This window comes from Emys orbicularis, chromosome 11 (assembly GCF_028017835.1).
Source record: "Emys orbicularis isolate rEmyOrb1 chromosome 11, rEmyOrb1.hap1, whole genome shotgun sequence".
In the NCBI taxonomy this organism is placed as follows: domain Eukaryota; kingdom Metazoa; phylum Chordata; order Testudines; family Emydidae; genus Emys; species Emys orbicularis.
The window spans coordinates 54,689,528-54,761,616 of record NC_088693.1 but is presented as its reverse complement, the minus strand read 5'-3'; positions in this window follow the sequence as shown (position 1 = coordinate 54,761,616).

The window sequence follows — 72,089 nt, the reverse complement described above, 5'->3', positions numbered from 1 at the left end:
CCAAATCTGCATCAGAAGAAAGACTTACAAAAAGCAACGAAAAGGCAGTGAGAGACACACCCTGGGATAAGGATGACAGGATTAAGGAAACTCTCCTAGCCTCATTTGCATCAAGGATGGGACAAGGAGGCATCTCCATTAGCATACAGAATGGAGAACAGAGATTCCAAGGCAAGAACCGTATGGAACTCTGGGACCAGAAAAGCAGGGGAGCACTGCATGATGGGGGATCTCTGCTCCAGATGTTAATAAACCCACGCCTGCACACACCCAGCTCAGTAGTTATCAGACCAATTCTAGTAATAAATCCTTTATTGGTATCCAAAATAGTGAAGCTCCCTAATTGCATTGTGAGCTCCCTCCAAGGAACACTGCCCATAGCCAGGAATGATCAGCTCCCATGTCTAGCCTGAACAAAACAACTTTGGTATTCTCCCTTGTTTACACATAAACAAATCTAGTGTTCTCCCTTGAACCATTGTTGTTTCTCTACAGAACCCCCTATCCATGCTCAAGTAAGTGTTCTGATGCCTGGATCTAAAATCTGCATCAGTTCCATTGGGACTTTATCGTCTCCTGACTGATCATGCTGGGAGCTCTGCCTGTCCCCAGCACTCTGGACCCTCAGGTACCCTCACCACCTGGGACCCCTGATCAATTCAAGCTTCGTGGAGTGGTGAGAACCCAGCTCTCTCTCTTTCTCAGTATAGCCTTCTGACCCTGACTTGTGGGATCAGTTATAGTTTTCTAAACCTGACTTTTATAATCAAGTTTAAATTAGATTTAATATTATAACTGTTTTGTTTGTTTGGCTCCCCTGTGGTTATTACCTGGCAATAAATAACTTTCATGATAAAGGTGGTTGCTTCTCTCTCCCCCCCGCCCCCTCCCGTGGGTGTTTTTTTGGTTTCTTCATTCGCTCTGCAGCAACGCTCCTCGTACCTAAGCTAAAAGATCCCTGCAGCACCCCAAAATCCTGTGGGGTTTGCTCATCAAGTAGATTACTACCAGAACAACTGTAATGTGAAAGTGGGGATAAAGACGTGCTGAATCTGGGACATATGACGGTGGCAGCTTGGAAGTGCTGCTCGACCCAGTATGTTCAGGTATGCTCTATTCTGGTGCAGTGCCCAAGGCATATGAGGGTGACAGCTTGGAGGTGCTGTTCGACCCAGTTTACGGAGTCCAAGGGCCTATGAGGGTGACAGCTTGGAAGTGCTGATTATCCCGGTCCTCTCAGATGCGCGCTGTTAATGTGTATGTGTGTTCATCTGATTCTGGGGCTGGAAGAACCCAGCCCTGGGGAACTGAGGTCCTGCAGGATAGCTCCATTGGGAGGGAACTTGCAGCAGGGAGAAGTAGAACTCCGTATGAGAACACAAGTGACACAAACAGTACATTGACAGAAATACAGAATCCTCCCCCCCAGAAGAGTAACCCTAAGAAATGAGCATACCCCAAAGTAACAGGCAAAGCTGATTACACAACAGAAGATGTTGCTTTATTTTAGCCAGGCTGAGACATAGAATCATACAATCATAGAATATCAGGGTTGGAAGGGACCTCAGGAGGTCATCTAGTCCAACCCCCTGCTCAAAGCAGGACCAATTCCCAACTAAATCATCCCAGCCAGGGCTTTGTCAAGCCTGAACTTAAAAACCTCTAAGGAAGGAGATTCCACCACCTCCCTAGGTAACCCATTCCAGTGCTTCACCATCCTCCTAATGAAAAAGTTTTTCCTAATATCCAACCTAAACCTCCCCAACTGCAACTTGAGACCATTACTCCTTGTTCTGTCATCTTCTGAACAGCTTGCCTCTGCACAAAAGCAGGTGGGCAGTATGCCAGCTTTCCCACATCTGAGTTACTGTAGCATTTCTGTAATGCTCCATGGCCTTCCTGTTGCTTTTTGCCCCACCTTGCCTGTGTAATAGTGAGAATATTTCTATATATTGTCCTCAAAATATTATCCCTATTGATCTTGAGAAGGTGCACACTGATTGGAACAGACACTCCTGGATAAGCCTGCCTCACTACAAGAGTGGGACTGTTAGCTACAGGGGTACTCACCATATGATCCATCCCATACTCCACCCACTGAGGTGGGCCCATCTCAACCTCCTTGGCCCCTGCCCCCACATTTCTTCTGTCTGAGTAGAATTCAAAAGTGCTTGAACTGCAACTTTCTGCTAGCTGTAATGAGTGATGCCCAGTTAGCTACTGCCATTACCCCAATCCTGCACCCACCTGTAGCCTACAGGGGTACACCCAGATTCCACCACAAGGGGTTTAGAAACCAGGGAATCTGCAGCCCTATCTTCGTCTGACCAGCCTCATTGCAGGAGTGGTGGCACCTGAAGCCTGCATTCTGAGCTACTGCTAGCTCCTGGAGAATCCAGGGGAAAGGGAAGCCTCTTCTAGACCTGGTTCCTGTGTGGAGACCGCCTGCTACAGGGGAAACCTATTTTTTTAGATTTTAAAAATATAAAAACAGATGTCTGTCTAGGCCTCAAGTGCTCTAGCTTCATTAATAACACAATTAAATAACTAACATGAATGTAGTCATTTCACAACTCAGCCAGCCAGACACCTAAAGACTGACACCAACTCAGCCAGCCAGACACCTACTGAAAGTCCTTTCCACCTGTTCATTGGTACTGGAAACATGGGCACCTCCAGTCAGTGACTGCAGTCCATGTGAAAGTCCCTGACTCTCCCACACTGTTCCTTTCACATCTCTAGGGTAAGATGGGTTGTGGAGTGTGGCCAGGGTATTCACCAGCCTTGGTTCATAGTGATTCCCAGCAATAACTGCTGCCACCAGCTTTTTCTGCCTTCCCAGCCACCGAAGAGCTCATTTTCCTCTAGTGCTGCTTGGTCTCCATAGTAACACAAGAAGCATGGGTAGAGGGAGCTGCATTCAGCAGTGACTCCAGCTGTTTCCCTCCCCCCAGTTCTCTGCAGCTGCAGGTGCACACAAGCCTCTGTTCCTGTAGGCCAGGGGACATTGGCACACTGACTAGATAAATGAGCCTGCTAGCTTCTGCCTCCCTGCTAGCTAACCCATCACTGCTAGCTAAGCAAATAAGTGGTCTGCCTTTGCTAGCAAGCAGTCTGCATGCAGATTGGTGAATCAGTTATTAGTAGGGCTGTCAAGCAATTAAAATTAATTGTCATTAATTGCACGATTAAAAAAATTAATCGCGATTAATCGCACTGTTAAACAATAATAGAATACCATTTATTTAAATATTTGTGGATGTTTTCTACATTTTCAAATATATTGATTTCAATTACAACACAGGATACAAAGCATACGGTGCTCACTTTATATTTATTTTTTATTACAAATATTTTCACTGTAAAAAACAAAAGAAATCGTATATTTCAATTCACCTAATACAAGTACAGTAGTGAAATCTCTTTATAATGAAAGTTGAACTTAAAAATGTATAATTATGTACAAAAAATAACTGCATTCAAAAATAAAACAATGTAAAACTTTAGAATCTACAAGTCCTCTCAGTCCTACTTCAGCCAATCGCTCAGACAAACAATTTTGGTTGCAATTTGCAGGCGATAATGCTGCCCAGGACTTATTTACAATGTCACCTGAAAGTGAGAACAGGCTACTGTTGTAGCCGGTATCGCAAGATATTTACGTGCCAGATATGCCAAAGATTCATATGTCCCTTCATGCTTCAACCACCATTCCAAAATACATGCGTCCATGCTGATGACGGGTTCTGCTCGATAATGATCCAAAGCAGAGCGGACCGATGCATGTTCATTTTCATCATCTGAATCAGATGCCGCCAATAGAAGGTTGATTTTCCTTTTTGGTGGTTTGGGTTCTGTAGTTTCTGCATCGGGGTGTTGCTCTTTTAAGACATCTGAAAACATGGTCCACACCTCGTACCTCTCAGATTTTGGAAGGCATTTAGATTCTTAACCCTTAGGTTGAATGCTGTCTCTATCCTTAGAAATCTCACATTGGTACCTTCTTTGCATTTTATCAAATCTGTTGTGAAAGTATTCTTAAAATGAACATGTGTTAGATCATCATCTGAGACTGCTGTAACATGAAACATATGGCAGAATGTGGGTAAAACAGAACAGGAGACATACAATTCTCTCCCAAAGAGTTCAGTCACAAATTTAATTAACGCATTATTTTTTTAACAAGCATCATCAGCATGGAAGTATGTCCTCTGGAATAGTGGCTGAAGCATGAAGGGGCATATGAATGTTTAGCATATCTGGCACGTAAATACCTTGCGATGCCGGCTACAAAAGTGCCATGCAAACACCTGTTCTCACTTTCAGGTGATATTGTAAATAAGAAGCAGGCAGCAGTATCTCCTGTAAATGTAAACAAACTTGTTTGTTTTAGCAATTGGCTGAACAAGAAGCAGGACTGAGTAGACTTGTAGGCTCTAAAGTTTTACATTGTTTTGTTTTTGAGTGCAATTATGTAACAAAAAAAATCTACATTTGTAAGTTACACTTTCACAATAAAGAGATTGCACTACAGTACTTGTATGAGTTGAATTGAAAAATACTATTTCTTTTATCATTTTTACAGTGCAAATATTTGTAATAAAAATAATAATATAAAGTGAGCACTGTACACTTTGTATTCTGTGTTGTAATGGAAATCAATATATTTGAAAATGTAGAAAAACATCCAAAAATGTTTAATACATTTCAATTGGTATTCTATTGTTTAACAGTGCGATTAATCACAATTAATTTTGTTGAGTTAATCGCATGAGTTAACTGTGATTAATCGACAGCCCTAATTATTAGGAAACCTGCCAATACCCCAGTGCTACTTGATATGACAAGACAGGAAAGTTCTTAGCTGTGCTTCTTCTGAGACCCTCCCCATAATCTTTACAAAATTATTAAAGAAAATTCACTTCTCACAGTCTATCTTGCAAACTTGGGAGTATGAGTCATATTAAAAGGGGTTTGATTCTCTAAAGTAAATGAAGAAAGGACAATATGCTGCCCAAACTGTTTTCTCTCATTTGGACTCCTGATCAATTAGGGCCTGAAATGGCTCCCACTGAGGTCACTGGAAAAACTCTCATTGTTGTCAGTGGGCTTTGTCTCAGGCTCTGGCAATCTTGGGAAAAAGCACATTTGTACTGCACACATCTAGGCACTTTTTAATTGTAGCAGTGACACTAAACAGCATCAGTACCTGACGGATGAAACAGAAGAAAAGTTAAAAGTCTGTGAGGTGTCATGAGACAAGCTGAACTTTTTTCCAGTTAAAGTAGTGAGGATTGTAGGAGGGCTACAAATGATTTTTTTAAAAAAAATCTGTAATGATTTAGTCTCAGTTGCAGCATTAACATTTAACAGTTAACACACCTGGGAGGTGTATATTTGTCAGTAAATCAAACCAAGACATAGAAGACTATAAGCAGCTTCAGCTCCCCGTTTCTGCCTCTCCCCAGGCAGTCACTGATCACACCATTGCACCCTATAAGGAGATTTAGCCACCTTCCACTTGCCAGTGTCATCCCACCTCCTCTGAAAGCATTCCCACTTGACCTCCCCTGTGTTGTTGTGGGTTCCTTCTTCTCTGGCTATGCACTATCTCATATTCACCTCCCCAGTGCCACTTAAGCCACCCTACAAGCTATCTTCTACACTCCCACCTCTGTAAGCAGGGCATATTCAAAAGGAGGTAGACAATATGGGATTAGTGAGGGTTTCTGGCCGTAGGGAGGAATATCTGGTTGGAATTTCCCTGAAGGCACGAGTTCCAATCTGTTCTGCTTCCTAGCTGCTTGATTTTTAGAATAGCTCCTCTGCTTGTCCATCTGCAAACCTGTCCATCTGCATCATTTTCTAAGGCTATAACTCCCTTTAAGCTAATGATGGAGGCAACACTTTCAAAAAGAGCTTATTCGCAAGTAGGTTTTTTTCAAGCTCCCCCAGCAAGACAAACCCGAGTTTTAAGGGATACCGCCTGTTACTACTGGAAATAGTCAAGGAAATTCAAAATGTTCTTATTCCTATTGGTATTACACGTCACTGGGCTCCTTAGAATTTACCAAAGCTGCGACAGTCAATAGCTTGTTGTTTCTGTTTAGAAATGTGTATTCACTTGCATCTCCTAACAACCTTTGTATAGCAAAGAAAGATTAAATATTCATGTAATTTAGCTTTGTTCCAGTTTGTTTTCAATTAACAGAAGAAAATCCTCTCACACATAATAGGCTATTTTATGTTAGGTTTTGGTGTATTTATCTAACAAAATTAAGCTTTTAGGCTTATGAGTCACAACCATTAAATGTATTAAATGAATGGATGCTAATAAGATTAGGGAAATCATAAAAAGTTAAAATATTAATTTTAATTAGAAGTTTCCTTTTCTTGGTGTTTTACAGTGAATTTTATGCTGGTGAGTGTTCCAAAATAAGCAATAAAATATTTTAGTGCAGGAATCTTAGTATCGCATAAGATTAATTTTTCCTCATCATAAACCTTTCTAAATCCTCAGTCCGTGTTACTATATTTCTGATGTGAATAATTAAAAAAGTTATTGTAACAGATTACATATCTTGCCAGCCAAATGGGAAGAGAGAAGCACTGATGATAAGTTGCCGTGGATCAAATCCTTTTCTGATTGGCTATAGTTAAGCAAACAAAGATTTCCATCATGAGCCTGGCAAATGAAGCTCAAAATTATCTCTGGTTAGAAGATCTGTAGAGACAGTGGGATGAGAAAAGAGAAGCACCCTAGAATTGTTGAGGCAAATACACACACACACCCAGGGCCGGCTCCAGGCACCAGGCAACCAAGCACATGCTTGGGGCGGCACCTGGTAAGGGGCGGCGGGAGGAGCGCGGCGCGGCATTCCGCGGGGGGGGGCGCGCTCCGGCGGCGCGGCGCTCGCGGGGGAGCGGCGCTGGGGGGGGGGGGTTCCAGCGGCGCTCGGCGGGGGGGGCGGCACGGGGCTCGGGGCTGGGGGGGGGTGTTCCGGCGACGCTTGGTGGGGGGGCGGCGCGGGGCGCGGCGCTCGGCGGGGGGGGGCAGGCTCCGGCGGCGCGGCGCTCGGCGGGGCGGCGGCGCGGGGCGCGGCGCTCGTGGGGGGGTTCCGGCGGCGCTCGGCGGGGGGGCAGGCTCCGGCGGCGCGGCGCTGGGGGGGGGGGGGGTGCGGCCCCAAGCAGCAAAAAAGTTAGAGCCGGCCCTGCACACACCACTGTATGAGTATGTACGCATCTCTGTTTTGCTGGCTACTATTCAAAATCTGTCAGATCCTTTTGGGAAATCTTTCCTCCTCAAGGGCTTGATCCAAAGTCCACTAGAGTCAATGGGCTTCATTCCACTCAATTCAGTGGGCTTTGGATCAGGCACCAAATCCCAGAGGAGGTGGAAAGAAATACAGCTGCAGTTTTCTGAAAAGGTCTAAAACCACAAGAAATCAAGTTCCAGAGCAGAAGTTGCTAGTCAGTGTGGTGGGAGAGAGAAAGGAGAGTGACATAGTAGTAATGATGGAATGGCTTTTTAAAGGTGGGTCTGATCTGCACTGAATGTAAAAGCCTGGGACAAATTACAGAACACTTCCCAGAACGAGAAGGTGGGAGAGCTGCAAGTGCTGCTGGGACTAGTCTGTAGAGCTGTAAAAGGGGAGTCCAGGAGGAAATAAGATGATACCACCCTCTAATTTCAGAAGAAACCAGTGTTCAGACTTCAGTGGAACTAATACTTGGAAAATGGATTAAAGTGAAAAAGGAGGCAAAGCTACTTAAACATATAAAGAGCACTGAGAAGCTGATGCATCTTTAATAGTCCAGAAGGTGCCACAAGTAAAGTAATCAATTCAGAGGCTAGAAAGTACCCGTTAGCACAATAAGTACAGTCGAGGGAAGGCTTTTGGAGGGAGAGAAGCTTCCTGACAAACTAAGGAGCTGACAAGAACTCAGGATAAGGAGGAGAGAATTAAGGCAGGTTAATCCCTATCTCAGGACTGAACTGAGCCCATTGCCAAGGTGCATTTACCTGATCATTTTATTTTCTATAAATTAGCATTTCTTTTCTCTCTCATTTTTTTGGGCTGTACTTAACATGGCCAAGAACAATGCATCAGAGCATCACAGTTCCTTCTTTTCCAATTCCTCCGCCTTTACTTCAGCCTCATTCATCTTTGCAGAGTGCCACCCTCAGTAAGGACTGGTTTGAGGTACGCTAGGATACTAAGTACATCCTGACATGGGTGTTCCACCTAGGCAGGAGCCCTTGCTCCAAGATAGGGTAGTGTAAAGCAGGGTGCCCCTCCCCACTGAGCAGTCACAGGGGCCCTCCCTAGAGAAGCAGGGTCTGTTGTCTGCTGTTGGGTGTGGAATCAGGATGCTTCCTGCCTGACTCTAGTGGCTGCCACGTCTAAGGCTGTCTGCAGACTCAGACAGGCATCACTGCATCAGTTATGCTCAGGTCACATTCTTCAAGGTTTTCTTTGCAACCATGAGGGCTAGAAATGCTTAGAGTCTGCTGTAATCACGCGACTGGGGACTGAAACTCTAGACTCATGCCTATTGTGTCTATGCCTTATAACCCAGCCCTGCCATCAGTAAAGCCAGCTACCTCATGCTGCCCACTGACCTCACCTCTCTTGCCAGCCCTATCTCTGAACCAGCTGCTATGCAAGGGTCTGGAAGAGGGATAATTCTTGGCTGTATTAGGGCTGGGATCTGCTCTGTCCAAGTAGCCAGATGGCCCTAAATAAGAAATGACTGGGGATTAGCCAATGTCCTCAGGGTTAAGGCAGTTTTCTGCTTCCTTCTGCCACCTACTGCTTTGGCATTTTCTCAGCTTCCCATAATATCCTGCTTTGTGAATAGCTTGCCAGTTCTTCTTGCTCCTGCATTCCATTTGTCCTGATTTCATAATTAGCCCAGATGTGTTTCACTTTACGCACTCTGAAAAGATTTTCTAATTCCTGAAGTTTTTTCATCTTCTTCTGTTTGCTCAGTGCTTTCTGTCTCAGGGCTCAACTTTTCTAGCTCTATCAAAAATCAACTATCTGGCTTTGGGAAGTCTTCACTGTTGCAAAAAGACCCGGGATTATCCCGGAGGACATCGCTGCCACTATGGATCATGACTCTAGGACATAACATCTCATTTAACTGCTTCTCCTGCCCTCCATTGGCTTCCACAGCGCATAGGTAAATCTCAGTCCATATGGCTGTGTCTCACCTTTGATCATTGTGGTAAGCTTGGGCATCTAGAGTCATATATTATTCAGGTCAGTTAGCTTTGGGATCAAATTAAGTAGCCACCCTTCATGCATCTTCATCTTGACCAGGGGCGGCTCTATGTTTTTTGCCGCCCCAAGCACGGCAGTCAGGTGGCCTTCGGCAGCACGCCTGCGGGAGGTCCGCGGTTACGTGGATTCGGTGGCATTTCTGCGGGTGATCTGCTGGTCCCGCAGCTTCACCGTACCCGCCGCCAAATTGCCGCCGAAACCGCGGGACCGGTGGACCTCCCGCAGGCATGCCGCCAAAGGCCCCCTGACTGCCGCCCTCACAGCGACCAGCAGGCCGCCCTCCTCGGCTTGCCGCCCCAGGTACACGCTTGCTGTGCTGGTGCCTGGAGCCGCCCCTGCTCTTGACACCACCTGTATGGCATCCAGAATAACAGTGCTTTCTGCTTTAGTAACAAAGAGCAAAGTTCACCATTTGTACAGCAAAGAATCTCTTATCTCTCTCATTCACAGAACTCAGAGTGCTGTAATCAGCCTCCGCTCTGCCCCCTAGCAAATGAGCCTGCCTCTTATTTAGTTTTTTGCATAACTGCCAGAAGCTTCTCAGAGGTTTGACATGTTTGCTCCTCCCCTTTCTTGCTTCGTTAGAGAATGCAGTCACAGTTCTAAGTCATCATGCACTTTTTATTAGTGACCTTTATTGACCTTGAAGAACCTCATATGTTCCTATGTGCTAAGGTAGCTTGCACTTCACATAGTTAATTCAGTTCAAGCAACCTTTTGCCGCAGAGATTCTGTTCTAATATATTTAGCTAGGACTTCAAATTTCTTAATTTCCTTTGTAGTGCATATATACCACAGTGCCACAGTTTATGTATTTTCCGTGCTAGTCTTCTGAAGCCACATAATTAGACAGGTATTTTACTTACCTAACTACTCTCTCACACATGTATTTGTTTGTGTCACCCTTGCTGGTTGACTAAAGAGCATTTTGTATAATTTAATTCCCTGCAAAACAAGCAATTGAAATTAAAGACATTTACAGAACTTAAAACCTATTGGTTGACCGAAACTCTGATCAAGCTATTGTCTTTAGATTTTTTCTGAAACCATTAAGAGCAATTGCATTTTATATTCCAGATTATCTGAAGCAGACATACAGATTGAGCTGAAATCCAAAATGATATCACGTCTCTTTAATTCAGAAAAACTCAAATATTCTATGAATCAAGCCTACTGCAAAGATCAAATATTCTATTTAAAAAAAAACATTTCAATAATCTCAAATAAAAAGAATGTCCTGTTTAATAATAGTCTTACACAATGATTAAATTGGCTCATTCAAGCATGAACATCTCAGTAAATATTTCTAAATAACATTAAATTAAGAAATTCCAAATTAAATTATTAAAGATATTATCTAGGGATGGACCCAAACCAAAATCTTAAATCCGAATGAACTCTGAGGAAATGTTGATCCAGATTTGAATCCAGATCCAAACTAAGCGGGAGTTCAGGTACATTTTCTGTTTTATGGTATATACACTTATGGGTTCTTAAAAACTGGATCAGACAAGGTGTTAGAACAAACTGTGAAGGAAAGAATAATTAAATTTATGGAGGTAAATGGTAAAGGGGACTTACTGCAATAAGGGTTTACTACATTAACCTGATTTCTTTGTTTGAGAAAATAACTGATATTTTTAGATATGGGAAATGCAGTGAAAGTAATATACTTGGACTTCAGTAAAGCATTTGTACTGATCCCCATCTTTTCTAATTTTACTAATAATTTCCCATATGGTACCATGTCAAACATTGTAAGGTGGATAAGGAACCGACTAAAGAAGAGAAGGCCAGGGTTGTGCTGCAAGGTGAACTGTTAAACTAGAGGTTACTAGTGCAATTCCTCAAGGAACAGTCTTGGGAACAAGCTTATTCAATATTTTTACTAATGATTTTGGCACAAAATTAGGAATGTGCTTATGACATTTGCTGATGATTCAGAATTGGGAGGCATCGTCAATACAGGGGTTGGGATATTATTCAAAAAGATCTGGATGACCTTGAAGACTGGAGTTATAGAAATGGAATGAAATTCCCACTGTACACGGTGCAAAGTTATACACTTAGGGTCCAATAATAAGAATCTGTGCTAAAAGAAGGGGACTTACCAGTTGGAAGCAACAGAGGAAGAGAGAGACCCGAGTGTGTGGGTCAGTCACAGGATGAATATGAGCCACCAATGTCATGTGTCTGTGAAAAAGGCAAATGTGAACCTAGGATGTATCAGGTGAGATTTTCCTTTAGAGATAGCGAAATATTAATGTCATGGTACAGGGCACTGATAGGAACTCATTTCGAATACTGTGTGCAATTCTGGTCACCCATGTTCAAGAAAGATGAATTCCACCTGGAACAGGTGCAGAGAAGAACTAATAGGATGATCAAGGGAATGGAGGGCCTCTTTTTATGAGAGAAGACTGGAAGAGCTTGGCTTGTTTAGCCAAGCAAAAAGAAGGCTGAGAGGGGAATATTACTCTCTATAAATATATGGTGTGTGGGGGGGGTGTGTGTGTGTGAATGGGGAAGGGCGTAATAACCAGGGAGAATTAAGAACTATTTAATCTAAAGGACAATATTGTCACAAAAACAAAGGGATATAAACTGGCCATGAACAAATTAAGGCTGGAAATTAGAAGGTTTCTAACCATGAGAGGAGTGAGGTTCTGGAACAGCCTCCCAATAGGATCTGTGGGAACAAACAACTTAATTAGATTAAGAGAGAGATGAATGAATGTATCAGTATGATTGAATGATGGGATTGCTTGTGATGGGTGGGGGGGCAGGACTCTGTAGCCCTGGCACTCACTCCTGGTTTATGTCTTTGTCACAGTTCAGTTTGTCACCTGCATTGTCTCAATGGTCCAGCAAGGACACTCACTCTAGGCTGCCAGCTCCCCAGCCATTGCCTCTGTTGGTTAAAGACACGCGTCTCTCTCCCTTCTGACTAGGGTATTTCCAGGCTGCACAGTCTCTTGACTAAACTGTGATATCCACATCAAACAGAAAGGCTGCTTTAGAAGGCTATTTTGCCTTCTCTTCAGTTATGACTGTGACACTGTATGGAATATGTGGAACACTTTATAATACTGTTAATATCAATATTATAAAATTGCAATGAATCTGACCAGATATACCATGTAAGGTATCTGTGAAAATGCTATGATTGGCCAAGAATGATAATCTTGTTTATATGTTTGTATCACCTTTGTATTGTGAATTATATTGTGAGTTGTATGTATGTTATATCTGCATTTCAAAACTTGTCCTGTGTTTCTGGGTGGCATTAAGCCCAGAAAGTTTGTCATTAGCACGGCCTAGCCTGTTCGATGGCCCATCAAGGGTCATAAACTGTACAATGAACCCATTGAAAGAGCCAGGGGATACACCTTATGAGTCAGCAGGACTTGTAGGGGTATGCCTATGGACAGAGAACTCTAAGGCTTTTCCATGCCCATGTGCCGTGAAACTTGTGTTTGGGACACAGGAAGTACAAGCCACATGGCAAAAGGAATATAAGGGGCAGCTGCATCATCTCCATTTTGTCTTCATTCCTGCTTCTTATCTCTGGTGTAACTTTTCTACAAATGAAGATCTGAATAAAGGACTGCATGACCCATCCAAGCTTTGGATGTATTCCAGAAGGACTTTCAAGCCAGCAAACTCACCAACACTACTAAGAACCTGATATATGGACTTTGTCGTCTTATGTATGTATCTTATTGTTTGACCATTTAAGAACTCTCTTCTTGTTCTTTCTTTCTTTTATAATAAACCTTTAGTTTTAGGTGCTAAAGGATTGTCTAGCAGTGTGGTATTTTGGTTAAGATCCAAACTGATATTGACCCGGTAATGTGGCTGGCCCTTTGGGGTCAGAAGAACATTTTGTATAGGTGAACAGAGTTTTTAAATAACTTCTCACTGTACTGGACCTAGGTGCTGATTGGGAGCCAGAGAACTGGAATGCAATGAAGGGGGCTGTGTGATGTCTTTTTAAGCTTCTTGATAACCAGTGTGGGGGATCAGGAGCACAGTTTGTGACTAGTTGGTGAGTCTAACTTCAGTGTTAACCACCAATTTTGGGAGTATCTGCTCTCCCTTTCGCAGTCTGCCCTGACCTTGGCATTTTCAGTGAGGGCTACCCCAGGCACCCTAGGTCACAATGATACAATGTAATTGCCACAGTTAAGCTACCACACAGCTATTTCTAAGCAAGTGCAGTTTAGCCTTAAGATAAAAGCAATACAGAGAAAATATTAAAAAACAATAAAAGAACATTCACCCCTGTTGATAAGCTTATCAGACATTACACCCTCATGCCAACAGGCTTCTGGTTGGTGATTAATCTGTTTAACCAAATACACAAGGCTTTTTCCAGTGGTCACTAGTTCATCACAGATTCAGCTCAGAACAAGCACACTCTCGTCTCTGTGAGTCATTCATTTATCCAGTTTGGGCCTTTTAAAAGACCATAACTAGGTAATAGCCAGACATGGTTTTCTGCTCAAGGTGAAACTTCAAAAGGGTGGGGGTGGATCATTTGCATTCTTCTCACACCAAGTATTTCCTAGGAAATCCACTTCATGCATTGTCCCAAAAAGTTCTTTGAAGTTCCTAATATTTCCCAGGGGTTGTGTTAATCATATCTCCTAGAGAAGTTACATACAGTTCCACAATAATACAGAAACAATTTCATTTTTAATACACTGGACTCCTAAAATACTTAAGACTGTGAGAGATATGGCAATATTCTGGACAAACCTTATATAAATTAAGTTATACCTTACTGACTTATGTTTCTAAAAGCTCATGGTTCAGGGCTTCAGTGACCATTTGCAGGGTCAGGAAGGGATGTTTTTCTCCTCCTCAATGTATTGGTTTTTTTGGTCTCCTTCTTTTGAAGCCTCCAAGATGGCGATGGCTGAAGATGAGTCAGTGGACATGGCAGGCCAATTCTCTGAGGCAGCACTGAACATTCTTTTTCTCAGGTGCTTGGCTGGCTGGTTCTCGCTCATATGCGCAGGGTCTAACTGATTGTCATATGTGAGGTTGGGAAGGAATTTTCCTCCAGGTCAGATTGATAATGACCTTGTGTTTTTGTTCAGTTTTGTTTTTTACTTTACAGCATGTGGGGGTGGGTCACTTGTCAAATATCCGACTTAATTATTTCTCTGACACTGCAGGGGCTTCCGCCACTGGTGCACCTTGGTCCCTTCCTATTCTCTGCCTATGACACATAAGAGTCTAGTTTCCTGTGGGCTGTAATACTTGTGTCTAATTTTGGTTATTAAGTTCAGTGTGCAGGTGCTGGGTGATGTTGGTCGCCTGTGATATACAGGTGCTCAGACTAGATGATCTGATGATCCCTTCTTGGCTTAAACTCTGACTCTATGACAAGTTTACCTTCATTTTGTGACAGTCTCAAATTATCTTCAGTGGGTTCGCTATCATTATTTGACCTGTTTTCCATTCTTTATGGAGCTACAATGTTTAATAGCCTTCTGGAGACTCCATTTAGCTGTAGATGTTCTGTTCTTGGATTATTTTATCTCTAAGATTTAACAATATCTAAATAAAAATATTATAACATATGATCTATGCCTATATTAAAATTGGCATGAGAGGTAATTCCCTTTGGAGAGTAATTCAATTCAAGATAAAGAATGTTAGTGTGAATAAATTACTTTCTCTTGGGACTGATTCTGCTTTCACTTTCACTGCTGGAAATCTGACGTCTTTGAAGTCACACCATCAAAGTTAGTAGAGTTACAAACGTATAAATAGAGAATCGAGCTCTTTATGTGCTCTTGTTTGTTTGACTTAATCTGAACTAAAAGTCATCTGACTGAAATATGATTGCTCTTTGTGTATAAAAGCCACAATAAACACATTTCAAAATGTAGACCAAACATGATAATGATTAAAAATTCAGTATCCTTTCCCTTTTATTTTCACTATCTGAAGTTCAGCCATTACATGTTGATGATTTTTTCATATACATTTTTCAATCTGGGTTATTTATTTGGTTTATTAATATTTCTCTTGTCATGAATAACAATGAAAAAGTGTGTGCGGCACTACTGATTTTAAGAATTTAATTGCAAAAGTACAAGGCACACTAAAATGACTGAATCTTATCGATTCCCCTCCATTATTTTTATGGTATAACAAATAATGTGCAAGTTATGATTTGGATGCAGTGGATGCATGACACACGTGTAAGTCATTGTGCATAAAGAATATTACACTACTCAAAAAAGAACCGTTAGCCAAAAATTTGATCTCCTTCTCATGAGATGAGATCAAATTTGTATCTTCACATAAAGAAACTACAAATGGTTTCAAATACAAGATGGAAAGGGCACATTTAAATTTACAGTCTTTGTTATTTATTCAAATGGGAGAATCAAGTGTACCATATACAGTCTCACATGTAGGTATATGGGGATTTATATCTTTGAAGAGTGCATATTAACTAAAGCTACTTTATTCTGCTAAATGGCTTATTAAGCATGAGATTACTGTTCAATTCATTTCCAGCTACCAACAGAAAACTGTATTTCAGGCTCTGAAATTTCCATTTTTAATATGCAAAAATAAATTATTATGTTGATGATCACATTTTAGACTGAAAAGAATAAAGGAATGAATAAGGAATACATTTTTGGCAGGGGATGAACACAGCTGTGCAAAAGTTTGCACATAAGATGAAATCAGCAAATTTTGCACTTTGGCATTTACAAAATATGTCAGTTCAGGCTTCCTGAGCTGTGCAGAGTAAACATTGCCTACCCTGTTTTGAATCAAATATGGTCTGATCTTTACTTACTGCTGTAAATTGCCTCAGAGCACACTTTTACTTACCTTTTTTGAGATGTCACCAGTCTCCACTAAAACTGCATTCCCATTCCTACTTATTTTTCATGTAGTTATACTTGTTTAACTCACCAGAGGAAATCAGATCCCTTCAGTGAGACTGCTTGCTGCCTCATCAAAACCACAACTTGTTTCTTTTTCACAGCAGAGGGTGAAGAGCTGAAAGTTAAAAGGTAAACGTGAATCTTGAGGAGACAAGTTTACACGGACTGAGTCCTACTACCCAGGTAGACATTCAGTCACACAACAGAAGAATCCTGGCAAAGGAAGGAAGGAATCCTACTGAGAGATACTCTACAACATTGTGAAAATAGACATCTATGCTGTAAGTTTGCTGTTCTTTTTCCTTCTGATACTTGGAAGGAAAATTGGTACCTGTTTTTTGTACTCTTTGCACTGCAACTCCTTATCCTAGGAGAGATCCCTATTCAGCAAAGCTCTTGAGCATGTCCCCTGGGCTATTTATGTTTTTCAGTTAAGAATAGATTGATGTACTTTGTTAAATTGGGATCAAAGTACCTACACAAACCCTTTGTTTGTTATTAGTATCTCTCTAGGAGATCACCCCATATTTTGACTAGTTAAACCGTAGATCTTGTGGTGCTGCCAGGCATAGTTCAAAACATTAACTCCATTGTATGTGTGGAGTGCATGATTTGTTTTCAGCTAGCTGTGGATAAATTAATGCTGACTGAATCCATCTGTTGACCCTCTACTAACTACTGGTCTATTAAAGAGCTCTCCATCCATATCTCCAAGACTGGGACACATGAAGAGGTATATTTTTATTAATAATCCTTATTATTGCACCTATATAATCTCTTTCATCCAAGGATCTCAAAGTGCTTTACAAACATTCAAGAATTTAAATAATGCCCCTGGGAGGCTTTATCCTAATTTTACAGCTGGGAACTGAGGCAAAAAGTGACTTGCCCAAGGTCACCCAGATCACCTCATTTCCTGTCCTGTTCTTGAGCCACAAATTCATCCTCTCCCTCATATCTGAGGTACTAATCTGACTCACTAATCTGATCCACTTTTATATATCATCGCTGTTTGGGCTCAGCAACTCCAACCTCCTTCCAGTGGGGCAAACAACCTTGCTCAAAAATGAAAAATGCTAGACCAGCACTTGAAACACCGATACATGAGTCACTGGAAGGACAAATCAAAGCCAGCGGTAAGCTAGATTGCTACAGAACTGTCATACTACTTCACCTCAGTGAAATGTCTACAACTAAAGTAGACTTTCACCAAGTACAGAATCAGTGACCAGAAACTAGAGGTGGAAACTGGAGCACAGTTTAAACCTGAGAGGAATGTAACAGGAGAGAATGCAACAGAGAGATGCTTTCTACACCAATGTCACAAATGCAATGAAGTGCAAGGAAGACATTTCTTCAAACTATCAGGAATCATAAACGATTGAGGAAAAGCAATGAGGAAAAATTGTGCATGTGCCTGGTAGGAAGGAGAGATGTGGCTGAAATGGCATCACTTTACATAGCAACCTGCCAGCAGACAAGGAATGGACAATAAAACTAAGTGGACATGGGATCAAACTCAAAAAAAAAAAAAAAAAAAAATGCGTAGCCCTATTATGGTGGATCTTCCTTACATCTGATAGACACCTGAGGGGTCTGTCTCTTTTAATTGCTTTAACAATGAATGCCAATAAAATCTCATTGACCTGGACTGAATGTGTGCTGTAGCCTGAGTGGGGAAACAGGACATAAGCATGTTTCACATAACATAATTTGGAAATCCAAATAAATACTCTTTCCTCTCATTTGTGAGAGAGATGTGTACATTGCCTGATTCCTGTGCATGGTTAATACCTCCTCAGGGAAAAACCAGTGTTTTATTTGTTGTCTAGTTTTGTTTTAGGATTCCCTGGAGGCTACCCTCCTTTGTGTACTTTCAGGAGGGTAGCGAGAGTGGGGGCACTGACACATCAATCAAGAGCTTGTTCAGAAGGAAGTGAACATTGTAAATTGATGCTGTTATCATTACACAGTGGACACAGACTTTTGTGTGCAGGGGAGTGGTGAGTATTTTGATATTTGGGATATGATTTGGGAGACACTAGCAAAGAAATGGAGATGGTGATTGCAAATATGACAATAATTCTAAAATGGAAGATAATGGCACATCGGAATGAGAGGAAAACTTACAAGGTACAGTGTCCTTTTAAAAAGCAATAAGACAATCACTGAGAAAGTTTCTTTTAATTGGCCAAGCAAAACAAGGCCTAACACACAGCTTGATGATCTTTCTTTTTGTCTGTAACTGTGAGGGATTATGGGGCTCAAACTGGGGTCCACAGCTACCCAGACAGTCCTTGGACCACAGTCATCACCCATCAGCTCGCTGGTGCTGGAGGGAGTGTGGACAGGTGGACCTACCTCACCATAGGCATCACCCATGAAGCTCCCAATTGAAGGAGTAGTCCAGCCTACCCAATTGGCCCAGCTCACTATTTAAGCCAGAGGGAAGCACAGGAAGTTGTCTGACCAATGGGGTGTATCTCTGGCTACTGCTACATTGGACTAAACCTTCTTGCTTGACTCCTGGGCCCTGCCTTATTCCCGATTCCTTCCTTCCTGCTTTGTTCTATAACCCTGCTTCTATACCCCACCCCTGGCTACTGTCTCCTGCACTGTCTCTGTCATTGATCTCCAGTTCCTGACTCCTGCTCTGACCACTAGGCCTGACTACAGTTCTAACCACCAGGTCTAACTGCTTCAGATCAGGATATTTGCATTGTGGCTCCCTCCACATTCTGTTGTTGAGGAAGTTGTTGTTGATATGAAAATCATAAAACAATGAAGAGACAAAGAGGAATGGCTTAGATGACTTGACAATATAATTTATGTTTAGTGGCAGTATCCTGTTGCTACAGATTCAGGGATAGAGACTGCTTTCCTGCCCCTCCCACAACCTACCAGCTTGGCCTACCTAAACAAAGAAATGTTATAAAAAGGTATGATGTAGGGATAAATATTATAACAATATCAGGGGTAGAAATTGCACAATTATAGCAGGTTGTGCATCTTCACAACCTTCACTCTTTCTCTCTAACTGGAGTCAAACAGGTCAGTTGCTCTAATCTCCCTTTCTTCTGAAGGACAGCATTCAGATTGTCTAGCATCCAACATATTACCAGTCAGCCTGTTCTCAGACAAAAGGTGCATTTGAATGCTAATATGATTTTCCTGCACAACTGGGCACCCATTTAACCCTTTTCTATGAGAACTGAAGCCTGAATAGATTTGATATGACAGCTCTCTTCTGTGTTGAAATTGTATTATTTTGTTATGGGGATTCTGAAAAACGGAAGCAACTTGATATTCATTTAAGGAGTCCTGGTTCAAAATCTCCAAGACCTGCTTAGACAAACCCTTGCGGCTGAAAGTAAAGTAGGGCTGCTAATGCCACCCTAACTACCTCACCGCCTGCATCTATAGAGTCACCCCAAGAGTGGGGGTAGAGGTCAGAAGAATTTTGGAGCTTGCTCCCCCTTGATGGAACTGCTCCAGCCACTTGGATGGTCAAGGTCCTAGACATTATCTCTGGGAAGAAGAGAAGGAGCACAGAAGAGAAGATCCTCTTCCTCTAGTATATAGCCAGCCATACATTTTGCTCGTCCCTAATCTGAGCTGGCTTTTGGGCTGCCCTGATTTGGCCATCTCAGCTTTCACTCTGGAAAAGTAAAGTACATTTTTTGTACTTTTCCTTATGGAGATAACCTTGCCAATGTAAGGTGATAGAAATCAGTTACTGATGTGGAAAGGAATTAGCAGCTGAGTTTGGCTTCTGGAGCAGCAGGCTAGGAATGCCCAAAGATCCCCTCAACAAAATGAGTCAGTTAAAGTTGGGATGCATCACAAAGAATTATCTTGCTAACTTTCTCCCAAATCCTTAGGCCAACCCTGTCAATCATGGTGAGATCATGATGGACAGGAATTGGATAGGCTGAGGTGAGGGCAGCACAACACTGACTCATAGCCAGGCCCCAAAATGGTCCTTTCTGAAATAACACCTGTGGGATGCATGTAGGCTACTCCCATCGCTGACGGGGCACTTCTCCATGTATCTATCTCTGGGATCTCCATTTCATTTCTGGTGATTTCACGAGCCTGTTTATGAAACTTCAAGGCTTTTGCACCAACCTCCTACATGGCCTGTGGAACCAGAAATGGAGCCAAAGTGCTGACTTCTTAGCTATATACCTGTCTATTTTCATATTCCATTAGTTCATTATCTATATAATTAAACAATAATATTTTTTCTGCCATTAGACAATGCTCCCTTCACTCTATCATAGAGGATAATTGTTATGGTTTCCTCTGTTGAAAGCTGAGAGTTAATTTTCTTTGTAGGAGGACCCACAAATCCTTGTTTATTGTCAATATGGAAGGACAAAGCCATGCTATTTACCTAATTTACCCAACACTAAAATCTCCCAAGTTTACAGAACAAGAAGATCTCAAGTGCACCTCTGCTTAATCTTCATCATGTTCTTTGTTAAAAATCAAATAATCAATTAAGGATCAACTTTCTTCAAGCTCATATTTTCACACAAGATTGGTATTCCTGACGTTCATTGCTGTTGCAATTTCAGACACTGTTTCTTCTACTGTCTTCAAAACAAAATACTCACCTATGAAATAGGTTTCTTTGGTAGTGACCTCTGAAGGTCATATCTTCTCGGGCACACTAGAATTATATAAAATATAGTCAGAAGTGCTAAAACCATAAACTTATGCTCAGACTTTCAAAGCTTCATAAAGGCATTATCAAACTTTGCAAAGCTGTTGGCAACTGCCAAATAATTTTCATTTATATTGAAGTCTGAGAAAACCATAATTAGCACCTCACAGTTGAAAAAGAAAGCAGCATTGTCTGTTGACAGTAAGCCAGGAAGCTGATAAACACAACTTCCTCAAATTTAATTTTCCTGAAAACCTATATGAGGGTATAAATTCTGAACAGACTGGTGTTAGCACTAATCTGTCAGTGCAGCTGTGTCGCATAGTCACAATTAAACTCCAAACCCTGATATTAGCACTTACTCTCTGAAAACATCTTTTCACAAGATTTTCAAATTACATCAAAGTTTGGGTGAGGGGTTTCTGATCGGGGATGCTTTGCTATAATACATTAAACCTATTCAAAACAGAGGTGTACAAAATATTCAGGAATACCTGGAATTCAAGGGGCTAGGGTTTATTTACATTTTATTATGAACTAAAAACTGGATCAATTTTCACAGAAAAGATATGAGGCTAGTTTTTGTGTGTGTGGACCTTGTGGAACATGTGGGGTTTAAGGGAAGGATTTGAATGACCAGAAATTGGGATGATGAGAGCAGTTATAGACACAGGCATCTTTTAGACTTTGTTTCACCAGGATGAAATTGAGACAGTAGATTAGGATAACTGTATGGGAGACATGGTGGGAATGGGTGTCCACTTGGACCTACCTTTACCCGAATGGTTTTTGTGCGTTTGTTCACACCATGCTACCAGTGCTCCCAACCGTATAATTTCCCTTGGGCCCAAATAAAATGCTTATTGTGGGCTAGATTATGACTCACACTACAGGCCCACACATGCCAGTAAGTTGGAGTAAACACGTAATGCCCTTATGTGGGCTACCTGGACCTGGGTTTGGACAAGCAGAAATAAGCTGGTCTATTTGCCCTGTTACTCCATCCCTGGAGCAGGTAGACATAGGTAATGGGTGGAATCTTAGCATCACCAATCCCCTGCCAGTTGCAAGTAGTTTAGCCAACATGTGGGGATCGAGGGTAATTTACAGCTGGTATGGACCAGCAATAGAGACTATAACCCAGGAGCAAAGACGAAGTAAGAGAAACATTGTGCCTCAGAGACACACTTCGGAGTCATCCTGCCTCTCGGGACTACTCCTAAATGCTGCAGCTACACACCATCTCTTACTCAGGTCTTGTTTCTAAAGTCACAATCTAGCCCAATATATTTTGTCTATTTCATTCTTGTTATTTGTATAATGGCAAAGGCTTTGTATCTTTGCATAATACATTCTGAAGAATGTTTCTCTCTTCCACATATAATTTATTAACTCTCTCTTTAAAAATAAAAATTGTGTTTTATTCTTTAGTGGGGATTTTTTTATTGTGTTTTATTACTGCTTTACTTGTTGCATATAGGTACACGTTACTTTGTTGTGGCTACAGGGTAATTCTTATGTATTCTATTCCAAGTTTGACCTTAATAAATATTAAAAGGCACACTCAGGGTCATAAATCTGAATGAAGCTGAGAAAAACCTGATTTCTGCAAGCCCATTTGTAGGTGCTCTGTTTTCTTTGTCTTAGGGCCAAATTCTACACCAGATTACACCTGGAGTGAGTTCATTGTCTTCAGGGATGGAATTTACTCCTTAATTGGATAGTTTTCCTGAAAGGGAGGGTTAAATGAATTAAAGAAATGCCCAAAATAGCAACCCTAGCACTCCCTTAAACCTCACATTTTTTTTGGCTGTATCTAGTTACGCTTAATATCACAGAAACCAGAGCAGCACAGCCGTGACTGCTAAGCATTGTCTGTAGCTTCTCTGTGTAATAGGCGGAGAAGGATTTTTCATTTCATGCATCATTTGCAACTACCCTCTGTAATTCAACAAAGTCAATACATACCCTTGATGCAAAGTTAAGAAGAAATAAACTGAAACAAACAGACAACAGTAGGTATTTCTTTTTAAATCTGTGCTTAGGGTCCAGGTACAATGAAGAGTGATTTTTTTTCTTTTCACTAGAAATTGCATCTGACAATATGTTTGATGATATACTTTTTTGTACAGAATTTATCACATTGATGGAAGCTCCACGGAATCAAAATTAGGCAAATTTCAAGTGTTTTAAATTTTGTTGTGCATCTTCTCACACACCTCTAATTATAACCGCTTTCACTCAGGGATCAATACTATTCCCACTGAACTCAGTGGGAACGTTGCAGCATCACCAAAGATGAGTTCCCCAAAAATCATGAGATTGGTTTAAAAATCATAAGACTTTGAAATAATACATTTGCACCCTTTTTATTTGCGTTCTGGTTTCTGAGCATGTAGGGTACACTTGGTTCACATTTTCAAACTGTTTTGTGCAACGAGTGCTAGAGACTTGCTTTTTTTAAAAAAGTAAAAGCTGAGAATCTCTTGTATTCACAAGACGCCAGCAGCAAATATCACAAGACTCACAATGAACTTGTGAGAGTTGGCAACACTAGTGTTGATGTTAACTATAAAGGCAACAAGATTCGGCCTCCCTTGTGGAAGCTACAGTTAAGATTTTGTTGAGAGATACTTATAACCTCCTGTGTTCTCATGTCATTTGCTTGAAAATTCTTCTTTTAACTGAACATTTTCATACTTCTTTCAACCCAAAATTGAATGTTTGTATTCCCCCGCTGGAATCTGGAACAATTCCTTTAACTCCTTTTTCAGTGAGGCAAGTGTGAAAAAATAAAATCTTTTTTACAGCACAAAAAGTGTAAGACTTTCTTTAAAGCATACATAACTCTAAAAGGGTTTAGCAGTAAACACTGGAATTTTCCAGGTATCTCATCCTTGTTTAAAATTAATATGCAGGCCAGTCTGAATAAAACACAAACATCTTATGCATGTTAATAAAAGCACAGGCTTGTATATTTATATATACACATACTGTATATATACATATACATAAAATATTCCCAGACAAAAAAATTGTGGTAAAATGGAGTTAAGATTGGAAGTACAAATTAGTAAACTGGGTAAAATGCATTACAGAGATATTGTAAATCCCCAAACTAAGCATTACAAACTCAAGAGTTAAAGTTAAACTCAAAAGAAAGCCAAACACATTTAGATGTGGAAATATGCAGTTAGGGCACACAAACATACTTAACTCTGTCCTGCAGTGATAACATCCAATAACCAAAAGATTAAAGCATTTTATTGTTTGTGGTCCAAATTAGATTAAACTGATTTTTAAAGTCACAGTAGATTTTCTCTCTTCCATTTCCTCTCCCCTCCCCCCACTTCCTGGTGTCACTGCAGGGAGGAGTTTGAGTGCTTTAGCTGTGTATTTCCATTCCTTACTACATATGTTATGGAGGTTATGCCAGTGGCAGAAATTGGAGTAGGTTCTCTGCACTTGTAGACGATGGGTGGCTGGAGATCAGAGAGTGGCAACCGGCTCTCTGTGGCTATCACTCTCCAATACATATGAGCATTGTTTGGAGATAGTGGAGAATTGGGGGCATAATGAATGACTAGGAAAGCAGCTCCTGTGTACTTTTGTGGAGAAACAATGAGCATCCAAGTAATCTAGCCAAGTGCCCGATTTTGCTAAGGCTTTAGGCCTCAGCTGAGCACTGACAAATTCATTGCTGGAAACCAGTCTCTGTATTAGTGTGGTTAAGATGGGTATTGGATTGATAACAATTTATCTAGTGTTTAGACTTTATGAAATGCTTGTAAATTTCTGCATATATTAATCTCAGTTATAATTTCTTTATCACATGCTAGAAGGTAATATTTAAGTTTTTGCTTTGTACCTGTAAAAAATGTATATGTTTGCCTGCTTTAACCTTGCAATAACTCTCTCGTTTCTTTTTTTTAGTTAATAAATCCTCAGATAGTTTGCTATAGGATTGGCAGAAAGCATTGTCTTTGGGGCGAGATCTAAGGTATAAATTGACGTGGGGTAAGTGACGGTTCCTGGGGACTGGAAGCAACCGGAATCTTTTGTGATCTTTGGTGTATAGCAACCATCACTAGGTCCAGCTTGTCTGGGTGATAAGATAGACTGGAATGCCCAAGAGGACGGTTTGTGACTTCATGGTAAGACTCTTATAGTGCTTTAGGAGTTCACACTTGTTACTGGGTTGGTGAAAGCTAACTGTAGAACAGTTTGGGGTCTCTGCCCTGCTTTTTGACAGTCTGCCCTGAAGCTGGCACTCATGGTTGTGAGCCACCCCAGACAGTGCAAGAATCCTCACCAAAAATAATATTTCTCAGTGATAATAGTTTTCATTTTCAATGAGCTTTCCAAACACTAATTGTAACATATGCTCACAACACCCCTGTGAAATAGGTAGCAAGTCCATTTTATACCTGGGAAAATTGAAGCAAAGAGCCTTAAATGGGTCTCCCAAGCAGGTGGGAGTGTTGGTGCCGTGCTCAGATGATTAGATCTCTCTTTCTCAAGAAACTGGTCCCTGAAAGTAAACTTTATATAATGGTCAAGGAGTTAATGTTTTTAAAAAGTTTTGTTTTAAGAGAAGTTCTGCTAAGGACTTAAAAATCACTCTGTTCATGCTCCAGCCTATTGTTTCATGAGAACATAACCACACATTTCATTTCCCATTCTGCCCACTGGGATTCTGAGAAGATATGATCTCTGGATTGGTACACTTTTCAGCTGCTCCACATTCTCAGTAAAATTTATGACACATGCCAATGCTCCTGCTTGCTGATTGGATGAGAGCAGGGAAATGTAGAAAGCCTCAACTCACTGAGCTTCAAAAAATGAACTAATGTATTGTTTTGCAGCAAAAAGGAACACCTGGCATGTGCAGAAAAAAAGAAGAAAACATAACGTAAAGAATGATTGAAAAGGGATTGGAGAAAATGCGTACTTTTGCCCTTATATGAGGGAAAAGCCCACCACAAAGTACAGTTAGCAATTACAAGCTGGCATATCTGCCACTTTGTTCAGAGGGATTACATTGCTATATCCACTAACTCAGCCTCCATCTTAATTAGCAATTTTGTGCTTTTCGGAATGGATTCAGCTTGCCTGATGCTTCCCATGTTACTTTGGAAACATTAGAAAATAATCATTATTACTTTGCTCATGACACTAGATAATTACTTCTTAAGCCATGAGATGGTAATTTGTATTATATGGGTGAGATCCTGCTTTTGCTTATACCATAATGTGTCTTCAGTGGAGTTACCTTGGATTTATTCTGGTATACAACTGAGAACAAAATTTGACTCCACAGCTAGATTTTTAGATGCAGCTCATTACATAAACAGTTTACAAATATCTTAAGGCAGCTTAGACTCTGGAATACGGTGGATTGAACCAATTCAGATAAAATAAGAATTGACTCAAATACTAACCTTTATTTAGGCCTCAATTAATTCTCATCCACAGTGGTGGGTGGCTGAGCATCGTATTAAGTCTTTTGCCATTTACAGAAGCCAGGTGGTATTTGGAACAGAGTTTAATTTTATGATATCAGTGGGAAAGTGGCTATTTGTAACTAGACCCCTTCTGTATATTGAAGCCAGAGGAGACCACACTTAGCTGCATTGCTCTTGACAGTAGTATCAAAAAATATTTCAAAAAAGTTACAGGCTTCTTGGGAAACCTTTGCTGAACTACAGTGATGCATGTGAGTATCTGTATATTTGGTGGCATGATGTGGTATAGGGAAGACCAGAGAGGTACTTATAGCTACAGCACAAGTGAGTGCCTGATTAGTGATTACCCAGAAACAACAACAATATTTTATATATATGTACAATACAGGATATACATACACGCACACAGGCTAATTTCAGTTCTGTAATTTATACCTAAAAATAACAATAACAATATAGATAATCCATTTATATCAATTTCTCTAAATATTACAGAAAAATAAATCTTGCAGTCACTATCCACTTTGGCACCATACTTCACTTACTAATACAAATCCACAGAAAGAGATACATTCAATGTAATTTGTTAAACCCGTATCAATCAAAACTCCAAATGACTTCAGTTTGGCCAGAATTTCACCATCATGGTTTCTCTCACCTATTGGATACAAGCAAGAGAGCTTATAAGTGATTCTCCCTCAATGTAAAATCCCCTTTGTGAGCAAATAAAATACTGCACTTAGAATGCACTTGTAGAATAAGATATTGCACATATAGCTCAGTGGTTTGGTCACTGGCCTGCTAAACCCAGGGTTGTAAATTCAATCCTTGAGGGGGCCATTTAGGGACCTGGGGCAATAATCTGTTTGGGGATTGGTCCTGCTTTGAGCAGGGGGTTGGACTAGATGACCTCCTGAGGTCCCTTCCAACCCTGATAGTCTATGATTCCTTGATAAACATGTAGGATTGCGTGTGGATAGTTAGTAAGGCTAGTCTGAGGAGGAAAATATCTCAGATGAAACCATCCTTGGGTTCTTATTTATACAAAGAGTGTATCAATCAGGCATCTATGGAAGCCATTTTCTTTGTTACTTTTAAGTAAACTGTGAGTTTCTCTTAGGTCATTTATTGATGAATTAGATATATATTTGCATTGGGAAACAGTAGAGGAGGTCTGCTACCATCATTAAAACATACTGAGCTGTAGTTTAGCTTCCAAAGAAAGCTTCAGCTTTCAACAGCCTTTACTTTGATGCTGCTGAGGTATAACCCTCTCCCATGCATGCTGGGCCAATTTCCTCGGCCAGCTCATTACTGAGTTGTACAAAATGTTCTCTGTGTTCTGAAGAGAAACATTATTTGTGAAAAATATTAGTGAAGTAAGTGTAGAACAGTAATTTAAAAACTCAACCAGAAAAGGGTCAAATGACTAGAAAAGGGTCTCCACACTTTTAAAAATAATCTATGCTCTTTCTCCCCACATCCCCATTGCAAACCAATCAAGTGAACTGTTACTTTTAGTTTGCTTGAAAACACACACAAATCAGAAAGCCAAATAAAATATTGTTTGATGATGCATTAACAAGTGACAGATCCAAACCATATCAGTTGGTGCTTGTCCTCTCTATTTGGATCCAGTAAGTAGCATGACATTACTGGAGTTACAAGCATCAGCCTCCCAAGGAACAAGTTCAAGTCCCACCATGAACTTTGGACCTAGTTTACCAATTAAAAGCAGGATGTGATGTCAAATATTAATACTATCAGACTTAGGGCCAAATTGTTGTTCACCATGTGTGCATGTGCACAGGAGTCCAGGGGTGTAAGATATCCCCTTACTCACAATGTGCTGGCTGCCCACATTGTAGGAAGTGCATGGAGGAGATGAAGTCTCTTCAGAGCCACTCGTCCTTCTCTAATACAGGCGGAAAGGGAGTGGGCAAGTGGGGAAAGAAATGGTCAGAGACTTAGCTCCATGCCCCACAATGTGCTGGACAACTCATCTGTGGTAGTCCACCAGGGATGTATATTGCACTATGTATAAAGCTGGCCCAGAAAATATGTCCCTAGAGAAGGGGGGATACCAGGAGACTGATTGTATCTGAGTCACAATCTGCTTTCCAGGCTGTCACAATTTAGCCCTTAAAAAAGTAGTATAGGGGATTGACTGTTGAGGTGGTTGTATTTTGGCCAGAAAAGATTCTTGACTTTCTCTTAGCAATGTCAAAGAAGTGACAGGTGAACTGTGGAATGAGGGAGCACTAAGCATCAAAGAATTCTGACCAGAAACAGTATATTGGTCAGCCTGCAGGTGACTCATGTCTGTATGCCACTCAATACAAAATTAATGACATAAGCAAACAGCAAGTGTCGCATTAGAACAGTTATTCTCGCTAGGCTTTTCCTAAGACTTTGCTAACGATTTGGTCTCAGCAAGAACAACACACTTTCAACTGGTTGTTTAGATTCTCAGCAAAGTGATTCCAAAGGAAAGACTGTCCAAATTACTGCTGGAGGTTCTAACAAGGGATGTGTGTCATGTAATTATAATTGGTTTTCTTAAAGTATGGTGGTGTTAATAGTAATAAATGGGGGAAAACTTCACAAGAGAGAAAATACTCTTATCCATTGGGGACTGGGCTGAGACTAGGAAACTTATTGCACATGGGCCATCAAACAACCTTTAGAGGGTAGCAATGTCCTATCCCCAGACCAGACCTAGTGGTGAAAAATTCTGTATCTTTCACCTTATGCTCCTTACATGTAGTTCTGATCTTTGGGGGAGGGAGGGATAAGAGAAGGTAGGGGCTGTTGGCACTAGACATGACTTGGGGAGGGCAGGGACCTTGCCCGGTACTGCCTCTTCCCATAGGTGAGTGAAAGAGAGCAGCTAGGAGCCTCCTGCAACCAGGAAAAAAATGGGGAGAAAGGAGGAATGAAATGTGGGTATTGTTTATGTAAGCCCCCTGCCCCCTCCTGTGGCATTACTGTAATATAGATATTAAATAACAACAACTATGCACAACATATCTAGTCTTCAACTCAGGAATATCTGCTCTAGAGAGGTACAGTGTGTGCAGTTACAGTGAAACGGCCTGATTCTCAGTTACATTAACACCCCTTTTATGCTTCTCTGGCAGTGAAAGAGGAGCATAAAGGTGGGAGAAATGGTTCACTTAGCATACTCCCTGTGTAGGGCCCTTCCTCAGCCCATAAGGATGGCATAAGGATTCTTTGCCAGACCTGGTCCTAATCTCTGACCTGGGGGAATGGCTGGAGTGCTTTACAGGGCCCACGGGTGGAAAGCAGAGAGTCAATTAAATCTGCTTTGGGTTGACAAATTATTCACATACAGAAACAGTAGTTTTTTCCAATCTTTATTCATAATCACCTACCCTAAAAAGAGGATTGCTAGATACAGCTCCCTTTAGAGCCCGTCCTTTAGCTTGCCATAGTGGGTCACATCACCACCTCCTTCCACTAGGAGCTAACTTTACAACCTTCACAGTGTTTGTTCCCCAGACTCTTGGTGGTCAACTAAAGCCCCAATCCTGTAATGAATTTTGTGAGGGCAGACGCCTTCACCCGCACTGCAGGAGCCCACCTGTACAGAGCTCATCACAGCGTCAGGAATCTAAGTCACATTAGCACTCTCTGGGTGCTAGTGCCTAGTGACCACAACTGAGATTGGGACCCCATAGTGCTAGGTTCTGTGCAAAAAAACCCCAAAAAACAAAAAGCAGTAAGAGAGATTCCTTGGGACTGCTAATGCTTTTCTAGGAAGGTCAATCAAGGTAACTTTTTCTACAAATAGGCTTTTTTCTATTTGGCATTCAGCCTCATAGCCTTATTAATTAACTTTTGTACAGCTCTTTGAAGATATGAAATGCAATTGAAGTGCTAAGTATTATTTTTAATATGAGCAGCAGCACCAGTACGCTCCAGGGAATGCATTTTCCCTCAGACTTGGGTAATAGAAAGAGTCATGCCAACTGAAGTGACACACTATAAACTTGAAATGCTCTCAGAGCTTCTTCAGTATACTTGATAGTAACCTAAATGGCTGAAGAAGCTGCATAGCTGGGCACATTTTTAAGTCTGTGCTGCATAAGGTTCAATTTTCATTTTTTAAATTCATTTAGTTTTAAACAATTTGTTCTGACTCTCTTTCTAAGGTAGACAGACTATGCTGCTTTCTCAGGACAGTTCTGAGATGGTTTATGGAAGGACTTTTAGCACTCTGTAGAACCAGAGCCCATAGTCTCATTTGCATATAGCAACATATATAATAAAAAAATAAAGGTGCATCAAGTTGTCATCATTGTATCTTCCTTGTTAGATAAATAGAATCATTTGTTGCTGGAAGTCACCAGCAGCAGTCCAACGTGCAGTTGATCAGCTTTGTGTATATTAGGATTTCACAGGTCATATACGGCTCTTGGCTGCACTTTTGGCAACCCTGCTTTATGGGATTGATAATGGGATACTAGGTTTTTAACCTATTGATTCAGTCCAAGCTGACAATGATTGAAATGTGTTAATGTGCTGGCTGTTTGGTGGCATGTGAAATGAGTTGGTAGCTTCATTCAAGGTGCTAATCTTGCTTAGAAGTGAGCAATAGAATTTTTTATTTCTAAACAAGCCTGAATATTTTTTACAGATTCTCTTTTATCTGCAGCTAGATTCCTTCTGGAGACAGGTTGAGGCCCAGAGTGTTTCAGTGAAGGTCCTGTGCTTATAGCAGTACAGCTATCAGTCTAAGGTACCAATACAGCCTCTATTACCATAGTATCTGAGCACTTCACACGCTAACATGTTTCTCCTCACAACACCCCTCTGCTATTATCCCCATTTTAATGATGGAGAACTGAGGTCTAATCCAGACACTTGCCCCAGGTCAAAAAGGAAGTTTGTGGCACAGCAGGGAGTTGAACCCAAGTTCCAGGCTAATCATTGGACTGTAGGTCATAAGAGTAGGAGGGACCTCCTGGGTCATCAAGGCCAGTCCCCTGCTATAGCAGGCAATCCTGTCATACAATCCCATTCCTAAACTTTCCAAGCTCCATCTTAAAACTAGTCAGGTTGTTTGCACCCACAGTTCCTACTGGAAGCTGTTCCAGAACCTTACCCCTCAGATGGTTAGAAACTTGCTAATTTCCAGCATACATTTATTCATGACCAGTTTACACCCTTTTGTTCTTGTGCCGACATTGACCTTTAGTTTAAATAGCTCTTGCTCTCCCTGATGTGTACCCCCCAACCCCCTGATGTATTTATAGAGAGCAATCGGATCCCCTCTCTGTTCCCCTCTATTTTGCTAGGCTAAACAACTCATGCTTTTTTAGTCTCATTTAATAAAATAGGCCTTCAAATCCTCTGATCATCCTAGCAGCCTGTCTCTGTACCTATTCCAGTTTGAATTAATCTCTTTTGAACATGTGTGACCAGAATTAGACATGGCATTCCAGATGGGGTCTTACCTTATACAATGGCATCAGTATTTCCCTGTGTCTACTTGAAATACCTTGTCTGATACATCCTAGCATCACATTTGCCTATTTCATGGCTGCATCACATTGATGGTTCAGAGTAATTGTGCAATTGACTAATACACCTGGGTCTTTCTCACCCTCTGTTGTTTCCAACTAACTGAGCCCCTAGCTTATAGGATATCTCTTCCATAGCTATAGCTATGACTTCCCTCACAGGAGGTACACTGTCTCCTCTGTCCTTTGATGAAAAAAGTGAGAGGTGCACCTGAGCTAGGGTCTATCCCAGTAGAAAGATGAGGTTTTAAACAGGGAACATTTGAGGGTGGAAGTCAGATATGGGTTTACCCAGTGTCACAGACCTGGTCGAGCTCCCCTTTGGACACTCATCAGGCTCCTGTGTTGGCCTCTTGTGATAAATGAGGTCTACAAATTTACCCTAATTGTGAGCTCAGCTGTAAAAAGTGATTGAAGGTTCATAAAACGTCACAATAACCTATATCAACAAATGCTGATGGAAAAAGGGGCAAAAGCAAGACAGACAGACTAAGTTAGTCCAAACAAAATGGTCTACTGATAGAATTCAAGGACTGTGTTACGATCATGCCTGATCAACAAGAAAACTATAGAGCTGGAAATTAATTATCTAAAATTGGTATGTCAGATATTAGGCCCAAAATAATAAGGGGATGGACAATTCCACTCATCACTCCATTTGGGGGTCTTAAAGAGAGAGACTTTAGGAGACAAATTGGCTGCTGGAATGAGCTTCACCATTATGACTACCACCCCCAGCATCTTCTGGTACCCCAGTCCTTCTTCATCCTAATTCTGAGAGAAGTCATGACCAGACAGAGCTAAAGATAGGGAGCCAGATAACACCTACACCAGCTCCAGATAAATCCTGAACATCCCCTGGGATGTGAAACTTTATCTTTCCTTCCCCCAATATGTCCTTTTCCCTTACCCATCTATTTCTTATTGTTCCTATTCCTCTCCTATTTCCTTCTGTCTAATAAGAGTCTGGCTTAGCGAGCTAAGACTGCATATTTTGCAACATTGCTGTAAGCCCGGTACCAGTAAGAGGCAGCTAAATGCAATGCCCTCCTATATAGCCCAACATTGATACAAGTTTGCCAGGTCTTGGAGTGGCTGATAAGACCATGTGTGGTGAGAGTCAAAACCAGCTGCAATTTCTATCTTTGCTGTTCTTTTCTTTCTCATTTTGCATGTTCTAGGAAACGGAACTGGACTTTAATAACAACAGCCATAAAAACATCTCCAGCCCATCTCAACCAACTTCTGTTCCCTCCTCCCAAAAAGAACAGTTATTACCATATTTGATACTGTGTACGAGACAGTCACATAAGGGTTTTCCCCCCCGTTCTAGAGATTTTCTCCAGCTATAGAGAAAAGGAACAAGGGATGATGTTAAAAAGAAAACCGTACTTAATACTTTACATTTCAAAGGCTTTAACTGTTTTTTTCTTTCTTCTATATATCTTTAATTTAAAGAACTTTTAATGATGTGTTTGCCATGGAACTAAGCAGGCTGAGGTCTCTCTGTACCAAACCCTGAACCTTATTTAAAACAATTTAATGTTGGAAAGTTAACATGGTCATGGTAAATCTTTGATTCTGGGGCCCTTTCATTCCATCTAAATTAACACAACAGGCCTGTTCTGAGTATGCTCCAGGAACTGTCTCTTTCTTTGGCTACTAGGTTCACTCCTTGGACATTAACTCTTAGTCTAGTACCTCTCCTGGGACCCCACTGTCCAACTTACCAAGACCCATGATCAGTGCTGAACACCCCAAGTAACATCATTCCCATTCCCATCATTCCCATTTATAGTTTATCCATTTTGGGACGGGGATAGATGAAGCAAATAGACAGAGACTCTGCAGTGGGATTTATAAAACTAAATTCACGCTATTCATACAGAGCACAAGAGAGACAGATCTAGGCAAAACAATAAAACACATGCACTCTATTCCCTGTCTCAGTTTCCTCACCATTCTTGAGCATTCTCTGGGATCTGGGTCAGTATCCTTTCAAGGTTTTAGGCCCCATTTCCTGGATCTCACTCCTCTAGTTCAGGCTTCTCCAGATTACAGAGTCTCCTCGTTGACCCCCCACAGCCAATTTCCTTCAGCTTCGGCTGATCCAGCAGTCAAAAGGTTCTCCCTAGCTCAGAATCAGGACCTTTTGGTCAGTTACCTCTCAGATTCTCAGTTTTTAAATGCCACTTCTAACCCCTGGTTTCTTTGTTCCCCTTTGTGGGGATTTTCTTCTATTCTAACTTCCCTTCTTGCATATCACCAGGAATAACTTGATTCTTCCAGCTCAGGAATTCGCTTAAGCATACCTACTACCTTGCCAGAGCAGTCATTAAGTGTTAGTGACTTCTCTTCTTTGTCCTGTAGGTTCTTCCAGCTAGGCTGTGTGTGATACATAACAGGGTCTTTTTCAGCCCATGGACATTACTACACATTGATGGATGGGGTTATATACAAGTTCTTAATGCCCAACAGAATTCATAAATTGTATGTAGACATGTCTCCCAAACCATCACACTCAATGTATATTCTCAGAAGAAAGCATGTGAGAAGAGAGAGCAGAGATCCTAAGTGGTGCCTATCTAGTCCACAAAGGAATGCCCATAAGAAAATATTGTATTGTGTGTGTTTCTAGTTTTTTTTAGCATGTTTAGTGTTTTAAACTCTTGCCCAGCTGTGCATTTTTACCAGTAAAATTAATCATACATCCCCTAAGAATTGTGATTCTCCATGTCATTTCTCTCCATAACTGGGAAACTGATCATTGCGATGGTTGGCAAAATAGGTGACCAATTCATGCCTGTGATTCTGAGGGAAATGTAAAGGGACCAAATGATATGTGGTATGAAGCCACATCATGCTGAGGAGAGCATTGCAGTGAAATCCTGACTACACTGAAGTCAATGGGGTCAAGATTTCATTTCTGGAGTGAGACTAGCAATTGCTCAAAGTACAACTGGTATAACTGCACTGTCAGTCAGTCAGGGGAGACATGCCAGCAAAATTTATGCCAAGAGGACCTTATTTTGTGATATTACCTTGCATATTAGTTACTATAAATGGTGCTAAACATATGCTAATATGGAGTCAATCCCTGTTGTTGGCCAGAAGATCAGGAAATAAAGAAACCATCAGCAGTTGCTTCCTCTAACACCTTGAAGAGCTGATGAGTCAGTTACAAAGGGAAGTGACAGCAATGTTACCTATCCAATCCAGATTTAGTAGGGATGGGACATGAGGGACATGGGCAGTGGGATTTACTCTGACACTTACATCTCAACTGGTGTCAGCAAAGTAATTACTTTCAATGACTCTTCCTCTTCAGAAAGGGCCGGGTCACAGGCTGCAGAATGAGAGATATTGGTGGCACTAAACATTTGCAATATCTTTTGAAAGAGTGGCCGAGTCATGTGACTGGCAAAATCCAGAATGCCTAAATCCTCTCCCCACAAATCTCTCACACTCAAGTAGCACAGGAAATATTTGCTGTTTTGATCTCAGTTGCACAAGTGTAAAACTGGAGTAACTACCAAATTCAACTGAGATTGAAATCTGGCCCAAAGTCAGTAGGTCCCAGACTGTCAACAACAAATAGTTATTTTCTAGGTTCAGGGCAGAGATGTTAACAGGATGGTAATAGGATACAAAACAATAAAGCACATGCAAAAATATTTTGGCTACAAAATGACAACTTCCTATTGCTTTACAAATAGACAATTCCTCCCTGCCAACTCCACCAAAAAACAATCCCCCTCTGTCCCCAAAATACAAATCAGAAACTGCAAAACAATAAATTTAAAAATGTTATTAAAGCTAATGTATGGAATATGTAAAAAAAAAAATGTAATATATAGGTTGAGAAATATGTAATACATAGGTTGAGAGTGTCTGTACATCTGGGTATAGTGCTTAGATTATCCACAAATACAGTGTTTGTTCTTAAAAGTCAAATGATATATAGAGCACATAATCAGCAATAACCCAAATTTAGGTGAATAAATTTAACAATACAGTTTAGATATTAGAGTCCGAATACTCGGGTACATCACTCATGAAGGGTTGTACAGAGAGTTGGCTGTGGAAAGCAAAATATATCAATGAGTGGGAGATTGTCCCGCAGTAATTGAGAATTAGGTAGGTTGTCCGTTTAGAAAATACAATCTATCAGGGAAGTATTTCAGTTACTTTCATTACTGCACTTCTCATGGGCACTCCAGCTCATCCCTTCTGGTATTGCCGATGTCCGGTGATGTGTTCTATGTCTGAACCTGATAACCCCTCGCTCCCAAGGTGTCAGCCAGAGGGACGTATTTCTCCACCTTTCAAGCTCAGGCATTGCAGAAGACCAGGGTATTACATGGTAGATGTGACCAGATGCACCCCTGTAGTCACACCCTACACACTATTGTAATAATCTTTGTACAAAATATGATTTGTGAGATATCATTTGAAAACTAAACTCACTGGTCAATAATAGCATGGTGAAATATATATAGCAACATTATACATAAAGTTATGAATTCCCCCTGTATGATATTGTTAGTACATTTTCAAACCCATGTAGCCCTGACTAGGTAGAAGTTGTTAAACAGGTCTGTCCTAAACAAAGAAATGTGTGTTTACCTCAATTCACATATAAATACTAAACACGGTCTTTGGGCCAGCAAGAAAGGGTAAACCAATTCCTCAAAGACAAAGGACAAGCTAAAGCCTCTAGCCAGGTGTCATCAAAGTTGATGGACAATCACCTGTCAGATGGTCATTCTTTGGCAAGGAAAGAGGGACAGGAACAGATCGATCTGTATTTTAGCAAGCAACTACATTGAACCTCTTTCACCACGAGACTTCATGTCTCCACCCTCACAGCAGAAAGGAGATTTATCTAGGGGTAACCCTCGGGAAAATTAATTTCAGAGGGTGACTAGACTGTACAAGTGAGAAGCAAAAATACCCCCAGGTTCCCTTTCTTTCTCTCTCTTTCACTTAAGACGACAAAGGAACCAGCCCTTTGACTCCCTTTGGCGGAGTTCCTGATCTGAGAATTTAGTCAGCAATGTTGCTGGGATCCTGTGGAATTTACCTTGAACCAAGTCTAGCTTGTTACGTTTAGCTATTAGATAGCATTTTATCTTTATTTCCCTTGTAAGCATTTCTGACTTTAATTCCTTACACTTGTACTCACTTAAAATCTATATCTTTGTAGTTAAATAAACTTGTTTTATTTTTTAATCAAAACTAATCCAGTGTTGTGTTGAAACTGAACTGTTTGGTTAATTCCAGTTAAAGTCAAAAACTGTTTCATATTGACCTCTTACAGGGACAGTGGACCTCTAATATCTGAACAGCCCAGGAGTGGGCGGGAGAGTGCAGAACATACATTTTTGGGGGAAAATTCAGGACTGGGAGTGTGTTGGGGATCACCCTGCAGGTAGTAACCAAGGCTGGTGGAAGCCAGAAAGTGACTGGAGTGGTGCTGCTGGTCAGAGTCCCCGGACCAGGACTACAGCTATACACAGACTCTCAAGGGTGTGACCTATATGCGGCTTGGCTGTTTGTGAGCGGTCCAGGATGGGAGCTACAACAACAAAGTATTGTGAGGCATCCAAGGTTACAGGGCAGGTGGTGACCCAATCCCCCCCTCCCCACTGGTCTGGATTGCACCCCGGAATGTGAAACTAGAGTCGACACTGGTTTTCATTAAGGTACAACTTTAATTTTTAAAATATTTTGCAGTTCTGTTTCTATGAAGTGCTTTCCCTTCTTCCCCTCCCCCCGCAAAACCTCAAATCCCATCACAATGAGATATCATATCCCTTTAAGATGCATAATAACAACATAAAAAGATCTTTAGAATTTCAAAGCTTAGTGCTGCAATATGGAATTCAGAGCTAAGTTGCTGGTGAAAATACATCAGATAGTTTTAAAAATTCTGAGAATATTTCCAGAGCCAGGAGACATATTAGGAAGGCTGTTTTCACACTTATGAATCATTCTTTTTATTCAACATGTTCAGGAATCAAGAGAAAAAGTCCTATGAAAATGTAACAAAGTGCTAATAATACTAACTTCATGAAAAATGAACCAAAAAGAAAAAAAAACCACCCTAAAAACAAAGGGGAAAAAACCCACAACAAAACGGAAATCCTGAAAAGCAGCTCTTTGAATGCAAGATAGGCTTAGTTAATTCCAAACCTTCAGTCATACAAAAAGCTTTTGCATATGAAAGGTCTTTGTAATATTTGCTAACGTCACTATAAGCCTCAGATGCATTGGCTTTGATTTTGTAAACCGGAAAAGAAGAAAGAATCCTAAGTGGTTTCTACAGATGTGTAGAGATGCTTAAATTATATCTCTATATCCACACCAGATGCTGAGGGATCTGCCACAATAATAATACATAAAATAATAATACCTAGCTTTTATAGAGCAATTCTAATTAGTAGATCTCAAAGCAGCTGGTTCGTTTCCTTTTACCTAGGTGTAGCTTTTGCATGCAGCTTCACTCTACATTTTGTTGTTGTTGTTGTTGGGGGGGGGAGGGGGAGGAGCACAGAGAGGGAGAATATTTGGACCACATCAAAATAACTAGTCTAAGGGCTTGTCTACATGGGGACATCCAGGAAATTTAATCCAAATTAACTAAAGATATGAATTAAAGTAGATTAGTAAAACCACATTAAACCCTGGTGTAAACACCCTCATTCAGAATTAAAGTGGCCTTAATTCAGCTTGTCTTAATTCACTCCCAAGTGAATTAAACTAAACCAAATTAAAGCCATTTCAATTCTGAATAAAAGCATCTACATAGCGATTTAATGTGGTTTAACAAATCCACTTCAAATTAACACCGTTAGTCAATTTGGATTAATTTTCCTGAATGTCCCCATGTAGACTAGCTTGTTAAGAAACAAGCTCTATGCTGCTTTCGAAATGTATCTGTGCGAAGGTATTAATCTTTCCATGTATTTCTTAAACCACTTGTTTAAAAGAATAGTGGTTATTAAATTCAACACTTGGCAGTTTAGGCCCCAGATTGGCATAGCCTTCATTTTGCATGGGGCTTTCATTCTTCCAATTGCATTTTATTGCGTGCCTAACAGAAATATGAGGTGATTCCACTGAAGCCAGAAAGGGATTTCAGTTTTATATTCATTTACAGAGAATCTCTATCAGCCTGGAGTGAGAACCTGGAGTACAAGCTCCAGAATAAATGACAAAAATGCACATTCAGCTACAACATCTAAAGGAGCCAATCTTTTTTTCCGAAGTTGTAGCATAACTAATCTCCCATGCTCATTAAAACGTATGATGTTCTTATTCACACTTCATGACTTACACAAACACTATATTTGCTGCCTAATTGAGAAAAATGTAAGAGAACTGGAGGATGAAGTCCCATATTTAGACCTAGGCTGCCTCATTGCAGATGGGCCCTTGATATTATTTTGCATAATCATCTCAACCATAACATGATAGGCCTTACATTAGATTTAGCGGAAGAACTAGTTTACTGTGCCTTTATAGTCAACAACACAGACTGCCATTATCACTTAATTTTCGAGATACCATACCAGAAGGGGAAAAAAACCATATTAAGATGAGTTCATGTAACCCATTTCATTTTAAAGGTATTTTATCCATCTAACTAGGATAATTTTTCCTTCAGTTGCACTTAACAGAAATCTAATTTAGCAAACAAATGTAGCAACAAAATCTGTCATTCCAAATGATTTTACAATTTTGTTGTTGCTCTGGTTTATTATTGTGTAATGTTTTCCTAATTTTGTTTGGTGTTTGCCTTTTTTTTTTTTTACGTTTCCAACAGTTGGTAGCAATACATACATGATTTTTGGATGTAAAGAGCTGGATTTTTCAAAAGCACATTTACAGTATAAAATACCTACCTAGACATATACAGTAAAGATCACTTTATAATTCCAAAGCTCTTTAGCAATAAGTAATACTCAAAATGCCCCGTTAGTTGGTAGCCACATTTTAGAGGTAGGGATACGGATTTAGCCAAAGCCACACAGATTATCATTGTGTGAGCTTGGCCTCGCTCAATCATTTTGGTTAAAAGGTGCCTGCTTTCAATTTCTGCCCACCACAGGAATGACTCTAAATATTGAATTGAACATCCAGAATGCAGGGAAGAAGGGCAAATCTGGTGTTTCTGAATTCCTGCGCTATGGGTGCCTTTTGTACCAATTCCTGTTTTGTATATTCTCAATTTTGCCTTTTGCTCTCTGGTGTGAGGTGGGGGAATGGATTTCTTCAACACTATTATGAACACAAGTCAAATGAATAGGCCAGGATACTTCAGAAACTTTATAGAAAACAATCACATTCCCAATTGATATTGAGAATTTGTTTAGGGGTGGGGAAGGGAAAGTGTAATGTGTTACTAGTGTCATTATACTATGCCATAATATGGCCCAATATCAAAAATTACATTATCATGAAATGGAGAGTTATAAATTGTGCATTGGGTTTGACACTTGCAATCAATCAGGTCTATTTTACAAATACAGTATTAGCAAAGCAAACACTTCTGAAAAGCTGCAATTTCCCCTTATTTCAAATCTACTGAGAAATAGTTGCAATGCCTTGGCCATTTCTAATTTTTTGCTAGATTGAAGCCATACTGTACCTATGACTTTTAATGGCATGATTTGAACTCATCAGCCAACTGCCTGAGAAAATGAAATGGGATTACCTTTTGGCAACTGCCCTCTCCATTTCTAAATGAAATGACCTTCAACCAGGGCAGTAGTGAGAATCAAAGCAATCTAATATTAAATGTGAACTCCATGGTTAGAGAGCAGTGGTTCACATTATAAGTGGAATGCATAAGTTCTTTGAGTCATCACCACGCTAGAAAAAAAATGTCGCTGTATTGAAAAAGAGCAGATTTCACACACACACACATAAAAAGACTTAACTATGTCACAGAGACAGGCTAATAGGCATGCCCTTTTCATTCAGATTCATGGAGATATGGCCTCCCTCATTCACTTTGCTGATGTAGATAATTTTATATAATGTTACCTTTTCACTTATGCCAGTTAAAACATGCAGGTATTGGGTTCTACTTGGAAGAAAGCGATCACCTTGTTTCACATTTTCTCTGCTGTACTATCAGTAAGTCCCTTTGTTTTCAGTCTAAACCAATTTTTACTGAAAAAATCCCGGGTTTTACAAAAAGCATTATTTGATTTTTTCCAATTTTCGCCCTTCTTTTGTATCATTCAAATATATAAAAAATAATTTGTTTTATTAGGAAACTACAAAATATCGCATGATATATATATATATATATATTACAATAATACATTAGTCTGTGTGTATATACAAAGCTCCTGTTGAAATAAGGCAATGTATTAATCTAGAAGATACACACAATAAACAAACAGGCATGCATGCAAGCTGTAAAGTGCATGCACATCTGAATGTACAGATGAATCTCATGCCCACCACATACAAATTTCAACCTGTTAGGCGATAATGGTTTAAAGATCTGACATACTAAAATGAGAAGAAAACAAAAATCTGTATCAGAATCCAAGGAAATAGTCAAAAGTTTACAAAAAACAAAAACAGGAGAAAAGGATAAAGTTGAATATATGCCCTGCAAATGGTGTGGCTCAATTATTAAACGTAAATATTTATAGGTTAATAGTACTAAGTCTACAACAAGTAAACTGTTTATTTGAATGAAAAGCTTTATTTGGGGATTAGAGATATATTATTTTCTTAAACTCAGAGTTGGCATTGTGTTTGAGTTCTGTTTTAGTTCTGCAGCAAACCACATTGAATTCCATTCATCAAAGCATTAATCTACTGACTACTTTTTTCTCCTGTCCTTCTGTCCACTAAAATAAACCCCGATATTTACCCAGAGAAATTATGTTTTTTCCACCAATTTTCACCAGTTTTTGTTGTAGTAATAAACACAGATAAATTCCCAAGGAAAATTAAATAAAATAAAAACCGAAAATGAAGGGTCCTAACCATCACCTACACTGATGAGTGTTGTGAATTTTGAACCTGGTACGAAGGTCACTTATAGTTTTCCGTATGATATACCACATTATAAAAACAATAGATTCGGTTTGTAGGACATATTTCTTTCTACCTCTTCTGTGTTTTAATTTCCGGGGGAAGTTCACAGTTATAAAGGCTTCCATATTTGGAGAATGCTCCTTCCTTTGGACTTAGGATTTCTATGAATCCACCCTGCTTTCACTGTGTCAGTGCGATGGGGGCCAAAGTGCTGTTGCCCCAGGCTATCTGGGGAGGACTGCAAGAAACCCACACTCCTGCCAGCCAATCAAGACATCCAATTGGTCTCTCTCTGGGTCGGGACATAAGAAATTCCTGGATTAAGTGGTGGGGGTAGACAGACCCTTCCATTCTTAAGGGAAATGGGGAATTTTGCCTCCCCTTTTGTCCTAATGTGGATTATCACACCCTCATGTGCTGCAGCCAAGGTATTGGTTGTTCAGGTTGGTTGTGTGAGCTTTATGAAGTTCTTGCATTACTTACTACATGTTTAGCTAACATGTTACAGTTTTCCTTCTGAGACTGCCAGTGATTGGACTGTGACTGCTCTAGCCCTGTTTTTATGAGGACGGAGTGTTTGATGTGTTCAGCCTAAGCCAGTTGGCCAGACCTTGGGAGGTCAAATGGACAATTTGGTCTAAAAACTGGTTGAGGGGCTAGAGCTCTCCTGACTATCACCTGGAACAATGAAGAGCCTGTGATTGAGGAATCAGCTGTGGTCATCCTTTGCTGCAAGAACTATTCTCTCTTTTCCTGGGTTGAATGATTATTGTTGTATACTCAGTAAACCCTGTGTGTCATTCCTAAAAACTCACCTCTGCCCTCTATAGGAAATTTAGTTGATATATATAAAAACATCGCTTCCATTGTTCCCCTTTCCTGATTTATATCTGTCTTGTTGCCCTTTGACCATGAGCTTCTTGGGAATGAGACTGAACCTTTTCTGCTTGTCTGAATGCACCTAACAGATCATAGACATTACTCCAAATAACTAATAATAATGGCTTAAATTAAAGTTTGAGCACGATTCTTACAGCAGTCTCAGCAACTAATGCTTGACTACCAGTTAGTGAAATTGTAGAAATAGTAAGGAAGGGCCCTGTTATATTTCTGGTTGTTACCTAGTAATTATCTATCAGTGCAAATAAAGTGTAGTTTACAAAAGCAATGATCAAATTAGCACTGAAAAGTAAAATGGCAAATCATGCAAACTCTGAAGATGTCATTGAACTTGTCATAATGGGAAAGGAAGTATGGATGATATAAAAAATGGTAAAAAACATGGTGGTTGCTAAAAGATGGCTTTGTTTTTAAACCAGTTCAGATTCTCTTGTTTTTCTTATTTGTAGGATCATTCTCTTTCTCCTCTGTCTTTGTTGTTCCTATTCAATACAGTTATTTAAACTTACCTAATGCAGACGACACAAGAGCTTGGTAAATAAAGAGAGACATAGTCCAAGGGGCACTGTGAAGCCATGCCACTAGAGCTGGATGAATATCTGATTTTTTGATTTGGTGGCAGTTCCATAGAAAAAATAACTGGTAGAGGTCAAACCAAATCTGAAATGGGGATTTGAATGTGGGTCTCCTACATGCAGGGCTAAAGGTAATGGGGGAGGGGGAGGGGTTTGGGAAGCAGCACCAGCTCCTCCTCTGGCTGTTTTGTGAAACACTGAAAAATGATGTGTGAAATTTGCCAATAATTTTGGGTTGACTGAAAAGGCCTTTTTTGTTAAAAAACAAAACAAAACAACTATTTATTCAAAAAAAAAAAAATTTTGTCCAGCTCTATGTGCCACCTCAGAGCCTTAGGCTGAGTGTTGCATTTGCTGCACCCCTGGGAGTGGAGCTTGTTCTGCTCCATTGACCACTGTTAACCATAGACCAGCCCCTTTGGGGAAATCAAGGGAGGAATCTGGACTGCAATTTTCCCTGGCCCTTACATAAGCGGTAGGAAAAAGTGGTGAGGGAGGCAGGAAGCTCCCTGACCTTCCCCCGCATCCTGCCATCCCCCTGCAACTGTGTGACTATCTATTCCCCAGGAGTATCAGAAACTCAATGGAATGCAGTTTTGCTGGGATTCCTGGGCAACCCGGACCATCATATAAAAAATCACTTTAAAAATAATCAAAGCACACAACATTAAACTATGTTTAGGCAGCACTGACTTCTTTAAAAGCTACAGCATATCAAGAAGCTACAGCATTAGAGGAATGTAGAAACTGGGAAAACTGGTAGCAAACACCAAATCATGCCTATAAATAGCTGCGAGTAGACTTACAGGCAAGATTCATTGAGGTTCTGAATGCAATTGGTCCAATTTTACACCACTAAAATGGAGAGAAGAATACAGCTACTTGTCTCTACATCATAAAGCAGTCTTGGCAATTACACCTTCGACTTGGCATCTAATCTAATGCCATGCTGATTACAAACTGAAAATGAGCATGTTTTTCATAGTTGTCCTGGCTTTCTTAATGCAGGTCACTGTCTCGTGGTCAATAAATGAATTGTTGGCTAACACACTAGATCCATGAGCTCTGTGGCATTTGGAACAGTGTTTACCAAGGTGACTCCGGAAGCTGAGAAGCAATCAAACATGAATACACAGTCAGAAGGCATCGTAATATCACAGAATGTGATAATTTCTTTCTCTATAGGTCTGGAGTGACTGCACCTGGAATACAGTGTTCAGTTCGAAGCACCTCATTACCAAAAATATAGTGACATGTGTGAGGATGTTCAGAGTGAACAACAAAAATAAACCAGGAGCTGGAGGAAATGACTTGTACAGAAAGATTAAAAGAGCTAAATCCATATAGCTTGGTTAAGAGATGACTAAAAGGTTATGGGGTCATGATAACAGTCTATACATATCTGAAGAGTGCCAAGAAGGCCCAAGAGTTATTTAGGAGATGGGACATAATTTGGAGAATGGGATGAAGTTCAGCAGGGGCAAATTTTGGATGAATATTTTAAAAACATTTCTTGACAGTGAGAACTAGTACAGGAGGTCGTGGAAAAATCTCCCAATGGAAATGGTGGAAGTCACATCTTCTAAGATGATGGTACAATGTGCAGACTCTCCGTGCAGGCATAAGAGCTGGTGGTACAATGCCTCCTAGAGTTCCCCCTGGGGTGTGGCTGCCCTGTATCTGTCTCACTATAAGCCATTTTGTAAACTACATGGTATGAATCAACATTTGTAGATAAAAATAATACCATGCATTTTTAGGGGCATCAAGGATGAATTTTTCATTACTTTTCATATAGCGACAGAGAACAATACATGTAACTAGAGATCACAAATCAACGACACAGAGTTTTGGACAGGGACTCTGTCAGAATTAATTGAAAGATGTTGGTATTTCTCACTGTCCTTGACAAGCATAATCAAGTCATCCACTTGGTCATCCTAAAGAAACTCATATGCCCCAGTGCCTCATTATTGACATTAGAAGGTGCAGTCAAGCGTATATTGCATGTGGCATCTACACAGAATTTGTGCCGTGCTGCGCAAGCAACCAGGGTGTTAGTTCCCATCCTTTTCAGGGAAACTGGTACCGCAGTTCCCTTTATAATTGTAACAAATTATAATCATGACAGCATTTCAGATACATTACTGTGATATTCCACATTCACAGTATGCGATTGCCCCACACACCAGCAGAGATTCAAATTTAGCTGCAAATTGTAATTATCACAATTTAATGGTAACCCTTGTAGTAGCATTAGAATTTGTTGCAACATATTAGTCAAATTCCTGTGCATCATCAAGGATTTTCTTTTAGCAGCTGTTATTTCACACTGCCAGTCCTGCATTAGTCCAGGACCTGACCATAGTTTTCTTTGTGTTGCACTTTGAACTGTTGAATCAGTACACTGAACACATCAAAACTGTAGCTCACTAGCTAACAAGAATTTGACTTACGTTATATAGAATCTATATAAATATAGTGGCTTTTGGAAGCAGCGAAGAATAAAGTCTAATGATGGATCCCAAAAAAAGATCTACAAGTATCTTCAGAGTGTGATAGTTTCAATTCTCCTCTGCCATTTTTCTAAAACCAAGTGTTCACCAACCAAGACTATGATGACAACACTGTCTTTCTTGTGGAGAAGTCAGAGAATTTCAGCTCTGCCATCCGAAGTCTCCAAGACATTGACCACACTATGGGGCTGAATGTCTCATGACAGAAAAAAAGGTCTAGAACCTTAGAGCTGGGCCCCCAAAACCCCTGATAGAGGTGGAGTTGAGTATTGTGGAGAGCATTGAAAAATTCGTCTACCTGCAAGCAGAGTTCGAATAGTCGCAGTAAATTGGACATTCTTTGATGAATAAGCTGTGCCACCTTCTGCATGAAGTCCACATCTTGCGTATGGATACAAACATGGCAAAATTCAGGATCTATCTAACTTGTGTACTACCTGTGTTGCTATATGGGTCAGAAACCTGGACCCTCTTACAGGCAGACTTGAAGCAGCTGGAAGCATTCTATATGCTCTATCAGGGCCAAATCCTGAGCATAAATCCTGGTTTGATTATGCAAAATGTCATATTCTTGCAGAGATCTGGCTTATCTTCAGTTGTTCATTATGTAAGAAAGCAGCATTGCATGCTCTTTGGCCATGTAGCCCGGATGGATAAAAACACCCCAGCAGATTGTGCCGTCTAACTCTCATCGACTCGTGAAGGGGTGTACACCCTAAGCCTGCCTGGGTCTACCTGCGTGGGCTACCCCAGAGATTTGTGCACTTGGAGGACTGAGTTAGATCTGGGAATTTCATTACACAATGCCTGGTGAAACACCTCAGCTGTGCAATGGTGCTCTGTAGACTATGCATGTTTGATGATGTTAATAATGCTTTTCTAAAACTAGTAGAGAAGCCCCTGAACAGAACAAGGATTTTGTAAAACTTAAAGGTAGTGCTGCTTTACAACAAACAAATGATAACAAGAAAAGTAACTGTTTGATATTATTAGGAGGAAACATCGTGATATGGGCCATTGTCCTAAAATTTTCAATTGAACAAGAATAGTACGAAGAATGAGAGAGGTGTGAAGAAAGATTATTTTTTTAAAAAAGGAAGGAACCAAAGAGAGAATTTTTCATTCTTTGGTGCTTGTGCAAAGGACTGAATTTGTTATGCCCATACAAAGCACATGGGATCTTTTTCAGGGAAAAAGGCAATACGCCGCGTTTATTGAAAACACAACAGTTAGCATGTGCATTCAGTTACACAACACACACACACACAAGTCCTGCAGATGGTCTTTATAGTTACCAGGCTGTCGTAGCTCGAGTCAATCTAATGGCCAGTTAGATTGAGCACGAGTGAGGAGCTGGGCTCTGTCGGTCGCAATCTGATGCTCCGAGGCTTTGCAGGACTGAACCCAGAGTTTCTGGCCAAAACACCCCATCTTTATAGTTGTAAATTCCCATTTGAGTCTATGCATTTTGCAATGTCATCCTGTAATCATTAGTCCTTAAATGGTGTTAATCTTGGGGTTTTCTGCTGTTATCATTTGATGGTTATTGTCAGGCTTCCCATCGTTATCTCCTATTTGTTGTCTCACCTTTGGGGGTGCCTGCCTCACCTCTGAGGTCCTCAATGCTGCTAACATGTTTAGCATCGGATACAATGAATGTTTTCTGATTGTCTCCTGGTGTTTCCAAGTCTCTCACTTTTTCTTGACCATCTGGACATTTGTGACGGCTTCCACACTCATCCTTAACCATGCACACATCCTTTACTCACTCCAAACAATTTTACAGAGACTTTCAGACAGGATAACATTTTGGAAAGGATAATATGGTTACTAAAGGGATTGCAAAAGAACCTTACACAACTTAGTTTGCAATGCATACAAGAAGCAAGACCTTATAGCAAATACTGTAATGAAATCTTATCCTAAAACAAAAGGTGACCATAATCAGCCAGAAGGACTATTCTGGTCTATTCCTGCCTTGAAATCAGAAAGGGTGGCTGGCAGGATGAAATCAAATCATACATTAATACATACTATATTATTATAACCGTCAATCATTATAACCTCTAATATAAATATAAAATCCTACTCCTACAAGTTGACCACACCAAATAGACTGGCCCAGAATTAGTAAAGACAAAATTCCTTAACCTCTCATGGCCCCGCCATGTATATCACTCAATGCTTTTCAGGGACATGCACTCCAGGAGTAAGGAGTTAGTTTGGCCTCTGTACACAGTCACAATTTTTGCGTCTCTTTAGTAAGATAGTCAGCAGCAGTGCCAGTTTGTGCCACTCGCACCAGTGGTTCTGACACCATTCACTAGAAGCTGAATGGAGATGATCATGGAAACTCATTTGACACAGGCACCTGAAGAGCTATCAGAATATAAGGACTTTTGGTCACTACCAAGCTGGGCTTAATTAAACCCAGGGACTTGGACCCCAGTCTGGCAAACCTTTACACACATACTTAACTTTGAGCTTTCTAATCAATGGGGCTAGTCATGTGTGAAAATTTATGTTTGTTGTTTGCAGGATCAAGACCTTGAAGGTAAAAAGCTTCATATTCTATCACTAAACTCCCTTAGAAAACTAACTCCTAGTATCTTTTATTTTCTTTTAATGTAATTACACACATTTTTCTTCAGCATGAAGGAACATCTCTCTGTTTATTCCCAGCTCCAGCTAAAATCCCCAATGCAATGGTAGATAAAGGAAGTTTGCAAATTAAAATGTGACTTGTATAAGCACATAATAAAACAGTTGGCAAAATATAACAAAAATATATCTACTGATGGAAGGTAGAATTTGAAGTCCCTTTCATAAAACTATCATTTAATTTCTCTATGTGGGGGAAGCCCCTAAGAGACTAAACTGCATTCAGAGAAGAGAATAAACTATTATTAACTGCCTTTACTTAAATAAAGAGAAGCCTACAATGGCTATGTCTATTTTTTCTACACATAAGTGCTGCCATGATTCACTTTCAGACCCCATTCCACCCCCTTATAAATGTGTTTTGATGTGACTGTAAGATTGTTGATCTATCAGTCTGTAAATTGTATGTGTTCTTCATTTTTACAGTTCAGTCACTTAAAATCTTTCTGCTGATGAACCTTGCTGAGAACAAGTCTGTTATTGTTTCACAAGAGGCCTGCCATAACTGTTCTGAAAGAGGCGCACATGGGAGTTTTCTTTTCTGTTCCTTTTAATTTTCAGTAATTGTAAAAATGTTTGCTGATTAAGTCATTCCTTTGATGAATCTAGCACTAAGAAAACAATAACTTTTTTGAGGTTGCTTCAGCTAAACTTTGACCTGGCCCTGATTTGTTGATTCAAAAAGTCAACACACGGCACCCAAATTCCAGCATTCTTTGGTTTTCACTCTAAAAATCACAACTAGTGATGATTCCCTTTGTCACATTTCACAGTATGAAACATCATTACATGACAACAGACTTCAAAGAGACAAAAAATATATTGTTATAAAATGTATTGTTAGATTCACTCTTGACACTTTATATTCAGCTGAAAAATAAGGAATTGCTACTTAAATTAGAATAAACAACTCTTCATTTGCCCACAGTGCACTTTGAAATCCTAGATTATGTGGCTTCCTGGGCTGTCTGGGTCATTCAAAGTTGTTCCTGTGGCATCAGAAATAAATTATTTCTTTCTTATATTAAAGCACAGATTTCCCTAAGCTACCTATCATGATAAATCAGCAAACATTTCAATACTTTTGAAGGGGAGACTGAAATATGAAATTATTGGAATATATTTCAGATACTGTAATTTAAATTCAGAAAAATTGCTAACAGAACCTATCTAGCAGATGATAGTTATTGTGCTGTGTTATATCTGAATGCTGGCCTGGCCCCATAGCCCGGATGGTGCAATGTGCTGCCAGCTAGGGCTCCAAATTGAATCAGCACGGCTTAAACCAGCAAGAACTGGGAGCTCTGCAGAGACAGCATGCTCAACCCCACTGGAAGGCAGAGAATAAATGTCGAATGCTGCACTCTACTCCACTGAAAGATTACGTGAGTTGGGCTAACTCAGGAAGAGTTAGCTCAAGCATAGATAATGCTGTGGTGAAGAAACAGCCTAACAATGAGCTGCTGGACACAGCTAATGGCACATCCTGTAGAAGTCAAAGCACTCACAAGGCGTTCATGAATGATTCTCATCAGTGCTAGCCTTCTGTAAGCCTGGAGGATCCTCTACTCATCACTACCTACTGGGGACAGGTTCAGAAGGGGACATGCACAGCAGGATTGCATCATGGAGGCCCATATTGGCAGACTAATATAAGCTATGCATGGTAGGCATAGAGCCTGTCTCACAGAAAGGAAATATACAGAGAGTATAACATATTTTCCGTGAAGAAAATGTCTTCCCCAGTCCATAACCATTATCTTAGTAGGGAGGAGATATGATTCACATACACAGGTGAAGATTCAGTAGAAACCCCCATTGAAACTTTGCAAGATGTGTTCCTTGCTTTATGAGCCATAGGATGCCACTGAAGAAAAAGTAATAATTAATTAGCACTTACATAGCACTTTACTATAGGCTACCCAAACAACAGATCAATTGTTAAAGTGACCGGTTGCAGAGAAAGGCATCAACACCCACAACCGTTCTCGGAACTTGAGGTGTTGAAGCCAAGAATCAATTTCCTCCTCACAGAGAAACAAGTGTTTCAGAGGTATGGCTTTGACCAAAAACTATTCTGTAACTCCCTGGGAATTGCAAATGGACTCGGAGAGACATACTCATCATAGTCACACGTTGCCTAGTAACAACAGTTTTTGGATTCTTGGCAACAATGTCCATCTACTCTACCATCAGAGAGCACAGGTGTTATCCTGTGTCACCTCCCACTGTTTTTTGATGATTTTCTCAGCACTAATCACTATAATTTTCCCAGAAAAAAGAGTACATCCCACAACAGATCAGAGATTTCTATGTCATGGTTCACTTTCCATCAGGCCTGCATTGTTACAGACTTTACAAACATCCCTTGCAGATACTCCTCCACCATGGAGACCACATAGGGAGAAATCCCCATTAGTGAGGCCCCCAAATGAAAATGGAAGAGCTTTTCATTTTATGAATATGTGAGTTGGAAGATTTCAGATATCTTCACACTCAATTTGGGATGTTTATTATCTAAAAGCATGTTGTGACTTTTACATTCTTGGGTAACTATCTCTAGGGAAGTTTTAGGAAACTTGTTAGATTAGAAGAGATGGGATGTTATGCAAGTATAATTTTCATAGTCACATATAGCAGAATTGAGGCATACAGCCAAATGTGTGGCCATGACCATAGTTATGTATTATATTCTCATCTTTCACATGACAGCATTTACCCTTTGAAGAACTGGCTAAAGATTTCGGTTCAAGGGCCTCAAAATCCTTCTGGGAAAAATTATAATATCCTGAGGTGTCCAACCATGTGTTTTCAGCCTCATTTTCCTCTTCAGCACTTGTATACAGGGAGGCTGAGAAGCAAATAGTGCATTAGTGTTGGAGATCCTTTCCTAGCCAATATAAAGATACCACATGCCAAGGTAGTCACTAGTTAGGGTGCCTAAACTACACATTTCTAAATATTGTAATTGCTTGCTTAAATGCCGAACCCTATTCTGGATCCATCCGTATTGCCTGTCAGATGCCATACTGCACCCACATTAGCATAGTATCGTCTCCGCTTGCGATTTCAAAATGCGGTGTGTATTTCTGTACTGGTAGCTCTCTAACCTTGATTTGAGGTACAAAGGTATCATTACTCCAAGCAACTGATTGGCAGCACTTTAGAGATCTAGTCCCAACAATTTAGCATGTATGCTTTTCCAGCCAGGTTAAATCGTTTGTTCCATTTCAATCACAGCAAATTGTAGATTTGTTTCTTATACACTTTTACTACAAGAGACAGAGAATAACAGTATTGCACCAAATAAATAAGCAAACTTTTCATTTAAACTCTATTATTCAATATGAGCTCAACTGATGCAGCCTCATTTGCAATGGTGAGCATTTACTCAGATGAATTGACCCATGGCTTTCAATAGGGATTCTTATCAATATAAGTGCTCACCAGTGCTCTTAGGGTGGTCCACACTAACCCCCCAGTTCGAACTAAGATACGCAACTTCAGCTACGTGAATAACGTAGCTGAAGTCGAAGTATCTTAGTTAGAACTTAAAGGTACTTACCAAAGGTCCACATGCGGCAGGCAGGCTCCCCCGTCGACTCCGCCTACTCCTTTCGCAGAGCAGGAGTACCGGCGTCGACGGCGAGCACTTCCGGGATCGATCCGGGATCGATTTATCGCGTTTAGACAAGTCGCGATAAATCGATCCCAGAAGATCGATTGCTTACCGCCGAACCCGGAGGTAAGTATAGACATACCCTTAGCATTTCCAGAATCAGGCCCTGATTTAACAGAGTCTCCTGTTTCTGTATTTCCTTCAGTAAACAGTATTTAACAATGTATCTATAGCTTAGCTTCTAACTTTATTTCTGCCTTGTATTTTCAGCTCAGACAAATTGTGCTTAGAACTAGATGAAAATATGTGACCATAAATTCCTTACGGTTCACATTTTTAGCATCCTCACCAGAGCCAATATATCCGATCCTAAGAGAGGTAGTTTAGTGCTGGGACATTGTCACAATGATGCCACGTACCTCTGCTTTTCTATTCTTTATTTCCTGTTTTTGCTATGACAATAGAAGCAGTGGAAAGGTAGGAAAAGGAAAAGAATATTAATGAATAAATGCAAACAAATAAAACCATATGAAAGCAAAATTAAAATATAAAGGAATATATTTATCAATAAATGAATGGAGGAGCTGACTTTGAAAAATGAACCCATAATCTACCAAAGAGATTATATTACTTTTGCTGTTTGGAAAAACATCATGGTTTATAATTACTGACTATTTATCTTGTCATATATTTGCAGGTAATAATTTATTAGACAGATTTTTCCTAGAAACTAGCTGGGATGGCTTAGGAAATTAGCCTGAGCGTTTTGCCACATCCTACAACTTTCTTTTCATAATTATTATTTTTTTCTACCCATTTATAATGAAAGAATTCCCCCAATTTTGACTGAAACTTGAAAGTGAGCATGAAAGAGAATGTGTAGTCTTTTGTTTTTCGTCTGTTCATATCCCACTGTTGAAGCTAATCCAGTGGATAGATCAAAATTCAGCATCCCTAGATTGTATTCCTGACTCTGTCACTGACACATTTTGTAAACTTGGACAATGAATGTAATCACAATGGCTCTCTCTTGCAGTTTCAATTAGTGGAAGAATTAAGTGGATTTTATTTTGTGTTTTGTGTTCCAATGAACATGAAATAGTCAAAGTGAAACTCAGCTGGAACAGCCAAGTTTTAGATGAACCCTATCTGAGGCCAAGATGGAACCCCTTCTACAAACAGACCAGTCTGAAGTCGTAGGCATAGACTTCAGTCCCACCCCTCACCTCCAATGCTGTTGTGGGGAAATCTCCGCACCCATCTTTGGTCTTTGGGAGGAAGAACACAGCCAGTTTTTCATGTCTGCATGCAATCTACAGAAAGAATCTTCACAGGCGTTCCAGACAGAGCTGGTAAATTTTTTCCAAATTTTGAACTTTCAGTGACAACTGAAAACTTAAGTTCCAAGTTTCTCCTGGCTTCAGGCATTGGTTTGAAAGTTTCATGCATCTACATGCATGAATTACAATAATGAACTAATGGTTGTAATACATTCTGATCTCCTCTGGTCAATGTTACTAAAGCAGTGCAAAGTTCTTATTACATGTCATGCAATAAAAGCTCAAAGCCTGTGGGGTCTTGATTAATTGATAGAGATATTTAAAAAATGGGCATTCTTCTTTTCCTTAGACAATTATAGGGGGATTATGACAAAGGGTTGGAAGGCTATGAGGTCAAAAAATATGAATGGTTAGGGATGGGCATCCTCGTGGCATTGTTCTGCAGATGGAATGGACATTGATTAAAGTAACTGGAAAACATTAGTGAGTCTTCTCTTTTTCCTTCCTTTTGATACACACACTTTTCTACCACACATTTTAAAATTGGAAGTTTTATTAAGTTCCCATTATAAATACCCAGCTTGTGCTTTTGTGATTACCAGATAGTTTGATTTACCCAATAAGTAATAAGTGGGAGATAGGAAGCCAAGCAGTGATCTGATTTTCAGAGATGCTCGGTCTGCATTGATTTCAGTGGGAGCTGTGGGCGCCCAGCAGCACCTCTGAAACTCAAACCATTAGTTTTAAGCCCTGATCAATTTCTTTTTTGGCCTCATATTGATCTAGAATCATTTTTCTCCAGGGAAGAGTCTGAGGTGATCAGTAACCAGCTCTGAAGGATTTGAACGCTCAGTTTACTCATGCTTACTATTTCATATGACCAGTTCAATCAGTTGTGAAGTCAGAACATTCATTCTTCCTAGATAAGTGGGGGGAAAAATCTGCCCTCTTAAATGCCCTTTAAAAATGTAATATCTCTGCAGCTTGATCTTTAGTCTTTGTATCCCACCTGGCTTCCTATTGATACCTTACTCAGTAAAAATATGCTACAATGCTGTTTCTTTTTTGTATTTTTGATTTAAATAGACATCTATCAAAATTAATGTGTGCATTACCTGTGTGCATATTCTAGATAGATTATTCATTATTATTATGAATACAGACATCATTTGGGCTACTACGTATTAAACATCAGGGATAAGAGACTGAGTTTTTGATTTTGTCACTGTAAAAAAAGGAAGAGTTTTAAAATTATGGTTCCATATGTTTTCACTTCCAATAAAACATGCTGCTGTATGTTAAATAATGGCAACTTTGTCTATCCAGTACTGAGATGTTTCATTCTCAGTTCTTTATGTCCTGAAAATTGTGTGTGTTTGCTTCAACTTTTAAATTTCACCACATTACCCTTGTCTAAGACTTAGGAATGACAAAAATCCATCTGAGCACCAAGGCACAAAGTCTGAAGTCCTAGCTCAGGCAAAACTTCAACTGACTTCTTTGAAAGTTTTGCTTGAGTAAGGACTTCACAATTTAGGTATATGAATAAACTTATCAAACATCTGTTGAAGGGAATAAAAGATATGAGAAAAAAATGCATTTGAAAAAAAGAAAGGAAAAGTCATTTGGGTTAACTTTGAACCTGGGAACATTGCACAATGAAGCTAGGTGCATAACCAGTTTGACCTACATCATTCTTTCATTTTTCTTTACCCTCCAGCACCCTCAGGTACATAGGGGTCCACCAGTTTCTTCCCTTTATTGCAGACTTGTGCTGGTGTGTTCAGGCTTTTGAGCATTGTGCTGACGGATTTGGCTTCTTTCTCTATTGTTCGGTGTAATGTTTCTCTAGGTCCCCCTACAGCTAAATTCTCATGTGACTGCAAAGAGTGTGAAGAATTCAGTAGAAATCTGAGGACTATTGGGCCTACAAAACGTAGCCCTTCTGAAAGCTCAAATGTTAAAAAGTATGTGAAAATTTCATAAAATGTTACAATAACCATGAAAAATAGGTCAAGTTGTTTACAATGGTGAATGTTGTAACAAATGTAAGAGAACAGACAGAGAAGAGAACAGAAGAGAACCAAAAAGTCCATGTTGATATAATCCAAGGACTGTTGAAATTATGCTAGGTAAAAACAGAAACTGTGGAACCAGAAGTTAATGGACCAATATGAATGCTATGGAGATTAGGTCTAATTGGTGGACAAAATAATGAGGGGGATGAACTATGCTGCCCACTTTCTCCCTTTTGGGGTTTATCAAAAAGAGACTTTGGAAACACTTTATCAGTTCAGCATTCCCTCTCATCTCCTGGCCCACCTTACATCCTAACTTGCCTCATCTCAACTCATCTTCCCCCAACTCATCCCTTGAACTGCCAGAACTGCAACTCATCTCAACTTATCTAAAGAGAGGAAGGCCAGTTGACCTGGCTCTTGTATAAGGAACTTCATTTTCACCTGTGAGTGCTGAAAGTCATCACATTATCATGACATCCAGTCCTCAGCCCATCACTGGGGTATCTAATTAGCAGCACAGCAAAAGCACAGAGGATCCTGTATTGTATTCCCTTTCCTCGTGTTATTTTCTGCCCCTCTGTTTCTTTCCTTCTATCCTATCTCACTCTCATCTTTTCATTGAATCCTGAAGTCAAGTACACTGCAATCATTCACACCTGCCTTGTCTAAGGAGAAAGGATCTAACCAGATGATGGCCCTGACCAGATTGTAACTAAACAGGATCCAAGCAACACATGGTATGGTTGATTTGGCATGAAGCATCCACTCATAACTAACCAAGACATCAATGAAAGCCATATTCAACCCAGCTATTCTATCCTGTCTCTCCTCCACCTTGTGTAAAACCAAGGGCTCTGTTTCAAAATAACTCTGAACCTATCTATCACTGTTTAATGTTGGACAGTGAGAAAAATTAATAAACCCCTTTAACTCTTTGGGCCTTTGAGATCAATGCCTATACAATTGTCCCTTATCCCTGCAGATCCTCTGCGGAGCTAGGGACCAGCGGAACCCAGAAGCTATAAAGGTAGGAAAAGCCCCACCCAAAGCTCCTAGAGATGGGGCCACCTGGAAGGAGGATCGGGGAGACAGGATGATATCTTGTGACTTGAAGGAGGAAATGGGCAGGGGAATGCTTGGGCTTTGTAGAATCTAAAATTCCAAGTAAAGCTGCAGAGTTTGGTTCATTATCACCCTGTAAACAGACACTGCAAACTCCGGGCCAAGTAACTTGGTAACTTATCTGAACTGAAACAGGAAATGTGGAGGGGAAAATGGGCTCTTGTCAGAAAGGGAAAAATACAGTGCACGTTTTTTCTCTCCATCTTGGAAAAGGGAACCCCAGAAGATGACCCCCCAAACCCAGTTTATCATTGATATCAGTATAAAGTCCGTACTTCATTAACCAATACTCCCAAACTTCTCCTTCCTATCAGAGTTTGCCCTGTTGTTTATAGTTTCCTGTGCCTCAGCCTTCCAATTGTTAACCTGTTGCACTTGAGTCAGTTAGTATCCATCAACTGGAGATTGCTCACAGGTGCAAGTCAGATGCAACTAGTTGCCTCTTTGTGCTTTGCTTATTTTCTAAGGAAGCTATAGAGAGCTAGAGAATGCAGCGGTGGTTAATAAAAAAGGAGAGAGACCAAAAAAAGTCCAGCCTTTAACACTTCAATCATATCCCATTCACACACACAAAACAGGAAACCCCAGAACAGTAGAGAGACCTGTATCCTTAAGGGGAAAACAAACAAACGGAAATCCTAAACAGAATCTTAAAGAGCCAAACTACCCTGCCACACTATTTATCCATCCTTGAGATAATGATTCTATACTGAAAGATGCCTTTGAAGTACAATAGAGAGAGATATGAGATCCCCCAGGAAGGATGTAGAAATAAAAACTCATAAAAATAGAGTTAAATCAGACCATAATTCTTTTAATTTGATTTTAAAATATATTCACAAAACTTCAATTTTAAAATGGCTGGGTTTTCTTTTAGTTTGAAAAGCAGTTTGAGTTCATTAGTTCATCATAAAAGCAGAGAACTGATAAAACCAGGCATTGTGTTGGCAGGTGTCTTGGACATTTTCAAAACACATCTCTACTAGTGCATGACCTTCAATCCATCTTTGATATTCCAACCCTGTGAGACTCTTGAGATGTGGATCCCAATAGTGCTGCATTGTGTGGTAGTTTTCCAGTCGTATAAATTGCCAAGAGGGACCAAAACCAGACCTGCAAACTGATTTCTGTTGTGATCTAATTTAAATTCATATGCCAGGGATGTGGAGAGGCAAGGCAAGCACTGGTTAATCCCACTCACTGAGAGCTGAGACTGGCTTCACTTGAACGAAGATGGTGTACACTAGCTAAGGCTCTGACCCTCTAATTTTTGCTAAGCAGAGTAGAAAAGTGTTCACTCTGTATTAGAGTCTCAGATCCAAAATAGTCCCTTTGTGCACTTCTGGTGGTGCAAAAGGGCCTATATATTTGCTCTAATTGGGCAGCTGAAAATTCCTCCACTGTTGGGTAAATCCCAAAGTGGCGTAAAGCTGGTGTACATCTGTGTTGCCTGGAGCTCCTGGCATAGGCAGAGTGTAAGGGATATACTTGGAGTGCAGGTACATTACCAGTCCCTGGATAACCTAATGAGTTAATACTTTCTAATGCTATAAGTTACAGCAGCCCTGAGGTTGCTCCAAATTATTCTCAGGGCTGAAACAGCCCTGGGGATGTTGGAGAACTAAGAAGGTGAGAGTACAGCCATTTTTGTTCCTCCCTCAGCTCCAGCACAATTTAGTGAGACCTAAGGGTTAACCCACATGTTTATGTAACTCACGGGCTTTAGGCAGATATCCAGGTTTTATTTATTTTATTTTATTATCTATGATGCAATGTCTAATTTTTGCTTGACTTTTTTCCATCCTTAAAAAAAAAAACTTGTTAGCATTTCCCTGTAGAGAGAATCTTTTCATCCTACTTGCGTTAGAAGCGCATTTTCTGTTTCAAACACAGAGAAGTCCCCGTCTGTTCCAGTTTTCTTGGCACACTCACAGACACTCTTAAATGAAAAATAAATTAATATGATATACAATGAAACAATGTTTCCTTCTCTTTTCAGCAGTTAGTCCCAAAGCCCTAGAGTACAGCCTCCACACTGGGGCCATATGCTGCACCAGATTAGAGGAATACTACTTCTGATGTCTAAAAATGGAGCTATTTTTATACTGTGAAGGTTTCTTTAAAAAAAAATACGCCTTTTCCCAGCATCAGTCCCTAGAGCAGATATGTTTTATCAGACCAGTATCAGCAAATTGATAAAGGAAGGCAGTGCTATTCCAGAAAGAGGCACACACAGAGGCTTGCTTAGCAGTGCAGTGAAGTGCTTCAGTGGCTGATGATTGAAAACGGAAGCTTAATGGGGTGAAAGTGGACAAAGAATTAGAATAAATGCAGGTGGCTAAATAGGCTGTGCGGGGTGGAGAAGCAGATCCCAGCCAAGGAAACACAGTTTTGTGCAATAAGTCTGAAAATAAGATTATAGCCAAGTAATCTTCATCAGTGGGGTGAATAAAGGCTCAACCTTGAGTTGTCAATGTGTGTAACAGAAAAAAAATAAACCTACTGCTAAATCTGACTCACTTCAAAAGGTGTTTTAGTCTTCCGATCTGTTCAGCAAGAGGGCTCTTTTTAATTAAACTGTTTACATGAAACGATATAATTCAAGTTAGCCATGTACTAAGCTTCTGTTATGTCTAACACATCTTCATTTGAACCAATATTTTAGCAGCATGAGAAAAAGAGACTTTGTAATATAATGACTTCATGCATGTATCGAGCTCTGTTCCATCTAGTGCAACAGCTGGAGAAAAAGCTGTCCTGGGCTTTTGCTCTCCACCTTTCCAACCCATGCAGACATATTCTTTACTTGTTGCCAGGGCAGCTCATTTCTGAATTGCACTACGAGGGCATAATATGGCCCCATGAAGCAGCATGATATGGTGATGTTATGATTTAGTACTCTTCAAGCACCATAAATTGTTTAAAGCAACTCACAAACACAAATGAAATCATGGGGAGTTATTTGCCCTGTGCAGTGTCCAATGTGTGCCAATAGAACTGGCACAAAGTGACCACAAAGCAACCCAGGAAATTACCCCTGTATTGGGTGTAGAGCAGGCATAGCTAGTTCTGCTACCCCCTACCCCTGCAGAAGCCTCCCTAGCTGGGGTGTTCCTATGGCACCTTGGCTACCCCCCACTGCTGGAATAGTCTATAAGGGCCTTTGGAGCAGGGGTGCAAGTCTGGGCAGTCCCTGAGGCTGATTGAGTTTAAGCAGAGGGCTGAACCAGTCCCCAGTAGCGCCGGTGATCAGGAAGATGCTGTGCCTCATCACACCACATGTAGCTGCACAAGGTTCAGCAGCAGCCGAAGGATGCATTCTTCTCATTGTTGTATGCAGTGTCAGTACCAGGATACTAGAGAAACAAGGTGGGTGAGGAAATATCTTTTATTGGACCAACTTCTGTTGGTGAGAGAGACAAGCTTTTGAGCTACACAGAGCTCTTCTTCAGGTCTGTCACAGTTGGGATACTCCGAGAACTGTCCCAGTCCCGTAGAAGAGCTCTGTGTAGCTCAAAAGCTTGTCTCTTTCTCACCAACAGAAGTTGGTCCAATAAAAGATACTATCTTATCAACCTGTTCTTCTCATTGTGTCTGCCCTGAAGAGGGTACAGTCTAAATTTCATTGGGCACAACAAGTGAGGGTCAGAAACAATAACAAATATGTGAGTGGAGAAGAAAAGGAGAGAAAGGGCAATGGTGACATTAGTAAGATCATGTGGTTACTTTCTAGGCACCTAAATAAACTGCCCTGATTTCAAAATAAATGGATGATGCTGGCTCCTCAGCACTTTCGAAAATCTGTTCATATATTTAGGAGCCTAAATAAGGATGAGAAGTCTAACTTTGGATCCCATTTTTGAAAATCTTGGCCTGATTCAATTTTGAAATCCTGTTCATTCAAGCCAAGCCGAAAATGAAATTGCCGCAAAATTACATAAGTACTAAATTCTGTTTTCACATACATACATTGCAACTCTCATTATCTGTAGATTCATAGCTTATAAAGGATATAGAAATTCCCTGAATTAATTCCTGTTTGCACTAGATTTAAAAAAAATAAAAAAAAATCCAATCTTGATTTTAAAATTGTCAGTGATGGAGTGTAGTTTGTCTCTCTTCATCTTCCAGTCATTGGATTGCTTGTACCTTTGACATTTGTTATACTTTTGTATAGGCATTCTTTTTCATAACTGAGCTAATGCAGTCTATTCCTCAGATTCAGAACCCACTGTATACCTATCCTTTTCACAAATGGGTAGAAAGCCAGGGTGCTCTTGAGCATAAAATGCATTATTGCCTTGCAAAGATCCAGCACATATACATGAATGAGAATTAATAGTTACAAATTAGAAATTTAAAAGTAGGCTATAGACTGTGAAATTAATTAGCAGCTTATCTGAAGAGAATTTTCACCCCTGCAAGAATATTTTACTGGGGAACACATTTCAAATGGAAACATTTCAAAAAATCTTAGTCATGCTCCTATAGAAATGATGCATGTTTAATCTGTTGGGTCATGTGCTTGAAAGCTTGCTGGCTCCTTAATAAAACCATCTGAACACCCACGTCCAGACACAACAGTCTGTGCTGGTGTGGGCCACAGCTGCAATGACCACTGGGGCAGCTCCAGGAGGGATCATGCCAATACCCCTGCCCTTTTTGGTTCTGTTACTCCAAGCCTTCTCAGGCAGTCTCCCTAAACTCCCTGCTCACAGAGGGAGGCGCAATCTACTTCCTGCTGCGTGTCCAGCTGATCCCAAGGTTGGTGTGGAAAGGATGGGGCTTTTTGCTTGTGTCTTTCAAGGTGGATTAGGCCCACAAGATTGCCTGGTGGGAGCAGACCCTGCACTGAAGGACTGAGACTGTTCCTGGTCATTGTGGCTGGGTAGGGATGATTGTTTGTGCCCACCCTCATCTCTTTGTGCTAGGGGCTAGGCACCATCTGCCCACCTGTTTAATCACAGTTAACGTAACCTGCAGCATTGCCATCGTCAAGCATTCAAAAATCATGAATCAGGTCAAAAATCATGACATAGGTTTAAAAACTGAGGCTTGGTCTACACTAACCCCCCAAATCGAACTAAGGTACGCAACTTCAGCTACGTGAATAACGTAGCTGAAGTTCGAAGTACCTTAGTTCGAACTTACCTCGGTCCAGACGCGGCAGGCAGGCTCCCCCGTCAACTCCGCGGTACTCCTCTTGCCGAGCAGGAGTACCGCCGTCGACGGCGAGCACTTCCGGGTTCGACTTATCGCGTCCAGACAAGACGCGATAAGTCGAACCCAGAAGTTCGATTGCCAGCCGCCGAACTAGCGGCTGGGTATAGACGTACCCTGAGATTAAAAAGTAAATTTGGGATTCTTTTCATGTGCCTTCTGGCTTTTGAGACTTCAGGGTGCACTCGGGTTCAGCTTTTCTTTGCAACCATGAGAGCCAGAAACTTATTTTTAACAGGAAATTTGAGCCTTTCCCCTCATTAATTAGTTGCAGGAGCTGGGCTTTAAGAAAAATAACAAATATTGGGAGACTTGCAATAAAATCACAGGAGCTGGCAACACTGAACTTGTGTCAATAAATCCAAGAGCAACAGGAGAAACAAACAAACCCAATGAGCAATATAGAAGCAGTCCAGCAATAACAACACTAGCTGGGAGTCTTGAGCTGAAGGATGCCAGAGATACTCTCTGATGAACGCTAAAGGGAAGTATATTCTGGTGTGGCAGGCTCTTGACAAAGAAAGCTGCTGCCTTCCTTCCTTTCCAGAGCACGCCTGGGGACTATCAGTCGTTTCAACCCCACTGATCTCAGTTGCTGCAGCTGTTCACAGGGTGACATGAGGTCCCTCTGTTCTAAATCCTTAAAATGCTTCTACTAAGACTATGAATCATACTCACAGGAAAAGAGTCTAATTTGCCTTTCTTTTGGCTCTTTGCAGGTAACACTGACTATTTCCTATAATCCTTCAAGTAACTGTGCTCCACAACTAATCCTTTCAGAAAATTGTTCTCTTTCTTATAGCTATCGTCTCACAATTCTCCAGGAGACTGAAAAAGTAAGGGCACTTTGAAAAACCCAGTTAGGAAATTCCAGAGTGGGTTTTATGTGACAGAACTTAATGATAAAACAATGACTCCATGCCGATAATTTCCTTCAAGAAAACTTTGCTGCAGGCTGGAAGAATAATACATTTCTTTCCAGTAAAAAACAAAAACAAAACAAACAAAAAACCCCCCCTGGTTTTGCAGACTTCTTATGCCTTTAAGATATAGTGCATGAAGAATAAAGTAGTTCCTAACAGAGGATCATAGGTAACCAGAGAGTGGTTCAGAATAGGCTTGTTTAAATAATAATCTTAGAATCCCAAACAATCACTAAAAGCACATCCTTCAACATTTATTGTTTAAGTGGCATATGCTTTTTAAAAAAGCTTTTAGTATGGGTTAAAAGTGAGACTAATTGATGCTGTCAAATTACCTGGATTATTTGATCACAGAGATAAAAAGCCTTTTTTGTAAGTATGACTGTAAGGATCATATTACTCCAATATAACTCCCATTGTTGCTGTTGGGGTAGATATCCAAATGCCTAATATATCTAGTACAGATGTGCCAAAGGACTACAATTAAATCACTCTGCACTCATTTTCTGTACCAATCAACCTTTTCTTCTGTTAATGAACAGACACATGCTGTTTTATATAGAGTCTGATTGATATGAAAACAATGTGGTGGAAGCTGGTGAAAAGTATCCTTTATTCACTCTGGGTAGAGCTGCAGTAGAGGTGAGCAATTGTTTCTAATTGAGCCAGCCACTCTTGTGCTAACAGATGATAGCTACAGCACTCATAAAGAGGTTATGTTAGATAGTAGGATCAGATTTACAAAAATTGGAGTGCACTGAACACTGTTTTATTTCAAAGGTTGACCAGTGATTTACATTAATATTACCACTACTTGGCCCTTAGATCTCATCTTGGCATCAACAGATTTCAGAGCGTTAGCTCCTTTTTACAGCTGGGGAAACTGAGTCACGGATTGACAAAACAAATTGCCCAATAACAAACAGCAGGTCAGTGGCAGAGGCAGGACTAAACCCCAAGCCTCATGACTCCCAGGCCAGTTCACGATCTACCAGACCAATTAATTCACTACAAATTTACTTTGGGAGACCTGGGCAATGAAATACATATTTTGGACTCATTCCTAGCATATATTACATTTATCCATAGCACAAGGATTCCACAAGGTTGGAAGTCCCTAGTCAGGGTATGTCTACACTACGAAATTAGGTCGAATTTATAGAAGCCGGTTTTATAGAAATCGGTTGTATACAGCCGATTGTGTGTGTCCCCACATAAAATGCTCTAAGTGCTCTAGTCGGCGGACCGCGTCCACAGTACCGAGGCTAGCGTCGACTTCCGGAGCATTGCACTATGGGTAGCTATCCCACAGTTCCCGCAGTCTCCGCCACCCATTGGAATTCTGGGTTGAGATCCCAATGCCCGAATGATGCAAAACAGTGTCGCGGGGGGTTCTGGGTACATGTCGTCAGGCCACTCCCCCTCCGTCAGAGCAACGGCAGACAATAGATTCGTGCCTTTTTACCTGGGTTACCTGTGCAGACAACATACCACGGCAAGCATAGAGCCCGCTCAGCTCAGCTCACCGTCACCATATGTCATCTGGGTGCCGGCAGACGTGGGACTGCATTGCTACACAGCAGCAGCAGCTAACTGCCTTTTGGCGGTAGACGGTGCAGCATGACTGGCAGCCGTGGGGCTGGCAGCCGTAGGGCTGCATTGCACCAGCCCCTTGCCTTTTGGTAGAAGATGGTATATTACGATTGGTCTCCATCGTCATCATACTGCAGTGGCTATCAGTCATGCTGCACCGTCGGCTGCCAGCTTAAGATGTAAAAAATAGATTTGTTCTGTATTCATTAGCTTCCCCCTCCCTCCGTGAAATCAACGGCCTGCTAAACCCAGGGTTTTGAGTTCAATCTTTGGGGGGGGGGCCATTCTGTGTGACAGTTGTTTGTGTTTCTCCCTGATGCACAGCCACCTTTGTTGATTTTAATTCCCTGTACCTGTACGCCATGTCGTCACTCGCCCCTCCTTCCCCTGGTCCGTCAGATACTAGTTTCGCGCCTTTTTTCAGAACAAGCGCCATAGCTAGCACTGGGATCATGGAGCCCGCTCAGATCACCGCGGCAATTATGAGCACTATGAACACCACGCGCATTGTCCTGGAGTATATGCAGAGCCAGGACTTGCCAAAGCAAAACCAGGACCAGCCGAGGAGGCGATTGCAGCGCGGCGACGAGAGTGATGAGGAAATTGACATGGACATAGACCTCTCACAAGGCACAGGCCCCAGCAATGTGGAAATCATGGTGTTACTGGGGCAGGTTCATGCCGTGGAATGCCGATTCTGGGCCCGGGAAACAAGCACAGACTGGTGGGACCGCATCGTGCTGCAGGTGTGGGACGATTCCCAGTGGCTGCGAAACTTTCGCATGCGTAAGGGCACTTTCATGGAACTTTGTGACTTACTTTCCCCTGCCCTGAAGCGCCAGAATACCAGGATGAGAGCAGCCCTCACAGTTGAGAAGCGAGTGGCGATAGCCCTGTGGAAGCTTGCAACGCCAGACAGCTACCGGTCAGTCGGGAATCAATTTGGAGTGGGCAAATCTACTGTGGGGGCTGCTGTGATCCAAGTTGCCAGGGCAATGAAAGACCTGGTGATATCAAGGGTAGTGACTCTGGGAAACGTGCAGGCCATAGTGGATGGCTTTGCTGCAATGGGATTCCCAAACTGTGGTGGGGCCATAGACGGAACCCATATCCCTATCTTGGCACCGGAGCACCAAGCCACAGAGTACATAAACCGCAAGGGGTACTTTTCAATGCTGCTGCAAGCCCTGGTGGATCACAAGGGACGTTTCACCAACATCAACGTGGGATGGCCGGGAAAGGTACATGATGCTCGTGTCTTCAGGCACTCTGCTCTGTTTCGAAAGCTGGAGGAAGGGACTTTCTTCCCGGACCAGAACGTAACCGTTGGGGATGTTGAAATGCCTATCGTGATCCTTGGGGACCCAGCCTACCCCTTAATGCCATGGCTCATGAAGCCGTACACAGGCAGCCTGGACAGGAGTCAGGACCTGTTCAACTACAGGCTGAGCAAGTGCCGAATGGTGGTGGAATGTGCATTTGGACGTTTAAAAGTGCGCTGGCACAGCTTACTGACTCGCTCAGACCTCAGCGAAAAGAATATCCCCATTGTTATTGCTGCTTGCTGTGCACTCCACAATATCTGTGAGAGTAAGGGGGAGACATTTATGGCGGGGTGGGAGGTTGAGGCAAATCGCCTGGCCGCTGATAATGCGCAGCCAGACACCAGGGCGGTTAGAGGAGCACAGCATGGCGCGGTGCGCATCAGAGAAGCTTTGAAAACGAGTTTTGTGACTGGCCAGGCTACGGTGTGAAACTTCTGTTTGTTACTCCTTGATGAACCCTCCGCCCCCCCCACCCGGTTCACTCTACTTCCCTGTAAGCCAACCACCCCACCCACCCCTCCCCCCTTCGAGCACCGCTTGCAGAGGCAATAAAGTCATTGTTACTTCACATTCATGCATTCTTTATTAATTCATCACACAACTAGGGGGATAATTGCCAAGGTAGCCCGGGATGGGTGGGGGAGGAGGGAAGGAAAAGGACACACTGCAGTTTAAAACTTTAACTCTTAATGAAGGCCAGCCTTCTGATGCTAGGGCAATCATCTGGGGTGGAGTGACTGGGTGGCCGGAGGCCCCCCCACCGTGTTCTTGGACGTCTGGGTGAGAAGGCTATGGAACTTGGGGGGGAGGAGGGCTGTTGGTTACACAGGGGCTGTAGCGGCGGTCTCTGCTCCTGCTGCCTTTCCTGCAGCTCAACCATACGCTGGAGCATATCAGTTTGATGCTCCAGCAGCCGGAGCATCGACTCTTGCCTTCTGTCTGCAAGCTGACGCCACCTATCATCTTCAGCCCGCAACTTGCTCTGTTCATCCCGCGATTCAGCCCGCCACCTCTCCTCTCGTTCATATTGTGCTTTTCTGTAGTCTGACATTGACTGCCTCCACGCATTCTGCTGTGCTCTTTCAGCGTGGGAGGACATCTGGAGTTCCGTGAACATATCATCCCGCGTCCTCCGTTTTCTCTTTCTAATCTTCACTAGCCTCTGTGAAGGAGAAACATTTGCAGCTGATGGAGGAGAAGGGAGAGGTGGTTAAAAAAGACACATTTTAGAGAACAATGGGTACACTCTTTCACGTTAAATTTTGCTGTTCACATTACACAGCACATGTGCTTTCGTTACAAGGTCGCATTTTTCCTCTTATATTGAGGGCCTGCCAGTTTGGTGTGAGAGATCACTCACGCAGTGCCAGGCCACAGATTCCGGCTTGCAGGCAGCCATGGTAAGACACAGTCTTTTGGCTTTTTTAACCTTCTTAACATGTGGGAATGGTTTCAAACAGTAGCGCTCTCATTTCCCATACCAAGCACCCGTTGGGTTGGCCATTTAAAATGGGTTTGCAATGTAAAAGGAGGGGCTGCGGTTTCTGGGTTAACATGCAGCACATACCCAACTAACTCCCCTCCCCCGCACACCCAATTCTCTGGGATGATCACTTCACCCCTCCCCCACACCGCGTGGCTAACAGCGGGGAATATTTCTGTTCAGCAGAGCAGGAACGGGCACCTCTGAATGTCCCCTTAATAAAATCGCCCCATTTCAACCAGGTGACCGTGAATGGTATCACTCTCCTGAGGATAACAAAGAGCGATAAGGAATGGATGTTGTCTGCATGCCAGCAAACACCGGGACCATACGCTGCCATGCTTTGTTATGCAATGATTCCAGACTACGTGCTACTGGCCTGGCGTGGTAAAGTGTCCTACCATGGCGGACGGGATAAGGCAGCCCTCCCCAGAAACCTTTTGCAAAGGCTTTGGGAGTACATCCAGGAGAGTTTTCTGGAGATGTCCCTGGAGGATTTCCGCTCCATCCCCATACACGTTAACAGACTTTTCCAGTAGCTGTACTGGCCACGATTGCCAGGGCAAATTAATCATTAATCATTTAAACACGCTTGCTTTTAAACCATGTGTAATATTTACAAAGGTACACTCACCAGAGGTCCCTTGTGTGCCCTCAGGGTCTGGGAGCACGCCTTGGGTGAGTTCGGGGGTTACTGGTTCCAGGTCCAGGGTGATAAACATATCCTGGCTGTTGGGGAAACCAGTTTCTCCGCTTCCTTGCTGCTGTGAGCTATCTACATTATCTCCATCCTCATCTTCCTCGTACCCCGAACCCGCTTCCCTGTGTGTTTCTCCAGTGAGGGAGTCATAGCACACGGTTGGGGTAGTGGTGGCTGCACCCCCTAGAAAGGCATGCAGCTCCGCGTAGAAGCGGCATGTTTGCGGCTCAGCCCCGGACCTTCCGTTTGCTTCTCTGGCTTTGTGGTAGGCTTGCCTTAGCTCCTTAATTTTCATGCGGCACTGCTGTGCGTCCCTGTTATGGCCTCTGTCCTTCATGGCCTTGGAGACCTTTTCTAATATTTTGCCATTTCGTTTACTGCTACGGAGTTCAGCTAGCACTGATTCATCTCCCCATATGGCAAGCAGATCCCGTACCTCCCGTTCTGTTCATGCTGGAGCTCTTTTGCGATCCTGGGACTCCATCATGGTTACCTGTGCTCATGAGCTCTGCGTGGTCACCTGTGCTCTCCACGCTGAGCAAACAGGAAATGAAATTCAAACGTTCGCGGGGCTTTTCCTGTCTACCTGGTCAGTGCATCTGAGTTGAGAGTGCTGTCCAGAGCGGTCACAATGAAGCACTGTGGGATAGCTCCCGGAGGCCAATAACGTCGAATTCTGTCCACACTACCCCAATTCCGACCCGCTAAGGCCGATTTTATCGCTAATCCCCTCGTCGGAGGTGGAGTAAAGAAACCGATTTAAAGGGCCCTTTAAGTCGAAAGAAAGGGCTTCATCGTGTGAACGTGTCCAGGCTTAATTTGATTTAACGCTGCTAAAGTCGACCTAAACTCGTAGTGTAGACCAGGCCTCAGTGTATTGACAAAGCTACGCGAGGAAGCGTTGACTTCCGTCTGTTCCCAACCATCTCCCTGCTCTGCCCACACACTCGCTGGAGAGGCTAGCATCACCCGTTCCTCTCACCTCGTGCTCCTTACACTCAAGAATTGCCTTTGAGACTAGTCCCTGATGGGAACTCAGGTACATATGCCTTCTCCTCCTCTGTGTACCTGTGCAGGGGCTATGTATAATCTTTTCCTATATTTGCAAAGTAGTTCTTAAATAACATAAAATGTATGCTTGTGTGGTGCTACAGTTTGATTGGAAAATAATTTGTTCAATCATGTGATATAGTGCAAATCATTCAATTATTACACAAGGCCTGTGAAACGTTATACTATGGACCGGTAAGCAGACACAACTCTGTTATAGCAAAGATTTGTTGATCTGAGAGTTTGGTATTTACTATGGATAGGGGCAGTACCACTCTGTGTCCACCAATGCAGGAAGTCAATTTATGTATCGTTACACACATTTTGAATATCTTCTCCAGAAATATCTAGAAATGGAACTATTTTTCAAATGGATATTTTAAAGAGCAGATGAATAACGGAAAATGAATGGGTTCTAATTAGGTCTGATCATGGTGCTGTCATTTCATACATAATCTGAAGGAGCAACACTGTTCCTAACCACAGTAAGCCTCTGAGAAGGGAAACAGCAGAAGCCTCCTGTGACTTTTTTCTGCCACTCATGAGCCAAGATTTCTCTTCCTATATGTCCCAATAAAAACATTGCTGTAAGCAAACACTGGATGCTATTTTTCCAGATTTTAAAAAACAAGACAAAACTCCCCAATCCACTATATTTTCATTATGAAAAATGCAAGGGACAAAAATTGGGAATTTCATCTCAGCTCTACTGGACTGTATATTTGAGTTACAACTGCTCAACTTCTGCCTCTTGCAAAACAATAACATTAAACTTTTCTCTGTGCAAAACACTCAGACCATCCCTGGAATCAAATTATAACCTTATACCTCTCATAAAAGGATTAAAAGCCTGCTTTTGATTTTCAATTGTTATTTGGCAAGCGATGGTTCCCATATAGGCTTTTTATTTAATACTATGTTGCAATGACAGGATTATATTCAATCGCACTGCAGATAATCACAGTTTAAAACTGGTTTAAAATATTACAATGCTGTTTAGAAGGCTTTAAAAGTTTTACCGAGGTTTTTGTGTTTTTTTAAATCTAATTTTGTTGTCAGGGCCTGCCAAAGTTTGTGTAGATTTTTAAGCCTGAGACAGCATTCTTATTTTAGCCATCTGTGAAAACAAAAACCTAGTACAAATGTAACTTTGAATAAATGAAGCACGGGGGTGGAGGGGGGAGTTTTGTACTTCATATAAATAATTGCATCTGTAGCTTGTTGCTATGCATTTAACAAAAGCAGTTCTCTTAACCTGAATGAAGATGCATGTCTTTAAAAGCTTTCATTTACAAACATGAAGACAATGAAACATTAATATTTTCCTATCTTCTCATTACAAGTGTGCATAGGAGATCAATGCCTAGCTATCTGTTTCAATTAAAAAACAAATGTAAAGGCTTCTTGAGAGAGAAATAAGGCTCCTGATGGCAGAATCTCAACAGCATCTACACTTCATACTTACAGAATCTAATCCAAAGGCCAGTGAGGTCAATAGGTATCTTTCCATTGGCTTTTATGAGCTTTGGTTGAGGGCCATATATAGTATGACATTCACAAGCTGGGTTGAATCTGAGAAACCAAGGTTCTCTCCTTATCTTTAGGAGTGAGACAAAGTGCAGCTAATGTGTATTATCTTTAAAATGATGGATTCGCCTTTCAAGTAAGTGGCAGATTTGAGGTTTGAAGAAGAGTAGAAAATTTCACACACAAAAGCAAACAAGAAAATTGAAGGTGGTTAAGGGAAGGCAGAACTATGGGACCAAGTGGCTACATATGACAATGAATGAGAGGCAGAGGCAGGTGCTACTGCTGCCAAATCTTTCTGTCACTGAGCATCCATTTCAGGTCTTGGAAAGCAGCATTATTTATTACAAATGAGCTGATGCTCTGAGTATTGATCCAAGGCATTGATTTAGGAATTTCACTTGCTTCCTTCCATAGACAGGTCAGCTTAGTTGTTTATAATAAAGGGTGCAACCCATAAAGTTCAAATTCAAATCGAAGTGTCCCCAGAGTCTCTGCTATTCAAATGTGGTATTCTGCTTTGCACAAGCATTTCCAAGTTACGGGCTGGATTCGTTCGTGTAACTAAGGCAGCTTTATGATGCCCTGACAGCTGCTCTGGGGTGATTAAACCAGGAAAACATGGCCCTTGAAGAATATCCCTGGCTCAATTCAGGGATTGAATTGAGCTGGCTCAATAGCAGTTTAGAGCTGCTGGAAAAGCCCCATGCTGGCACCTCATTACAGTCCCTACCAGAGTAGAAGTTGTGCCAAGGACCAGGGTAGACAAAGGACATGGCTAGGGAGTGCTGGGTATCCTGAGTTAAGTGGGTGTTCTGAGGGTGTTACAGCTGCTCCAAGAGTATGGGAAATGCAAAGGTGACTTAGAGCATCCTTTGTCCCTCTGCTTCATTCTTGTGTCAAACAAAGGACAAAGACACTGGGAATCAAGTCTAGATGTAAGACATATATAAACTTAGGAGTAGTTATATTTCTACCCATTAACCATTTTACCTCCTTGCTCACAAGCATTTTCAATACCTCAATTAATAGGTTCGAAGCCCAGAACGGACCATCACCATAATCTAATCTGAGCTCCGTGATGTATGAAAAACTGTTTTAAAATGACAAATTATCACTTTAATTTGTAAATGTTTTTCTGGTCCTGCTTGCAGTCTAAGGGGCTCTGTAGGAAAGCATGTTATCTGAGTCAGTCTGCAAATAGCTAGTTTACAACAGAGTGGGTGTGAATTGTGCCTCTCAGTCTCAGGGAGCAGCCTGCTTTCTCTCCCTCTGTGTTTTTGGTTCTTGTGTATTAGGGGACTGAATTTTAAGAAATAAAGTAGTGTTAGGTTGAAACTTTCTAGCAAGAGTATTTTATATTTGTATCTAACTTCTATGTTTGTGTGACATAACAAGCTCCTTCCATAGAATTTCACCAAATGATTCCTGGCATGCAGCCTATAACTTCTGATGATGAACTCTGTGGGGGAAAAAATCATCCTCCCATGCACTTGGCAAAACCACTATCACATTTTTTTTCAGCTGCAAGGAAAACAAAACACTTGTTTGGTTCCTGTCAGTCTCACTCCTCTCTCCCTACCTTCCCCACATCCCAAAAGGCACTGGATTTCCCTAGCAGA